This window comes from Perna viridis, chromosome 11 (genome assembly GCF_037379345.1).
Source record: "Perna viridis isolate PV_CMFRI_1.1 ecotype Kerala chromosome 11, ASM3737934v1, whole genome shotgun sequence".
In the NCBI taxonomy this organism is placed as follows: domain Eukaryota; kingdom Metazoa; phylum Mollusca; class Bivalvia; order Mytilida; family Mytilidae; genus Perna; species Perna viridis.
Window position 1 is genome coordinate 19,037,397 of NC_142455.1, and position 61,444 is coordinate 19,098,840.

Consider the following 61,444-nt stretch of genomic DNA (forward strand, 5'->3'; position numbering starts at 1 on the left):
GTAATCCAATCAGAAGAGGACCAACTCTATCCCGTGAAATATACCACTTCACTTGCTATAATGCAATTCTGTACATTTACGTTGTTATTATCAATTTCGATCGAAGATCAGAATTGATGTAGCAGTCGCCAGAGCCTATAGGTTCGTAAAACCTGTTAGCATCTATAACTATCTCGTACACCGCCGCAGGAAAGTAGTTCCATTGGCACACCCCGTTAAGGTAAAATTTAGGTCTCCTTATATTTCTAAAATATTAAGTTTATTTTGTGTAATGTACGACAATAAACAAAACCAATAAACAACATTTATACTCTGAACTAAATATGCTGATTACTTTAGTTTGAATTAACAACGATCCAGTTAAGAAGAGTTGACATCTCACCTTTGTACATAAACATTACTATGCACTTACCCGAATAAACCAGTCTACAACTTTCGATAGTCAAGTTTTCTTCAAATGAAGGTTAATATCCTAATTACCGAACTGATCAAATCAAAACAATAGTCAAAGAAGTAGTCAAAAGAAAGTCCGTATAACAAATGGCAATATCAGGATATATAGGTTCTGACTTATATTAGTACAGGCATTTATTGTGCGTCTCGCATGTTAAACGCATGTTTAAACAATTTGATGTTTAGCTAGGAAGGAAAACCCAACGATATTGTAAATAGTCATAAATCAAAGAAAGGAAAATATAAAGAGAGATGCTGAGAACCAATTGAAAGAGCTGTCTTGGCATTTAATGCAGGAACGGATAAAAAAAAATTAGAAAAATGGGCAGTGATTCCGACACAGTAAGGGTTTCCAGACTATTGTTTGTTCTTTGACCAAATTTTATACAAACTTATAAACAAAAGGATGACCAAAACCCCATAACCAAGCTGATGTAATTATGTCACTGTTTCGCGTATTTAAGAACGGTAGCTTTTATAAAAGTAGAGCCTTTCTTTGCACCATACCGTTATGCCGAAAGGATGCGTTCTATTATTTATGGCTATTTGGTCATGGGTTAAGAATCTAGGATTGTATATGATAATAGAGCCGTAGGTGTTCTATAAACTTTAATTCCTTCATCAGACCTTATTGATAAAATCATACTCTATAATAAGACTTTGGCGTTTATGTTAATATCTCTAAGGAACTACGTTCCAAGAAACTAAGCGCAGAATACTCGGGTAGCGATGCGACTATTTGGAGCACTCGGGCTGAGGTCGAAATAATTAAGAAATAATTCATGGAGGGAGTAGATTTTTATTCATTTTAACATGGGTACGGCATTTATGTTCGATTGTTTAACATCGAGCGACAGCGAATCAAGTTATATCGATCGTTTGAATTTTTACGCCTCAGATAATCGTCAAATTGCAAAAATGTGGGATAAAAGGAAAATACAGGGACTGAAATCAAACGTATCTAAATACAGGCTTATTGTTGTAGACGGTGTATGGTTGTATTTAACTTTTTGATTTATTTTTAAATTCACCATTCTGATTATGAAGGACATATTTCATAAACACACAAAAGAATTCAAGATGCATCGTATCATACAATTCACCAGTTTGCGAAATATTCAGGTTCGTTGATGGTTTACATAGAACATCTATAGATGAATTGGCACAAAACATCCAACATACTGCATAATTGAACTACAAACTAGTAGTTAGCATTTACCAGTTAATAAATTTTCAATTCGAAATTCAATTTAAAGGTCTCCAGTTCGAAACTGTCAGTCAAATCATTCAAACTTAAGCCACATTCATTGAAATAAACCATGCCCTTAAATATATGTCCTTCTTAACAAGCTACATTTCTCAGTTAATAAGCTATATACATAGCTCAAATCCTACAAATTATCGTATAGACACCTGTGTGTCATGTAAACATGCTTAACATGAAACAAGGACAAAACAGAACTGATCCTTTTTGCTCCGAAACATCGAGTGAAGGATTTGAAGGATTGTCACCTCATGTTTAAATGAAACATCATTACAAGTTCTGACTGTATAGAAAATCTGGGCGTTCATTTTGGTAAGGCTGTCAATGCATCAACAAGTCAGTTCAGTTTCGAGAACATGTTTTTATCAAATTCGAAACATAGGCCGCATACGTCCGTACATCAATCTTGGTAAAAACTTTTGGTAAAACTTTTAAAACTCATTAATTATCTATCGATTGGATTATGGCAATGCATTACTCTATGGACTACCAGCTTTTGTCATTTAGAGACTACAGAACACTGCTGCGCGAATGGTAACAAGAAAAAGAAACACGAACACACTACTCCGACAATTGAGTCTCTTCATTGGTTGCCTGTGCAGTACAGAGTGCAATACAAAATTATATATTCAAGTAAATGAAACAAGAAGAGCCACTATATCTAAGTGAACTTATAAACTTATACAGGCCATCAATATCATTAAGGTCTGCAAACAATTTAACACTAGTAACTACTATTGTGTGATATTTTTTTTTTTGTGTGTTAATGTATATTTTTATTAGTATGTATATTTTTAAATATGCTTTATCTAAAACAATATATCTCGAAGCACTATAGAAAAATTGTATAATAATAATACACATATAATAATGATAAATAAATAATGTAAAAGCGCTTAGTTTCTTGGCACCTCAATCCAGAGACACGTACATTTACATAAACGCCAAAGTCTTAGAATAAAATTTCAACAATTATGTCTTGTGCGTGAAACACTAGCCATGCACTTGTAAGGCCCTGAAGCACCTACAGCTCTATCATTATAATAGATGGCCAAATAGCCAAATAGAATGATTATTACAAAAAGCAATATCACCAGACCACAGGCTAACACCATTCTTGAGAAATGAATTTTTTGAAATATTCCTATGCCATCGTCTACATGCAAAGCTTCATTCTATTTCTCATCCCCGGGCTTCAGATGTCACGAGGCGGTAACCGTAATAAAAATACACGATACAGTGGGTGATAGATCAGGATGGGCTTTGTTAAAAGTTTAGCAAAAAATGAGCGACAAATATTAGCCTGAAACAAGAAGTGTAGTCCTTGCCTGCCGCCTGGAACCTCTGTCATTATATAAGTTTCTTGATCGGAACCGCTGTCCACTTTTTGTTAATACTAGTATATGGATCCGCCAGGACCTGCATGAAATTTCTGAAAACAACCATTCCAATTGGAACTCAGCATTGCTCTTTTTCATTTCTATGATCGAAGAATATTTATAATCTTGCAAGGTTTTTATTTCCAGCTAAACATCAAATGGTTTATCATGCATCTAAGAATATTGTATAAGTAGGCGACAAGTTGAATATGATATAATGAATGATTGGTTTATTCTAGTAAATGTATAGAAATAAACAGGTACTAGTGAGGTAAGAGGTAAACTATTTTTTTAATTGGATCGTTGTTAATACATACCAATTAATCATCATATTTAGTTCGCAGTAAAAGTTGTTTATTGGTTTGTTTATTGGCGTAAATAGCACAAAATTAAATATGACAAATCAGAAATACCCATAAAGTGGACTTAACTATCTGCATTTGAACTTTGATGGGATATGCCAGTGGGACTATTTTCCTGCGGTAGTGTAAGATAATTTTAGATGCTAACAGGCTTTACAAACTTAAAGGCTCTGGCGACTGCTTTAACAATTCTGATCTTCGATCTAAATTGATAAAAAGAAAGATATAAAGTTTGATTAACAAACCATCTATTGAATAAGTATCACTATCAGTATCAGTATAGTATTAGATAACCTCTCAGCCGTTAATTCATCGTGTAAGCGTGTTTAAATGAGTGTTTTGTTTCGAAGTGATAGCAAAAGAAAAGACAGTGCGCAGGTGCTAAAGGTGGGGTTGTACCGACATGTACTGTTTGACGATTTGAAAAGGTCGTATTAGAATTGTACTAGATGCTAATTAAGTACGGGGTTTATTTCAACGGTTGTGGTTCAAATTCGAGTAATTCGACAGACAGTTTCGACTGGGAGTTCGCTAAATTAAATTTCGACTAGAACATTATTTAAGAAACTGGAAAAGGCCAACTAGTAGCTTGAAGTTATGCTACGCAGGACATCGGATAGTTTCGTGCCCATCGATCTTGACCATCCTTGTGAACAGACAACGAACCTTAATATATACTTAATTTTTGTGTGATATTTATAAATATAAAAGGAATGTCATTCATAATCAAAATTATGAATCTAATTCAAAGAGTTCAATGTTTACATTTGACAACAACAAGCTTGAGATTGGTTAGTTTAAGGTCGATCCCGGTTCTTTCCTGTTACCTTTTCGGCAATTTGACGGGTTATTTGAGGCGTAAATAGTCACAAAATCGATATTATAAATTGATCCAGTACATGAATACTTCGATATTTATGTTAGTATAAGGTATCGTATCGTCAAATTATTACGATTTCTTTAAGTTAAAAATTTATTTTTTTTTACAAATTTACCAATTCAACATAATCAAATCAAAACAAAATGCCTGATTTTTTTCACCTTAACTCATATTTTAGAGATTCTTGCTTGTTAATTCATTTAAAAGTGTGAGTTGTGTAAGAACATAATATATTAACTAAGATATATCATAACTGATTATATAAATGCAGATTCGTTTACGTAAGGATTTCTTTTAATCCGTGCACGTTGTTTACATAAGACATCATTCTTAAAAGTCAAATAAGTTTTTATTCTTGTTTTACAAGGTAATACCGTGCATATTAGTAAATCTTAAACTCACTTCGTATACTTACATAAAACATTTCTATACACGTTCAGTTCTACGTAATATAGTGCTCAATACAGTATGAATTTACCATGAAACGCGATAGCTGTGTGATAATTTTAAAGAATCCTTAATATGCATGTATGTTATATTTAAATGATCACAGAGGGGTATGTTCTAAGAAATCAACAAGGAAGTCTTCTTAATCAATATTCTAGATAGGATCATAAAGTGTCTGCGTGAGGTAAGCGACGTTATTGTGATCTTGTTAGTTCTCACATTAGGACAATGAAAGAGAATGATGGTTCCAAAGGGGTGCATGAGTTAGAACCCCAACTTTTGTTGGAATTTTTTGTTAATTATGTCAATAAGTATGGGAAAAATGACAAAATAATAGCCTGAAATCCCCTTTTTGAATCTCTTTCAAAATCTCTGGATCTGCCATTGAAATGTGAATTATCTAGAATAGAAATTTATCAGGTATTGTAATTCAGAGACGGATCCAAAATCATATTTGAAAGTAAGAAAAGGGGAAAGATAGTTCCCGGCTGCCGTTTGCTCATTTTTGCCCACAAGTTTTACATAATTTAAAAACATTTTCGAACTTAAAGAAGATTCTAACATCAGAACCCTACCCTAGGTCCGTCACTGTAACTCAAATATACAATGTGTGCAAGCCTTTAACGTGCCGTGTGGACGTAATTGTTTATTATCATGGCATTAACAAGAAGACCTTGTTTTATTTAGACTTTGTATAATATATTTTCACCAAATCCTAACTGTTTTATTGATACTATTTGTTGAGTGAATAAAGTGTGCTTATCAGTTGCTTTTGGATTTTGAACTAGCTTACAGAAAACATGTGTATACTATTTCGAGCTAGGTAGAAATAGCTTGTTTTTGTTTGTTCTATTTGTTAAAGCTTCTGTATTATGTATCGATCTGAAGCGTTAAATCCTAATTCAACCGATTTTTATAGTTCGTTTTATTGTTGTATTTTCCGCAACTGTCCAAGGTTAGGGGGTGGTTGAGCGCTCGCCACATGCTGTATCTGCCTGTCCCATGTCAGGAATCTGTGGTCCAGTGGAAATTGCTTTTTTGTGATCAATGCTATTCGTTTTACGTTTTTTTTTCTATAGATTTTTGTTCGTATGAGTAGTTCATTTCATTTATTTTGCATGGGCTTTTTACAGCTTGTTTTATGGTAAAGGTTTTGCCCATCATTAAAGACCGCGTGGTGACATGTAGAAGTTTAATTGTTCATTGTTTGGCTTCTTCTAGTTTTATACTTATCTTAACAAAGCTTGGCGATTTCTTACTTTCACTAGAAAGTGCTACTTACCATTATATGGATTTACATATATTTAGGGCTCAGCTACTTAAATAAATTACATTAAAGATATGACTGAATTGCCAATACTAGGATGGTCACCCCAATTTAAGTATTATGGTTGTTTTGACATAATTGATCGTTATACACCTTACTCGATACCATCAGAAGTTGTCCTATTCAGTTACATGATGTGCTTATGTGCTTATGTTGGCGCTCTAGATTTACTTACGAGGAAGTATCACTAGGTTAGCGAAACCTATATTTTTATATGGCCTAGTTGGCCGGTGTTGCGATAGATGTCGGAGAAGAGAAGGGGTTCGAATCCCGAGAGAGAGAGAGAGTCCATTTCAAATATATGAACAAAGGTACTCCAACTGTCACAGATAATATTTTTTTCATCAGAATTATTGACCTTCGATGAGCAGCTAAACTGTCATTTGTTTATGCTCCACGCACTGGCAGTCGTTCGATTCCTCTCTTACAAACCGCTGCAGACAAATCTTTTCGAAATCCACGGACATTATTCGAATCAAACGTCGTTTGACAATCGGAAATCATCGCGTAAATTCACTTTTCCCGATTTTGCAGCATATTGCCGAGTGAATTTCGAACGCGTCAGATGTTGTTCGGAGATTGCTACAATGCATCATGGCGCTTGTCTTGCATGAGGCTGGAACTACTCGCTCTAGCGGATCACTCTAGTTCACACCTTTTTATGATGGTTGGAGCAATTCTTTTAAAATACATGTACTTCTTTTGATTGAGCGATTTGTTATTTGTCTGTTTTCATGTTAATTGGTGTTCTCGACATCGTATTGTCAGGATAATGTGAGTGACCATGTAATTTATTGTAATGATAAAATTTACTAAGTAAAAAGATAGACCACTGTGTTCATGTCAAAATAAAAGTATAGTTTGTTTATGTTTTTAATTGTTTGTATGTTTATATGTTAATTTGTTAAAAAGTTGTTATTTTTTTCTTTTTTGTTTTTTTTTGTTTTTTGTGTTTTTGTTGTTGCTGTTGTTGTTGTTGCTTTTTTTTTTGTTTTTTGTTTTGTTTTTGGTAAATTTTGTTCACCAAGTCCCGCTCTACTCGTTTGTTAGTCCGGGAACAGGGAAATTTTGTTGATGTTTGCATGAAAAATTAAGAAAAAATAACCATATTACAGCCAAATTACTAGGGCCCCATCTCCATCTCTTTCTTTATATGATACTCATGGATTAACGCTTGCTGGATCGGAAACCCCCCCCTTTTATCCCTTTTATAAAATGAAAATCCGCCCAGTGCTGCTTTTTCTTCCTCCAATAATGTTATTTTCTTTAACAGCAAGTATTTTTAACAATGTTTAAAAAATTATAAGTGTATATGAAAATAAGATTGAAATTGAAATCAAATGAATGTTCCTTATCGGGAACTTTTTAATGGGTCTTTGATTTTAGCTTACACCGCTACTCTAATTTACTTCCGGTTTCCCTTTATTTGGTAAGTAGGTGCAGGCTTTTGGTTTTATTTTAATGTTGTTAATATGTGTTGTCAAGTTGTATAAGTTAGGTATTTTATTAGTCAAGGTTAGGTTTGTTATCTGTTGAGTTATCTTTCGCTAATATATAGTAATGTTGAAGATTGCACGATATTTTTGATAACTTCCGGTGTGTTGTTGGCGACGCAAGACTGCCGGTGGTGTGATCAGAAGCTGGTGATGGCGTGATATTCAAAGATTCGCATGATATGACATTACATTTCGATAGGAAGATTTCTCACATTTTAGTACAATGATTTTAATAAAGAAGTAGTAACTTATCGAAAATTACCAAGTTTTTGAAAGGCCTTATTATTTTAACAGGTAATTAAATTTGTTTAAATGTCATTTACATACTTCAGTAATTATTACTTGTACTTTCCTAACTCTTTCCTTAAAGTATCTTATGTTTCATATGATACCACTAAATGTAAATATTGAAATTTGTGCATTTTTTAACACAAAGACACAGTGTTTCAGGGATTGAATTTGATAGGAAATATTTCAACTAGCTTAGTTCAGCAAGTACTTGTTAAATCTTTGTTCCTTCAGTTATTTCTTTACTATACTGTACTTTTTACTGAATCCCACAAGCAAATATAAGCAAGTGGAAATAATTTCTACTTGAAGAAAATATTTAAAGTATTTCCCTGTAAATTCCATCACTGTAACTGCACCTACTCTTGAGACAAAAATAATTTTTTCTCCACTTTAAAATAGTTCGACAATGGATGAATGCTTTCCATATTAAGCTTCATTCATTTTGTGGGGTATTCTATCTGTTGTATACAAGTTAAGAATTAAAAAAAAATTGAGATTCAGTTTTGACAAATAGCAAAATTGAGAGTTGAGAGATAAATTTGTCTAATTTATAATATTGTTCTTCTAAATAAGCATACATTGTATATTTAATTTTATTACAAGGCTACAGATAGACATTCTGCCAAACTGGAATGGATATCAGACAGTCCGGCAGAAATGGTCTGGGTAGGGAATTCACAGTGAAAGTAGCCTTTCAATTGATTTGAAATTAAAATATGCAATTCAAAAACCAAGGAAAAAATTTCAGAATATTACAGTATCTAGCTCCAGGGTGCTGAATTATTTTAATTAGAAATAGACAATAGTTTACCTATTCTATCTTGACTCTTTCAGTTTTGTTCCTTAATTCAGTGCCTTAACAGAAAAAATGTAGAAGTGCAATGCTCGGTGCTAGGCTGTGCCTAACTCATGTTACTCATAAATTTCCAGTAATTTTATATATAGCTTTTTTTGTATATATGTATATGATGCAACTACTTTTTTTAATAGAAGATAATGATATAGGACATTTTGAACCTTAGGCCTAAAAAAAATTGTTTGGTTTGGGTTTCTCGACCCTACCTGTAAAAAAACGCCAACCCTATTTTTTTTACAATATTAAAAAAAGCGATGTATATAGTTTCCAAACTGAGAATTTCTGATGATGACCATTGATTTTAAATTGATTGATGTCAATAGACGCTTGATTGATTGATTATAGGGGTTTAATGCCCGAGCAGCAATATTTCAGCTATATTCAGGTGATGAACATGAAAGGGATAATAAAATGAACATGAAAGATGATGATGAAATGAAAAAAAGGATGGGACACAAGGATAATAGGGTTGACAAATTTTGATTGCCACAAGATAAAAGGGAGGGATTGGTTGGGTCAGGCAATTTAGTTTCCTGTGGCGGAGCACAAAGGTTTCTACTCCTACCGAATACCACAGCAGGGTTCTTTTACGTGCGAGGAACGTGGCATCTTTCCCAACACGGTGCACCATAATGGTTTGTGGTCAGGTTTTCCGTATTATAGCCTGACAACCCCAGCATGTAACATGCCAGGGTTACCCCATTCCACCATCTGGGGCGCACATCCCAGTTGCTCTGTGGACAGAGTGCCCTAGCCCCTGGCTAAGGTTCTGAGCACTATTTAGTCGCCTTTTAAGACAAGCTTAGCGCTGCTACAGGCCTATTCTTTTGACACTGGGACCTGCACGGGGCAATAGACGCTTGAAAGCATGATCATTATACGTTTAATTCAGACCTACAGATGATAGACTATAGATTATTGTTGTGTCATGGTCGATATTGTTTTGGTCTGGCGAGAAAAATGCCAGCATGCAAAGGCAATTCGTCAGTTCAAAACCATCTCCTTGTTTACTTCAGTAGAGAAATTGCAGGCACACCATTTGTGCTCCATGGATGGGTTAATGAAAATTTTGCTATCGAAAAATGAAGAAGGACCTTGGATGACATATGATGAAGTTGGCGAACTGTAACAGAAAAGTTTCTGAATCTATAGGATCAATTTCTATACCCTTTCATATTTATAATTAAATGCTTGCAAATGAGCTCCAACAGACATTCTGAGGATTCACTTCTGGGGAAAAATACTAAGGCATAAAACAAAAAGAAAACTATCTTTAATATAAAGAGTTTATTCATGAAATAACTCTTGACAGCATAGTGTACACACTGGTTTCATCTTGTCTGTTCCGGAAGTATTTCTTTTATTAAAAAAAGTTCAGCACCCTTTTACATATAAGATGAAAATGAGTTACTACAAAATGAAAATGAGTAAAGGTCTTATATGAACATGCAAATGTAACAACTGGAATATAAAAGAGTAATCAAGGGAACCAAGGTTATAGCGGTTATCAAAGAGTAATCAAGGGAATCAAAGTTATAGCGGTTATCAAAAGAATGCAATCCAGGGACAAAGACCAGACATGGAAAACAGACATACACAAACAACAAAGAACATAAAGTAAATAAAATCATACATACAAAGTATCTTTGTAAATTAACAATTTGGTATGAAGAATTTACCATTGTAATTGGTTGTTGTGTGATCTGTAAAACCAGAGGGGTTGTTAATTTAACGTTTCTTATGTAGTTCTCCTGTCACACTGGTATCATAGACAAACGATCACTAAAACTTCCACTGCAACAGATGCTGAATGTTAAGGAGTCACATATTCCAAATGAATCTCAGAATGAGGTTGTATAACTCCTTAGAGCTGAATATCGCGAAATATTGTTGAGGATCTTTTGTTATGATGTTGAAATTAAATAACTTATCATATATCATTAAATCTGTAGAAAAGTAATAGTGTGATCTCTTCAAATGTCTGGAAGTTTTACCCAATTGAATTACTCCCCTTTAAACAGAGGTAAAGTCGAGAAAATTAAAAAAAACTCAAGTGGCAGACGATATCATGAAAAGAAAGGAAAAACCCTTGAATTTCATGTCATGAAAACGAGTGTGGAAACCTTTTTATATTGACTTGTTAATATTTTGGTAAACACTTTCCCACAGAAGAGTTTATAGTCATGCCAGTCTACCATTTATAACATGCATATGAACATTGGAACCTTCATTATTACATTTTTGTAAATATTATTTACTGTTGTATAAATGTTCAGCATTAATTTTTCTTTGTAAGGATGCTTCACAGAGCAGTTATTTTCTTAGTTCTGTTAAGGGAAGGGGGAGGGGCCCATGCAATTGGGTCAAGAGTGTGAAAATTGCAACTTTGGGAAATAATCTATTAACATGAGGGCAAGGACTGTTACTCGTGTACAGTATTTTAAAAGTAATTTCTAACTAAAACACTGAAATTTTGACCTGGATGACAAATTATATACAATGGAGTGGAGAGAGTAGTTTCTACACCCTACAAATATCCATTATAATACATGTAATGTACAAATTTTGAAAAAATCTTTCAAGTCACAAATTGGAATTTTTTAGCATATTTTATTTGGGAATGAGGCCAAAATTTAGACCTAAAAAAGAGTCAGAAAAATCACTTCAGACTTCATTCCTTGTATCACACATGGTAAAACTTCTCAGTCAGCTCAGTCCCATATTGATTCCACAGGGTCCCATACTTTTTTCATTAATATTTTTGGTAGACTGGTTGTAGCACAGACTATATTGTTCATCTGAATATAAGGGACCACTCATATTGACAGAAATACACTTACTACAGACACTCCACTTGAAATATCTTGGGAAGATTCTCCTAATCTTTATTCTAAATAAAACCTACATTGTAGATAATCTATGAAACTGGCACTTGGTTTGCTTCTAAAATACCAGTTATTCTTTTGAGTTTGTACATGTATTCTGTCTCATCCATCCTTTTGTGATGCATTCCAAAAATTTAAAAGTCTTTAAGTCTCTAAAAACTTCAGTCTGAGTAAATGTAATGTAACTGTTTAACTTGCATGACCTCCAAGTATTAGTGTCTGTCCAGTACTACTTTTTTGTCGGACAAACACTCCGGTCAAAGTATTTGGCCATTTCAATTGTTCTTTTCTTATGCATTTGGCGCTAATGATTTTTCGATGAAACACATGTGAAGAGGAAAAATATTTTCCATATTTATTTTTGATTGATTATTACAATTTGACCAAGTATAAAAATAAAATCTTGTCAGGCAGAGTCACAAAATTTCTGTTACATGATGTTCATATATGCTCTGGACTATTTCTAAGCCATAAACTAAAGATGTAAAAAAAATGAAGTCAGGATCCATATCCTTACTTTGTTTACAGGTAGATAATCAGAAATCATTAAAATCCTGTATCATTATTTATGTTTGTAAGTTAATTTACAGAGTCACTGAGTGACAGAGCTGTTTCCTTTGGATTGGCTTGAAACAAAAATTTTTAACAAACGTTCTTACTAACATTGTACTTGACTTGAAGACTGTATGAACTTTGATACAGATATGTAAATGCTATTATGAAACTTGTATAAAAATGATAATTAAGGATGTAAAAAAAAATATCTGTCACATTTTGACATGAACTCTTAGTTTTTTTAGAGCTTACCATAGACTTGACTGATTGTCCTTTTTTAAGGTTGAAGGTCATATGTTTTGTAATTTTGGCATATAGAAGCTAGATCTTGACACTGAAATAAGGACATGCTTAAAATTCAGAATGAACAAATAAAATTAAGTTAATGAAATATAAACAAGTTTGAGATACATGTACATATGAAAAGACTATGCTGCATTAATTTAGTTACATGTATATTTCTTGGAAAAAGAGTCATGTATGCCCATTTGTAGCTGAGTTTTAAGAGTTTATATTTTTTGACAGCTTACAAATGTACATTGTAAACATTCGCTAATTTAAATTAAATTGATATTATTTAAATATTCAAACAATAGAAGTTAAATGGGAACCACATTTATCCACCAGGGTACATTGTCATAGAGACCAGAATCAGACAATCTGAATATTGACCCAGAACAGCTGATAAGGACCCCCAGCAGCTGTTTACAGATCAATAAGATTAGATCATTGATTTCCTGTATTGATCAGTAAGCTTTGTTTGGTGTAACAGACATCTCTTTTGTTTATACTTGGATATTAACTGTTCATTTTTCTTCCTATGGTAAGATGGTTCATTGTGTGTATAAGTCTCTGTGCATGTGTCGTTGGTTTCACATTTTTTCCTCTTGTGCAATTTGACAGATCCATATTTGAGTTGCTTTTTAGAACTATAATGTATTAAATTCTAATTTTGGCAGTTTTCACAGTATGCTTTTCAGTTCATTGGCCTGCATTGTTTTTATTCAGAAATTTTGGTGGAGACTTTTTGCATTAAAATTCTTATGAATGTGAGGCCTTTAATTAAGCAAATACTTTTAAAATAGAAGGGATGACCTGCTTTTGGCAATGACCTACAATAATGAGAAGTGCATTTAAATTACTCTGAAATGTTGATGAATTCTAATAAATTATAAATCCAATTCAAGTTGTCTAAACTTTTAAGGTTCTGTCATGATGAAATGTGTCTGACCCAAAGGCCATGTCAGAAAGATTTTCTTTGGCCTGGCAGAAAAATTGTCCAATAAAAAAAACTAGAGTTTTATCAAACTTTGTTAATACTGGTATCAGGGGTATAGTAAATATTCTATTACAATTCAAAACAAACCAGTTGTTTATTTCATGTGTATTTGATAAGTTCTTAAGTAAACAAGATCAAAAGGATGGTTTTACATTTAGTATCTACTCAGTGAAAACCTGTAACTAGAGATTTAAGGCATGAAATTTTTGTCCATTTAGGTTACAAAATAAACAGGAACACCAAATCCCTTCAAGTCTTTTATCCCTTCAAGTGGTTTAGACATAAGATTAGGTCTCCACTCAGATTTGATGATTTTCATTTGTAAGTAAAGATTACAACTGAAGCCCTTAAAAACAAATTTTCGAGTATTAGGCAAAAAGTCTTTTTTGTTCAATTCTGTTGAAGATGTTATAGCAAGTAATACAGATAAATTCAGGGAATAGAATTGGTCTTCCTTCGATTAAATAAAAATTACCTGATGAACTTCCATGAGGAATTAACAGTACAACTGACTAAGAGATCTTACTAGTATTTGTAGAAAGTTGAAATCTCTTTGTTAACTTTCTATGACATCATTGTGGTCATTTAACTGACTGTATTCCCTGAAGTTAACTATTTTACTAGCTGTAATAAGTTTCCTCTTCTTGTCAGAAACTCTTGAATCAAGAACTATGTGCTTCAACAGGAAACTACTTAATAGGTTTTTATATTAACCCATCATATCTTTTTATTGCCCTATAAATTGTTGTCCAGACAGTCCATCAATACTCTCTGACCACTTTGTGCATATTTTTATAGCTATTTTTTATGCTCTGAATGACAGTAATTATATACATGTCAAATGTGTATTTAATATTATTAATTAGAAAAAGGACATCAATGTCTATTTCATGAAGGGTTAGTGTTTGCATTAAGGATATATGTAGTTAAAATACTGGTAAGGAAAATATGCATATTTAGTTGAACAGTTTCAGTTGATTTAAAAAAGAAATCTCTTAATGAAGAAAATTAGTAGTATGTTATAATGTTTGGTAATAATTATCTGCTTATAAAATGAAGATCTTTGGTACTGATTAGACATTGCAAGTACATATACATGTAGGTGCTAAAATTTCCTTGAGAAAATATTGCCATTAGAGAGATTTGGGGTAGACTAAATGTATATACATTTGTAGAAAGTCTTAATTAAGAAGTTTAATCATAGAAGCACTATCTGTAGAACATATATTATTGATACCTGATAGTGACTTGTATGTCCATGAAATGCTCTATTAATGGAATAATGACCCTTTTGTTGAAAATTTTAAAATTTCTCAGGAGAAGAAATTGACAACTATTCCCTGAGCTGTATCAATCTGTGTCTTATTGATTAAGGTAATTTACCCCAGACAGATACTACAGAATCCATTTACTGGTCACAAAGGCTCTCCTCTTGTTTGATATATTGACTTCTGTGATAAGAAAAACAGTATTTTATACTACTATATGGAAGTTTTCTTGTGATTTAAAGAAATTTTATCTTTTTTTCAAAAGATCGTGTACAGTAACATTCTTTTTACTATTGGTCTATCCTGTTGTATGTGTATTTCACATTAATTCTGTAATCTGTAGGACAGACTGGTCATTGGTAATGCAAGGTGCTAAAAATAGTCATTAAACATTATATCTTATATTGTTGTAGGTGTTGAGTCATGTCAGCTAAGGCAATTTCTGAAGCCAAAGGGAAAGAACTCCTGAACAAGTTTCTCTCTGGTGCTGTAAGGAATAGATATGCTATAGTTACCGAGGAGACAAATCTTGATGCTCTCCAAGAACAACACCCATGGCTGTCATCTGAGGTACATGTATGAAGAAGTCATGTTTTCTTTGTAAATTTATATCGCCTGTTTTGAATGTTGGCAGTATATTTTGGTCATTTTTGTTACAGGTTTCTCTCTAACTACTTATATTCTAATTTTCATTTTATTTTTTCAGAAACTTGTCTGCAAACCTGATCAGCTGATTAAAAGAAGAGGAAAACTTGGTCTTATCAAAGCTGGTGCCGATTATGCAGGAGTTAGAGAATGGTTGGGAAACAAACTGGGCAAGGAATTCCATGTAAGTTATCCTAAACAGCTGTCTCTGTCATGAAGTGCCTGAGAAAGTGAATTTATGATTTATTGTATATTTAAAGAGCCTTGGTAAGTACAGGTATATTTACAGTTTGGTGGTTGATCATTGGAAAAGGAAGCAAACAAACAATAATTTAATTGAGTTAGTTAAAAAAAGTTATTCCATTCAAATAGAGCACTTTTTTAAAATGCTTTTAATGAGGCATTGAGTAAAGGACTTGTGGTCAAAATATTGCAAGGAAAGTAAGCCAACTAACAGGTTTAGCACACATTTTAAGAGTTCTAATAAAGTAACTGGTACATTCTAGGAACCCCAGCTCACTGTATTTCTAGTTTTCAAAAAATCAGGTTGAAGAATTTTCTTATGCATATATAGCATATAACTGTCTCTTTTGATCGAAGTCTACACGTTGACGTACTCCCAAATAGTAACAGTGGGAAAACGCTCTCGGACTCACGTGGGGTCTTGGAGTAGGCCAGAGTGTCAACAGAGCAGCCCAGCCGCTAGTAGCACATACTCTGAGTTCTTTGGTCAGGTATCCCAAAAGATTGGCTCTGCTACCTCCAACTATTAATGCACATCTACTAACAGAATCCTGTGAGGGCGGTTGTAGGAGATCTGTAGGATAGTCTTAAGACTGTAAAAAACCCCAATCATCATCTTTTGATGAATATTTATATTTTATTGTTTACCATTATGCATTAGTTCACATATTGTGTCGAAATCCAAAAAAAGCTTCAAGGTTATCTTAACAGTTGTTATAGTGTTTATGGAGCTTAAAAGTTACAAGACTGAAAAAGAGGGGGTACAGGAATATTATGTGCTGTATATTTTTATTATCATTCATATACATTGTATGCACTTGCTTAAAAGAAAATTCTTGAAACTTTTTAAAACACTATTGAGTACTTGTCAACAGTAAAATTAAAGAATCTTAAAAGACATGATTGATCATCCCACCAGGGAGACTGTTTATTGATTAATCCTGTAAATTAACTCTACACAGAGAAAGTTAAGTTCTATCAAACCATAAATTTCCGTTAGTATGGAATATATTTGTTAAGGTTGTACCATTGATTGGGATAATTTTGTCTGAGATTTCTTAACAGTTATGTAAAAATCTATAATTTGGGTCAATACGGAAATAGAGGGATGTAGATTAGGAATTACGGTTTCCCGAATTTTATGGTTGGATGGGTCTGATTTGCTGGAAGAAATTGCTCAGTTCAATCTATAACAAATTATTTTGAATTTTGTTTTATTGAGGCTGAGAAACTATTTATTAATGTTTGATGAGGTACTGAAATAATTTTGGAGCTAACTAGAATTGATAAATGATTGTTGAGGACATAAATTATTTCTGCGACAAGTTCTTTAACTATTGGAGTTCATTTAATGATTTTTAGCACTTCAACTTTATGCTTGAAGGGACAGCATTTCCATATTATCAGACTTGTTATGAATCTTTATGTTTACATTTAAAATTCAAATCAACACTTTCTTTGCAAATATAATCTCTCTGTCCTGCATCTGTGTTGTAATTACTGGTAAGTGCTATTCTTTGTAAGAGTCAGGCAGTGGATGAATCATGGTGGAAAAAAGGCACAAGTCTTTGCATGAAATCTGATTCAAAATGTTACCTAAAATGCAGAAATGGCATTCATTTCTTTTTTAAGTGTCAGTAATTTGAGGTATGAATTGCAATTTCATCAATAAAGGGAGATAATCACTTTTCCTCCTGTCACCCCATTGTAATTTTGAACTTGCTTTTCTGCATCTTTGAAGATGATAAAATTGTCCATTGGTCTTCAAAAGACCATAAACTGTGTGCCCACATTGTTAAATTTGCATGTTTTTTTTTCTGAGCATGATTTACCTGTATTATTTTGCCTGAGCATGATTTACCGGTATTATTTTGCCTGAGCATGATTTACCGGTTAATTTTGTCTGATTCTTACAGATTCCAGTAAATATCAGTCATAGTAACTTACAAATATACAAATATGATGATTTCTTTCTGCAAATTTTAAGACTGATAGGCTCTTTTCATTTATACAATGTTCCAACTGATGTGCATTATTTTAGCAATTTAATTTAGAACTATGAAAATAGACCAACACACCAATAGTTTCTTTCTTCACACTGAAATATTTTATACAACCATAAACATTCTGCCTTCATATTATGGTACTGTATCAAGTCATCTGTAGACATTTGATGTCTGGATAATAATTTGAGTATAAGTATACAGATCTCTACTAAACTTGTACTTCAACTGACAAGTGCTATATCCAGAAATGAAGCCTGGGATTGATTTTGAAGATTGTGGCTTGAACTGTTTAGGAAAAAGGGACTAGAAACAAATATTTTATCTTGATGCCTTGTATAAGTGAATGGATGTTTTGAAACTGTACCAGAAGGTATCATACTGCAGTAGGTGAGATGGGGTTGATTTTGGAGGTTGTCCCAATTTAGATAATACATGTATATGAAGCTTGAATGGTGTCATCATATTTACACCAACTGTTTAGGTATCAACCTCTGCAGTTGTATCAACCTGCACCCTGAGAAATATTTTATTTGTGCTTAAATTGCAACATTCTCTTTAAGAAAGAAACTATTGATTCTGAGATGAGGTTTTCACAGAAGATAATGTTAGTAATTTAGTGTTGTGATGCGAAATAACAATCTCTTTTGTAGAAATAGACTGTGATCATGTTACCCTATTTTCTATGTGAAAACTTCACTGGATGATCAATATTGTTGTCTCTGTTAACTTTCCATAGATGACTGGGAGATGAGAATTGAAGTGATATTTTGACTGAGTTTGAGCTTGACATTTTACTGTTGATGTAAATAGTCCTTGTGCTGGTTGTTATTATTTTGGCTACCCTGTCACGTCAGGTTTTCTTTTAATACATCGCAACGAATACAGATAATGACTTCTTCAGTTTGAAAAATGCTCTTTTCATCAGACTATAACGTCTATGCAGTACATCTGTATTCATAATTTGTTACCCTCTGACCTCCTGAATTCAAAGAGGTCAATTGTTCCTTATTCTTCTTTCCTGCACTGGCAACTTATTTCAGGCTTAAGGCTAGAAACCACTAATTCCACTTCCCATAGGCTTCTATGCTAATTTCACAATATTCAATGGCTTCTCTGGATTTTACCTTAACCTTAACCTGCAGAGGACTATATATCAGCATGATTCTACATATGTCAGCTCACAATCCTCAGAATGGCATGTTGGGTTAGCAGACTTGCAGTGCAGCACTGGTCACCAGAAGTGAAGTGTCTATGAATAGCATGGGAAATCCCAGTGTTTTCACAAGATAGGGGTGTATTTAGAAATCATTATGGAGATTAGGCTTCACATCACAAGAAGCAAAATGTACAGAAATATTTTTCTTTTCAGAAACTGTTTAAATTTTTTAAATGAGATGAGAACTTTTTTCATAGCACTATGAGGAACAGGGGTAATTTCTGCGTAGGACTATTTTTGTGTACGTTCCAAATGCTCATTGGTTGAATTGGTAGTCTGTGACCATGATTTGAAAACCATTTGACATTTGAGGTCTTGATGATACTTTGTATGATTGTAGCTCCTTGAAAGTTATGGGCTTTCAATTTTCATCATGAATCAGGGGTCATAACTCAAAAATTGTTCTAGGTCTCACTAAGCACTTCCAGGTCAAATGGCCACCCCCATGTAGTACCAAAATCACACTGAACCTAGACCTATGCATAGTAAGTACATTATTTGTGTGTATTCTGATTAAAAGTAGTCAAAATAAAGCTGAGAATTTGTACTTTAAAATCATATATGTTATTTACTACAAAGGTGTATGAATATTGTTTACATGTGTGAGTTATTTGCCTTCATGATGTCAGATAGCAGAAAAGCTAAAAAGGTTGATTTTCAGTATTTTTTATTCAAGTAAATTTTTTGAAGAATTTCTATGGTCATTGTACCATTAGAGTAATGATTTTGAAAGCCTTATTTTCCAACCTTTGTAATGGTATGCAACTATAAGGTGTCATTTGTCCTGGGAATTCACAGTGAAACATTGAAAATTACTTGTTTAACATGTAAAGTAATGGAAATGTTAGAAGTGGTTAGTGAGACCATAACTTCTATCCTTAAAGCATAAAAATCTAGATCTTTATAACAAGAGGAATGACTGGAACCATGTGGGTTCATAGAAGGCTTACTAAAGTGTGGTTTAGTGTTTGTAACCCAATACACTTGCTATTGTCTTGATTTAGCTATTGTGAACTACAACTTACCTGTACAATTACCAAGTAATTTTGATCCTTGTTCACAACTTGATTGAAAATTATTCAGGTAAATGAATATTGGATAGTTGATTACACTTCTCTTTTCACAGATGTACATTGTATTATGTAATACACCTGTCCATCTTCACATAGGTTAAGTATCTCATATACAATTCAAGGGAGTTTATAAATTTGTGATAGAAGCTGAAAGTTACTCCTGATAAAAAATACTTCCTTTAACTCATTTTTTTTAATTCATCAAATCAGAGTATAAAATTTTAATCACCAAGTGACATGGGACCAGGCCTGGATCAGGCCCATCATACAATTTTGTGCAGCTGTTCATGAAATGTTTTATTTCTTTTTCAGATAGGAGCTTCTAAAGGTAGACTGAAGAATTTCATAATAGAACCATTTGTACAACACCAACAGGTGAGCAGGCCAATGGATTATTGATGATTTGTAAAATGTCAATTTTCTGATATTAAAGGTGCTAATGCTGGATTATTTTTATTGTTATTCATTAACAATATCATACTTGTAACTTAAAAACCCCCTTGAGATATTTGTCCCACCTGTTTAAGTACCAATCAATGTAAAATTCAGATACTTCTAATGGTACAGGTAATTCATCATCAATTTCATGGTGCAGAAAACAAAATCTTTCCAATATGCATGCTCCTTTTTCTTATGAAACTAAAGTCCTTTCCAGGGTTCTCAATAAGTGTCGGCAACCAGCGATTTCGCCATCTACTTTGACATTGGTGCCAGCTATTTTGTTGCTAAAAAAATTTAGGTATCTTTTGGTAAATGAGGGCCCTCAATGGTGCCACCTACTTTTAATTTTCTTCCGCCTACTTTAAAACTTATTGAGAACCCTGGCTTTCTGTAGATTTTAGAAAATTAACAAATCTTCCATTCAAACCTATTAAATCTAGAATGTTGAGCCATAATCCCAAATTCATGTCCAATCTTTATCATTTTTATCTCACAAGTGCAACAACCAAATGACAAACTAAGACTTGTTATGTTTTCTGTAACTGTTTCTGAATGAATAAGAAATAAAAGTGAATTGGTAGGTTTTTGACATATACATGTATGAATCACCTGTCCAGTTTTTATTAAGACTGCTTCTTGAAAGGTTTTTAAAGTCTGCAATGATATCCAGCCTTGTCACATGGAGCATTTTGTTGCTAAGAAAACCAACTGCATTTCATTGCTTACACCTTTTTTTATAGAATGAATAATTATATACATGTAGTATTTGAATCATTGATTATTACAGAATGAAGAGTTTTATGTGTGTATATACAGCCAACGGTCAGCTGATACCATACTGTTCCATCATGAAGGAGGTATCGATATAGGAGATGTTGATGCTAAGGTAATATGATATAAGACTCAGAACAGCATGTAACGTTCTAAACTCACACTAGACACTGCAGCAAGCTCTCCCAGTGAATGGTATAACATCATCTTTTCCAATAGACAAACTACATTTGAATTGGATAATGCCTGAGGAATTTTAAAAGCTTGTGTGCAGGGGTTGGTAAAGGAGGATACAGACGTCTGCTGGTGCATGGAGCTAGATATTATCTTAGGATCTGTCTATGAGGGACAGGGCTGTTTGTACTTGAACTACAACTTTTTTATGTTGCACCAACAAAAAATCACTTCTGAATTACATACATCATTTTCTGATATATCAACTTTGAGCCATACATGTTTTAGAGCCACTACATAATGTATTTAAGATGTTGCTTACACTGCATCCTTAAGAGTCAAGAGACATGAAGTCTTTTTTTTTTAATGCTCTAAGGCCTACTAAGTTAATTTCTTGTTTTTATTGCACAAGAAAAATGAAGAAGATATTTTTTTTTTTATTATTATTTTTTTTTAATATGGCATTTAAATGGATGATGATTCATCTTAGATATGCTGTCAATTTGCTGTCAATTCTTGACATCTTCTTAAATTTCTCAATAATTTAATTGCAATTCAGAATTGTGAAAAATAAACACCTCCATAAAACAAACACCTCCATAAAATAAACACCTCCATAAAATAAACAGCTTCTTAAGTCCAATAGAAGTTTTGGTTTTACTCATTTAATTTCTAATATATAAAAATAAGCAAAGAAAACTTCTTTTATATGGGAAATAAGGATTTTTTAATGGGAAATAAGGATTTTTTAATGGGAAATAAGGATTTTTTTTATGGGAAATAGTGATTTTTTGAATGAAATGACCTGACAATGAAATCATTATTATATTACAGGCAGTAAAGCTGGAAATAGCAGTAGGCACTGATCTTACAGAAGACAATATTAAATCTAAGTTACTTGTCAATGCCCCTAAAGACAGTCAGCAGTAAGTATAGGACTAACACCTTTATAGAAAACATATTTCCTTTGTTGTTGCTATATTTACAGTTTTAACTGCTTTTTAAGCAAATACAATTTATAGGTTTCAAGTAGCAAACAATCTCATAAAGTGCCATTGACTTTGTTTACTATTTCCCAACTCTGCAGGTGTTTCTAGAAAAGCAGAGGGTGCTTGCCCTACCGATGCACCTGGTCCATGCTCCCAGTTTTAAGTGTAGTCTGAGTTGCTCATTTGCTTTTGTTACTTTGTATGTATGATTGTGGTTACTTTATGTTCTTTGTTGTGTATGTCTGTTTTCCACGTCTGGTCTTTGTCCCTGTTTTACATTATTTTGATTACCGCTATTACCTTGGTTCCCTTGATTACTCTCCCACACTAACAAATTTTAGGGGTTATACATTGTAAATAGGTTTCAGTCTGCCTGTTTGTCTTGCATAACTTTGCAAATAATTCCTCCTATATTACTTGAAATTTTATACAGTGTTAATTATACCACTATGTGGAGATACGTATATTTATCAGGGATTTTGGTTTGATTAGTTATATAATACAATGGACTGTGAACTTAAAGGGAAAGACCACCTTTGCATTAAGTTATGTTCTTAAGATAAATTGTACCCACGTAAACAAAAATAAATAACCTTTAATGCAAAATGAGCTTTTTAAAATGCTCATGGCTATGCAAAGTTCGAAATCCTTGAAATATAAGTGGATAGCCATCTTGCAGAACTCTCTTATCTGAAGGAAGATCATAGACTTTATTGAATTTTACCGATAGCTTCTGATTAGCTCGTGACATCACGAAGTTGGTTTGGTACTGATACAAGTACTGCAAATAATATGTAAACAAAGAATATTCCGTAAATATTTCTATGATCCTTTTTATCTAATCACCAAACATGATGACTTGTCAAGCTTACGATTGCAAGAATGATAAAAGACAAATGTTCTTAAAGTTTTTTTTTTTACCAGCAACATGAACGTTCTTTGGAAGTAGCCATATGATGTTCCTTACAACTAGTCATCTGGCTGTAAATCCTGTTGTTCGTAGATGATGTCTGACATTTGCTTACATGTTGTGCCTCAATCTCTTCTTCTATATATTTTGGGTTGAAATTATAGGGGAAAAGTCCCAAATTTGCGAGTTCTTCTTTTCAAACTGACTTTGTGACGTCACAGTTCAACTGATCATGGTGGCGCCCATAGGCACAGGAAATTCAAATTTCCTAATTATGAATCTAGATTAATTAATTAAGAAAAGGAAATTATTTTGTTTCAATTTAATTTTCATGAATATTTAACAGATTAGTTTCAATATTCATGACTTGCACAATAACATGGTCTTCTCCTTTAAGCATTTTTCATCTTGTATTCCAACTTTAAGTTGTCTTTCACTTTTTGGATATCTACAGAAATGTACATTTACCAGAAATTTCGGTTTCCATTAGTTTTTGTTAAACTATGGTTAAGGAGCATTTCTAGTTGAGAGCATCTTGTACTTTTGCCTTATCCTGTCTGTGAGTCAACAAAAAAAACCCAAAAAACTTGCATGGCTTAAAATAGTGAAACCCTTTTCTCAAAACTGCAATACATAAGCATCTTAAAAATCAGTGATAGGAACTGAGCTCTTTTTGTCACCAGAAATAACCTCATCAGTTCATTGTCTATGAACTTCTACATTTTTCCAATCAAAAGCCAGCCAAACATTATCATAATAGATCCTTTTGTGGTAAATTTAAGAGCATGCTCAATATACACCATGAGGTAGGGATGGGTAGAACAAAAGAATTTTCCCTGCAGAAGTGTATATTGAGCGTGTTCTATGTATGCTCATCGACTATCCCATAGTTAGGACATGTTTCAAATACTGAATGTGATGTATATTTTGTTTACTTTAAGATGCCTGTCACAGTTTATCTCATCATTGTATACAGTATACAAAGATCTACACTTTACATACTTAGAAATAAATCCACTTGGTAAGTACCAAATTATTTTACATGCTTAGAAATAAATCCACATGGTAAGTGTTGAATTATTTTACATTCTTAGAAATTAATCCACTTGGTAAGTACTGAATTATTTTACATGCATAGAAATTAATCCACTTGGTAAGTACTGAATTATTTGACATGCTTAGAAATCAGTCCACATGGTAAGTACTGAAATATTTTACATGCTTAGAAATAAATCCACTTGGTATGCACAGAAATAGTTTACATGCTTTGAAATAAATCCACTTGGTAAGTACAGAATTATTTGACATGCTTAGAAATAAGTCCGCTTGGTAAGTACTGAATTATTTTACATGCTTAGAAAATAAATCCACATGGTAAGTACAGAATTATTTGACATGCTTAGAAATAAGTCCACTTGGTAAGTACTGAATTATTTTACATGCTTAGAAATAAGTCCACTTGGTAAGTACTGAATTATTTTACATGCTTAGAAATAAATCCACATGGTAAGTACAGAATTATTTTACATACTTGGTAAATACTGAATTATTTACATAATTTGGTTACTACCACAATTTATGAACCTAGAAGAGGGAAATAGTATCAGAACTGAGATTTAAGTTACATTTATAGGGTAAATTTGTTAATTAATGATACTGACTGAAGATTTAAAGTCATTACGTCAAAGTATTTCGGGAATAAATTTATTTAATTTTTTTGAATTTTATTGATATTTTGGAGGCAGGATAGAAAGTTAGTTTAAATGGCTAAATGATGATCCTATGACAAGGTTTTTATCAAAACAAAAAGATTTTTTAGCTTGTGTAATGATAAACAAATGTTAGAGACAGGACATACTCATTCTTTTTTGAAGCAAGCATTGATTAGTTTATTTTTAAAAATGCAAATGCATGTAGTATTGACTGACTCATAAAATGTATCTTATTAGCATTGATAGTAAGTTATACATGTATGAGTGTATGTTCAAAGAAAACTATTTGTATTTTCAGTGTTCACTGGAGGAAAAATCTATGTCCTTGACTTGGCAGCTAAGATAGACCAGTGTGCTGAATATCTGTGTAAGGCTAAATGGGGTGACATGGAATTCCCTCCTCCATTTGGGAGGGATGCTCTACCAGAGGTTTGTTTCATAAATGTTTAGAGAGAGAGGAAGAGAAAAAGGTGAAAGATGAATGGGTTCAAGAACATAATTAGAATTAATTGATTTGGACAAGGTCTTAAAGAAGATCTGGGACTTTTTAATGAATGTGAAAAGTTCACATGTGGTTTTCAATATGGGCTTTTAGTACTTATTTTTTCTGAAAAGTGCTGTATTTAACAGGCAGTCTACCTATAGTTTAGATCGACATTGTCATCTCTTCTACTTTTTATTTTTCATTAACATAATGTTGAAAAATCCAAAATTGCCTGTTACATCATCAATGCCTTTGTAAACATTGATTTGATCATGACATTTTTCGTTTTCAAGGTCATTTGAGCTACGATGTTTAAATATCTATGAAGTTGGGGTCACTGCTTTGTTAGATTGGTTCATTGATCTGCCTTTAGTAATCTCCTGTATACAGAAATGTGATTTTTCTGTGGATTCATATGTTTCCACTTTGACAAAACTGTATTTTATCATTCATTTTTTTTTTATTTTACTGTTTATTTACTTTTGATTTTGCAAATTTCCACTTTGCAGTTATTCCCTAATAACACATCGCTGCACATAAAGTTACCAATTCTAGAAAAAAAAATTTAATAGTAAAAATGTAGTTTTTGCTGGCTTGTATGTTGACAAAAAAAAAAATATCTTTTTGGCTTTATCATAAGACATAATAGATGAATTTATTTTGAGATTTTATTCCTGAATCTTTTATAGGAAGCATACATTGCTGAGCTGGATGCTAAAAGTGGGGCTTCCTTGAAATTGACAATCCTGAACAAAACTGGCAGAATATGGACCATGGTAGCTGGTGGTGGTGCTTCTGTTATTTATGCGTGAGTGAAATTATTATTATACCCCGTTTTTGTGGGAGGTTTATAGTGATCATGGTGTCCAACTGTCTGTTGGTCTGTCTACAACTTTTTAGTAACAGTTTTCTCTGCAACTTCACTTATTAGAGGAGCCACTTGGAACAAATATTTGTCAAGGTTTCCAAAAAATCAAAATGATGAATGTATACACAATACTTGCTGCATTCACAGAATATCTGAATGTGATAAAAGATGTATAAAGTACATTCATTTTAATTCTTTTTCAGAGATACCATCTGTGATTTAGGGGGAGCAACAGAGCTGGCTAATTATGGAGAATATTCTGGAGCTCCTAGTGAACAACAGACATATGAATATGCCAAAACATTGTTAGGACTTATGACTGAAGAAATTCATCCAGAGGGTCTGTAATAATATAATATGAAATTTCAGCCTTTTCCTGTCTTGCAGGGAGTTCTAGAATGAAGATTTATTAGTCCATGGTCTGTGGTATTGGGGACCATTATGCTTTACTGCTAACTGTACCTGAGATTTCTTTTCCATAATTTTTCATTGTTTAAATCTTGGCAACCCTCTATGGAAACAATATGAAATTGTAATTAGCATCAACTTGATGGATTGCACTGTGTGTACAATTTTCAACTTGGTCTCACATCAAATTCCTGTTTGCATATTTTGAGGCTTTTAAGGATTTCTATTTTTTTTTTTGCAAAAATCTGAGCAACTGTGCATAGAAATTATATGAAGCGTAAGGAGGTAGACCTAGGGTAAGGGACACAACTCTTACAAATCATTGGAATTTGTTTTCAGCATTTTACATCAATCTCATTTAAGCATCAAAGTAACTTGAACTGATTTCATTCTGTTTCATATGAAAGTTTGAATGACTTTAGAGAAATTGAATATGATACAAATATATCAATGATTTCATGAGTTATGTCCCTTACCCTAGGTCTACCTCGTTAATAGGTTGTACCATGTATCAGTCTTTTGCTGCTCCTCAATTGCCTATTTGCAACAATATCCTTTTTGCTTTCATAGCAATCTAATTTGGGTTTTTTAATGAATCTCTAGCCAATCCTTCATATGAAAGGATTTGAAATTTGAATTGATATTTATATTATAGCGTAATGAATTGGTCTTTCGGTAAGGCAAAAAAAAAGTATGTGTGTTTACTGTGACATGCTGAAAAAAAAGTAGAGTTAGTTGATCGGTTTGTTTGTAGTTTCTTGACTAATAGAGAATAACAGAAGACACTGTAATGGTGCACATGCTTGTCTATCAGCTAGTTTTCTTTTTGAATTGCTGACAGTGCTGGCACTGGAGGCCGCCAGTGTTGTTTAATAGGATAAATACTGGTACCGGTGATGGAATAGGTGGGAATTTCCGGAATTTTAGAAAATTGCTGATAAAAAAAGTTAAGGTCATGGCGATCAAGTAAGGGTCGGTCGGGTCACCATAAACACATTTTTTTTCTTTTTTTTTTGGCCTAAATTGGTTTGTGTGTGACAGTGTCACATCCTGTTTATATTTTAGGGATAGTGAGGAAATTATGTTTCTGATGTACTGGGTACTCAGTTCTTTAAGTTTTATAATAAAATTAAGTCTGATGTGAATAATTTTCTGCTCATTACATCGCTCTGTTCACTGTAACTTGATTACTTATTTATTATTGACATAACAAAAGCTGTTTAGTAAGTACATGTACATGTAGGCGGTTAAAGGATAAATAGAAATTTATGTGTTGGTACTGATGAATTATGTATTTCTTTTTTTTTTTTTTCAGGTAAAATCCTTATTGTTGGAGGGGGGATTGCCAACTTTACAAATGTAGCTGCCACATTCAAGGTAAGTTGAACTTATGAATTTTCAATACAATGAAAAATGTGAGTTTTTCAATATACTGAATACAATTTTTTTAATGAAATTTCATTATAAATGTTTTTAAAGAACAGCAAATAGATTTTTCTGAATATTTTCTATCTAAAGTTTTAAGTCTTATTATTGGTGTTTGAAGTGATGGATTATTTAGCAAACAAAATTAATAAAAAAATTTCAATGTCTGAAAAAATTAATTACAGGGAATAGTTCGAGCTTTTAGAGAGTATCAGCAGAAATTGATAGAGGGAAAAGTTGTTATATATGTTAGAAGGGCTGGACCAAACTATCAGGAGGGACTACGCATTATGAGGGAACTAGGTAAAATATCCTGAATAGGTGCTACTGAAAACATGACTAGATGTCAGGCATGATGTTCTTCTGTTTTTTAGGGGAATTCCACTATTTAAAATCCAGATTTTACCATGACGATTCTTTTTTTTTTACTGTATATTAACTTCCAATTCCAACTTCTGCTATGTTTACGGAGGTTTTTATTAGTATGATTTTACCATGATTTATATGAAATTTTACTGCAAATTATGCTCTATGGATTGTGAATCTCTCCATAATACCCATATTAAAATGGCACAAAGTTCAAGATTTTACGATTCATCTTCATAAATTTGCGACTGAAAGTACAGTTGGTCTGTTTTTAAAGTAGCATAAACAGATCTGTTGATGTTGTTATGAATTTATGGAGTGCATTATTTTCTACTGTCACAGTATATTTGTTTTTCTACCTCAGGAAACACACTAGGGGTATCTATCCATGTCTTTGGACCAGAGACCCACATGACCTCAATTGTCAGTATGGCCCTTGGTAAAAAAGAAATACCACAGTCCCCTAAACAGATGCATACTACAGCCAACTTTTTACTGCCTACTGGAGGGGTTAGTATTACTTATAAAAGTTATGAATAATTTCTTTGGTGATATTGATAAATTGTGGTATTTCACTATGTTTACATGAACATTTAAAAGCTTTGATTTAGAAAAGTAATGGTAACACAAAGAATACTGGATTTTTTTTAAGGAAAGGAAGTGGAAAATTGTAGCACTGAGTAAGTTCAAGCATATTTTAACAAATGAATCAAAATTGCAAAAATGATGTGTGTACCTCATTTAATCTTTAACTCGCAAAATCTTAATGGGAATTTTGATGAATTTGAACCAAAAGAATTTGAATGTAAAGATTCACTTTGAAAATAAGCTGGCTTAATCATTTTGGCAAGTTGACAGCCTGTTAGTGTGAAATTTTCCAGTTTCTTTAGCAGATCTTATCTGTTGTGCATGATATGAGTTTATTCCATTCTATCAGATTTTCATATTTTCAAGCTTATAATGTTAAATAATTTTTGTTAACCTGCCTGTTATTATTTGACATATCAGGATTTAGATTTGATTTCATCTAATATTGTTTAGACATTAATTTGATGTTATGTTTGTCCCATATTTTTTTTAGATGTATTTTAATAGTAAACTGTTTTTGAATGATTTATTGTACATGAAGCTACTTTTTATAACAATACAGGAATATTGGTGCAGAATATGATGTGAATTGAACTTCTGAAAATGCAAAAAAAATTTTTTTTAAAAAGCCTGAAACAATTTGATTTGAGGTCTGCCAGTGCTTTTGATACTCATGACTACCCTGATCAGCAGACAATTTACCTTTGAAAAAAGTTTGTCAAAGCTCAATTTTCTTTAAAATCCTGTATTTAAAGAGGGGTCAGTTTTGAGAAAAAAAAAATCATAGACAGTAAGTCTACTTTCATTATTCAAAGCTTGTTTTCTGCTTGATCAGCTCATTTAGGCTTATTTTCCCTTCATTTTAGTTATTAATAGATTTTTGTTGATTTTAATTTTAAATCCATGATATTTATTTTTAGGTTGTTCAGGTAATGTTTTATTTTCATCATGAATGTATCACCTAGCAATTTGATGTATACGACCTTATGTTTTTAGTTGTATCACTGTGACTTGATCTGTTTCTCTTGTTACCTGTAACTAATGACATGAACTTTTCAACAAGCCTTTAGTAATACTACCTGCCCTAAAATATAATTGGCATGGCCTTTAACTCGTCAGACTTTGGCCCCATGTACCTTAAAAATCTTGAAAAAAATTACGTAAGTCTGAGAACTAACTTCTGACTGCTAGTGACCTCACGGTATCCTTAGACTTTGATTGGAGTGACCATAGAAGTCAAGAACTTTCTCAGATTTAATTATTTTTCAAGTTTGTTGGCTTCGGGGCTTGTCCCTTGATGTTATACATCTATTGTCCGAATGTCAAATTGATAAGAAAACCTCTAAATCTCATATGTAGGTATATTACCTCTTGTATCTGACTTAAAAAAAATTGCTTTGATTGGATGATTTTTCTTTGCTTTACGTGTCTATCACAGTATTTTACATGTTTCAATGTGAATGTCATATATTTCTTTTAATTTGAGAATAAATTTGTCCAGCTTCATGAAAATTCAGATGTACAAGACATTGACATATTGTAAATTTATATAAGACAGTTTTGTAGGGCATTGCAATGTCTCATACAATTTATCTGGTATAGTTTAAAATTTATTTGCAATCATTAATTTTAATACAAAAAAATTTTGAACTGGCTCAAAATTCAGACCATGTCCATACATGTATCTTGCCATGAAAATATACAGTAAATCAAGAAAACAAATTAAAAACCAGAAGATTTAATTGTTTACACTGACAAGACAAGCTAGGTTACAAATTGACTGAAAAGCAAAAGTCCCTAACAACTCAGATAAGGGAATCAAGAAACAAGTTTATGAAAGTCACAGATGTTAGCTTATTATATAAAGTACTAACAACTTATCCATTACAATAATGGAAATCCACCTTAGATAACATTACTAACTGTATGGTGGACAATTTCTCAAAAAGTTGTAAGTGTAGAATTGATGGTATTGTAACCCATCTTTTTCAGCAGATACATATTTTTTTCATTTTAGGATAATGGTTCACATTTTTTAGATGTTTCCTTGCTAAATTAGGGATAATTAGCGAACATTAAGAAAGTAGACCTAGGGTAAGGGACATAACTCTTGAAATATTCAATATCACCGAAGCCTATCGATCTTTCATTTGAAACAGAATGAAATCAGTCCAAATTACTTTGATGCTTACATGAGATTGATATAAAATGCTGAATACAAACATTCTAATGATTTGTAAGAGTTGTGTCCCTTACCCTAGGTCTACCTCCTTAATATCACTTTCAAAAGAGTTGGTTAACAGTCAGTCATTACATGAAATTGGGACTGTTACAGCTCAAGGTACCATTGATTTTACACTTACAAAGTTTTGTTAAATCCATCACATTACTAAATATTGTGGTAGTAAGCATGTACATGTATAATTGTATTGTATCACTGAAATATGTTCTCTTCATTGACAAAGACTGTACTTTAGAATGTTAAAGTTTTGGTTAAAAGTTTAGTTTTTAGGTTTTTTACATCAAAATACATGAACTGTTTTATACTTTTTTGTACAGGAAGTTGATCAATAAAACTTCTCAAAGAATTCAATTCTGCTTTTTGATTTAGGAACAGTTGGCATTTGTGAGCAGCAGTACTGTAGTAACTTAGATTCGATGTTGATTTTAGAAGGAGTATGTTCAATAATTACCAAAATCTGCCTTTCAAAAATTAAGAACCTTTTTTTTCATCAAATGTCTTTTTGTGTCTTGACTACTTCTTTTAAATTTTTTTTTTAAGATTTTCAAGTTTTTTAGATCAAAAAGCATCACACCTGAACCCCTTACTTTTCTACAAGGATCTTCAAAAAATTTGTTCATTTTTTTTTCCAAATGTAATGGAAACATAGCAATATTTACATTTTATATCCTGGTAACTTTTGAATTTATGACTCTTTTCTCCATATATTATGTAACCATTATGAATACACTTGGTCATAGGTCTGAGATAATATTTTTAAGATTTCCAGCATAGATACTATTACATGTAGTAATATGTGATGGCATTGTTTTTTTCTGACGCAGTTTGCATAATTTCGCTTTTTACCCTTTGACCTTAGGACGCTCTTTTATGGAAACAAGTCACCTGATCACAGTTCTTTTCCCCCATTGGCCAAATATTGATAACTTAGTGATAACTCGAAAAATCTGTATCAAAAATTTGGAATTGCGTTAGAAAAAAAACTTGTCGAAACCTTAAAAATTGCATGCCATGTGTTGTTTGCTTGAAAGAAATGTAGAAACTTAGAAATAAAAAAAAACAAAATTTTACTGTGTCGGGTATCTTTTTTTTTTTTTTTAAAGATAGTATGTACTTGTTTTAGCTATAAATAGAATTGTGTTTATACTTGTGCTATTTATAGAATTATAGAACTTCATTTTTACAGTCACCTAGTAAAACAAACAGGAGTACCACATCGGTATGTTGTGCACGAATATTGACCCTGTTGTCTATCTTTAGAAAGGGGGTAAATTTTTATGGGCTACTCCATTTTTACCTATTTGCTCTTTTGTGATGGATTAGATTATGCTTTAATGAAAACAATAATGATGTGCTTTTAGTTTGCATCCCAAAGACACCTGACAGAGAGCTTACACTTGTAGTAGACAAAGTTACTAACCTTTATGTTAGGGATGGTTTTAACCAGTTCAAGAAAATTGTGAAAAGAAAAAACTAACCTTTATGTTTGGGATGGTTTTAACCAGTTCAAGAAAATTGTGAAAAGAAAAACTAATCTTTATGTTGGGGATGGTTTTAACCAGTTCAAGAAAATTGTGAATTTAACGAGTTCAAGAAAATTGTGAAAAGAAAAAAATATATAAAGATGTCATATTTTGCTTATTATTGCCTGTTAAAGAATTTTGTAGTTTTTGAATCTGTTCATTTTTTACATACTTTGTGCTTTACACTAGGGTTATGTTTTCTTTCATGAAAAATGATTTGAACACCATGTCATGAAAGATGAAAAGATGAAGCATAATGAACCAGATTTATTACTGTACTAATGTAATTGATAACATGATTGATTGATTGATTGCAGTTTTATATCCTATTGCTTAAATTTCATGCATGTTAGACTAGGACACTGAACAATCTAACAGACCCAGCTTTGTTGTATTAAGTATGACCCACTGGGCTGGCACACTGTAGCAACCACTCAAGGTAGGCATGCCATACTCCTACAATGTAAGAGATTGGAATTCCGTTCCTCCATACCCCAATCTCTTACTTCCAAGCGCCATTTTGCATAACGCTCGTTCCGATGTTCTTTGAAATCAGCAGAATTATAGTAAACTATTTACTATTTAAAATGTTCTATACAGTTTCTTAATCTTAACACGGGAGAAGATGACTAAACTGAAGAAAAACAAATGACCTACCTGATGAGAAAATCCAGCAATCCTGGAAATCTTTTGTAAATGCAGTTAAAATGAACTTCATATTTGGTTTTCCGCTTTTTGATTGTGTAATTCCGGTTGATAAAATTACGAATTTTAAAATTTGCGAAACGAACATATTAAATTAACCAACGAATTGCCTTTACCAACTTAAAGTTCATTTTGTCAAAAATATATTGTAGTCCGTAAAATTAGTGACCTAATTCAAATTGCTGGTCATTTTGACACCTGTCTTCATTACAAATGTTTTCTAGGTATTTAACAAATATTTAGGATTTTTATTGCTCGATTTTTGGTAGGTTTAACTTCTTTTATGTAAATAAAAGACTTGAAATATTTTAAAACACACGTTTAGCTAATTGGTATTTATGGTGGCTTTCAACGTGTCAGATGCTAGAGGTTAGATGGCACAAAGTCAGAAAATAGCTTGCCAGACAACCTCTAGCTTTGCTGGAGTAGGCATGCCATGCCTTTGACACATTATTACTACTCTGAGCCAACCTTACTCCATATTCTATATGTTGTATGCTTTTTGGAGAAACACTGTCAATCAATTTAAAGTCTTTGGTGTGACTTGGCCATGGATTTAACTTATGAACTCCAGTACTCCAGGCAAGTACCTCACCACAAGACACCCCAGATGCAAGTAGATGAAACTTTCAGACTGCTACTGGTGAGCAATACTTATACTTGTGGGTCATTCTTCAGTAAAGAGTAGTTTGAATTGGTTTTCACTCGAGATCGTTAAATTAAGATTTTCAACTTGTGAGCTTTAGCAAACATGTTAAAATCTTAATTTTACCATACAGAATGAAATAATAATGTGTAAATTAAGAATGGATTGAAGGAGAATAAGTTTTTCCTATGTAATCTGTAGAAAACTTGGAAAATGGTTGGAAACCTCTTGCAGAAATTTAATCATTGCCTGATAGTTAAAAAGTGACTTGCACTTTTAATCACCAGCTTAGAATTAGAGAAATAGTATTCTCTTGTCAGATGTCTTTAAATGGAATAGCACGTAATTAAAAACAAAAAGGAATTAAATGCCCATAAAAGTTCCCCCCCTTATTGTACCACTGTGGGAATTAATATCCTATGCTGTTCCAAACAGTATGATTTGAATGTATTTTATGAACAGTTATGTGTGGATTATTTCAAATTTCCTTTTTCAACTTGCATTTTCTATAGCTTGTTTATATATTTATACTACCTAATGACTCAAACTTATTTTGTACAGTTTATGAAAATTGGGTATTGAAAGAGTATGCTTCTGTAGATTAATTAAGTAACAACTGCCATCAGTATTACATCAAACAAGCTGGGAGGTTATGCTTGATTGTTTTCACCATTTATAAAGGTTAAAGGTCGACTTACTAAAATCATACCCTAAACTCAATTTCTTGTCATCCAATACAAACTGTTACCAAGTCATCACTCGATCAGTGAGTTCAGAAATGTTCACTTCTTTTGTACTTTTCTCAGAAATTAGACATTGATTTTTTCAAACAAAAAGACACTGTGAAATGTTTGTCAGACCCTAGGAGGTATAAAGAAATTGAGTTAAGGGTTTGGTTTTATTAAGTTGTAAGAGACCTTCTGTTGTTGTCCTCTTCAGTAGGTGACTCAGTGTAAACAGATAGCATCCTGGTAACCCCAGAAATTTAATACTAGTATAGCATCATGCATGTAAAATCTATTCGACCTATTGTATTACACCCTATGCGAAGTTATTTTTGGATACCATCCCGGTAAAAAATATAGCATCAGGGCAATGTGATGCTATATGATCCAGGGGAGATTACTGAGTGTTATACTCATATTGGTTGATTGAATGTTCTGTGGTTGTGCATTATTTCGTATGTAGTTCTACCTTTTAACCCTGTGCTAAACCTGAAATAGCTTCTGTTGCTGAATTGACGTTTTAAGCAAGTTGGGGTAGCCCTGCCATTTATTTAAATTGATTGATTGCAACTTATAAATTAATTGTCTTTTAATTTATTTCATGGTATCTGTGTATATAATTTTGTTTGCTCAGATGCCTCCCAAAAAGTCTATGAAATGAAGTTTTGTTGTAGAACATATTGTCTGCTATGAATAAGATGTTCTGTTGTGCCCCCTGCAAACTTTATTTTGAGGTATTTAGGAATGATTTTGATTGGCTGTTCATCCATCCCTTCATTTGTCTGTCTTAATATCTTGGAGGCACAATTCCTTGTATACTAAGAATGGATGTTGATGAAATTTTATAGGAAGATTACGTATCATGTGTAGATCTGCTTGAAGGAAAATAAGTGTTGTTGGATTTCTACAATGGAGATAATCTAACTTTACTATTTTACATGATAAACCTCATAAGTACTCAGCGCTTTAAAGGACAGGTAGGCAATGTATATGGATTTGCATTTCCAGCTATTCCAGCGAAGTGAGATAATCCATCTTCTGAATTTTACATGTTAAAGCTTTGTGAACACAACTCTGTGGACTATAATGAAATTGTGTAGGAATTTTAATTTGTTAGAACCTTGTAAGCACAACTCTTCCTAAACTACTGGATGAAACTTTATAGAAAGGTGGGCATGATGTAAATGGTTGATTGAACTTCATTTTGAATTGGATGGGAGTTCTATGTTTTCAGGTTATATTGTGGGGCTGAGGGCTCATGAAAATACATTTAAGACTGGTGGTAACCAAGTATATGTGTTGTACCTAGCTGTATATTGTTTCTAGTTTTCCTGACTTCTTGCATGTCAACTACATGCATTTAATTTTATTGTCTTGATTGTTGATGTTAATGATCAATTTGTAACCCAGAGATATATGTTGGTCATGAAAATGTTAAAACATACTGTATTGGGAACTTTTTAATGTTACAAAATATTGTATTTCTACCAGAAGTGAATAAGCATCAGTATTTATTGATAAATTGGATATATTTCTTACATATACTGTTTATTTTTTCTGATAGAGGGTCTTACTTAATATAAGAATTAATTATGACAAGCCATTTTGGATTTTTTTTTCAAAATTATGAATAAATATTTATCAAAATATGAAATTATTAACCTGTTAATAATTCATTTAATTTTATCGATAAGTAATATTATATATTAATGTTTGAATGAATCTGTCTAATTTATTGATATTGATAAATGTTATTGTTATCGATAATTGGTATCAATTACTTATTTGTTGATATCAATAAATAGTCTTTAAATTCAACTTGCCATATTCAATGCATTTTGTATTAAGTTTTTGCTTTGTAATTTATGATTTCCTGCTTTATTTGTTGTTTAATATTAAAATGCTTTTTTATTGTTTACCATGACAACAGAACAGCTAAAGATACACAGGCAAAATTATTTCACATGGTTTTCACACAAATTTCACATGATTTTCACCTCAATTGAGCAATCAAATTTTGTGACAGAATTCATGTGAAATTCAGGTGAATTGAGCTTTCACATTAAATTCACATGAAATTGTTCATGTGAAGCTCAAGTATTATGAATTAAACATGAACAATAATTGCCTGTGTACAATTACTTAACGATAATTGTTCATGTGAAGCTCGAGTATTATGAATTTAACATGAACAATAATTGCCTGTGTACAATTACTTAACGATAATTTGTGTGTGTAGGCATCAGAAATATTTTTACTTAATATTTTTGAAATATTTTATATCTATGAATAATGAACCAATGAATTCTTTTTTTACACAGCTGAATTACAAGTTTTCGCCTAAAAGACATTTTTCCAAAATTCTATAAAACAATTAAGACAATCCAACGTCAATATGTTGGTTCTCGGGTCATTATCTCATGAAAAAATAATGATGTTCTTTACTGTTTTATTTATTAAAAGATCATGTTGTTTTTTTTTCAATTTTTGAATCCAAAAAAAAATATATAAGGAGGTATATGACTAAAAAATTATAACAAGGCATCCACAAAGGCTTAATGAAGTGGCTGAAAATAAAAAAAAAAATTGTTGGCCGTAAAAAATTTTTTTCTTATGATGTATACCCTTTGTATCAAAAATATGCATATAATCATCAGCGGAAAGGCTAGGAAATTTATAATAAAAAGGAATAACTTTTATAAAAAACTTATTAAAAGTTGCAATTCAACACGAAAATGCTGAAGTTAATACCTCTAGCTGTTATATTGCCATGTTGTCATGGTGTATGCTTTCAATATTGTGCTTAGTTCATTACATTGTCTGTACTGATTTCAGGAATTTAGGTTCAGTAACTGTTTTAATTGGGTAGGTTGAACATTTGGATTCGTCTTTCACTGAATTATTTCTTCTGGATATTTTACCCATGAAAGTGTTCCGTCATTATACAAGGAAGTTGATGATTTTGGTGGGTGAAAATTTTTAATCTTTTGTTCCCTAACCACACTGTGACACATGGACTTAGTAATGCTTTGTATTATCTGTGTGTATCTGTACATCACACCTTGTAAATGCTCTTATAGGATATACATGTATACAGTACCTGAACTGGTTCATGCAACAAAAATTGCAATCGGTTATCGATCACCAATCAGTTTTGATCAATCATAGATCCATCAAACTAATCTCTTAAAGCAGTTATCACATCATGTGACCACAGATCAGATTTATTTGTCAATTTTACAAAATATTGACATAATCCGGTCATCGATTATCGATCCTTCAGCAATAAATCAGTCTGCGGGCATCGATCCGTTAAACCGTTGTGTGGATCGGTTTAGGGACTGTATCTCAACAGTTTTGAATAAAGGTTATACCACTAATCCCTTGAACTACTTTAAAAGTCAGCAATGACCAGTTGTTGTTTTGCAACTTAGTCCATGGAAATTTTAACTTCTTACACAATTGCTATTGGATTTGATTAAGTTTTATATCAAGTACATGTACATGTATAACATACAAATCTCTCAAACAAGTTTGAAAATCAAGATGAATGTCTAGTATTACTGTTAAAATAGTTTCATGGATACCAATTTTCGTGGTTTAGGGAAAAAAATCAGTTTGTAGGTTCTTAAATTCATGGATATGACAGCTTCATTGTAAAAATAATGGAGATTTTTCTTTTCATTGGGAACTTAATTTCATGGCTTTTTTAATCCATGAACATCACGAAAATTGGTACCCCACGAACAATAATACTTTCACATTATTTGAGTTACTAACTTGAGCCGGTTGGGGACAGCGAATTCTGTTCTTTTGTTTAATTTAGTACAAAACTTTTCAATAAATCTCTGTAATATATCAAATTTGCACCCATCAAAATTGTCCAGCTTAGGTATGTACAATGACTTACTGACTTCTAAATCTGTCATTTTCATTGTGTACTGTATCAATTTTAGCATGACAGTGTATCTTCTCTAAATGTGAGTATCTGTTGTTCTTTAAAAATAGTTCCAGAAGTTTTAGGAGTAGGAAAGCATTTGAAGATATTATGTTAAAAATCTTTTAGTGGTTAATGCTTTTCAGAATTTTGGAAAAATAAATGTGAACCATAAAAAAAACATTTCTGTAAAATGTTGATTTTTTCATTGATACCCTGTAAGTTAAGTGTGAGTTTTGATACGAATCTGGCAAAATGGGAAAAATTAGAAGCATACATGTCAAAAACTCATCGATCTCACAATATAATTTTACTCAAGGATGCTTTCTCTATTTCAAAAGACCATTATTAGATCTTTGCATCACTGGCTTTGCTTAGAAATTTTTTAATAGAATGTTAGAAAAAATATGTTTTTGACAATTAACTGCCCTTGAAATGTTCATTTTCAGTGCATTTCAATGATATTATAAATCAATTTACCAATATGATATGGAAACTCTTGCCTTTTCTTTCTTGAGTTTAATAGTGCAAATAGGCACAATAAACTTCCAAAATGGTGTTTTTTTCATACCATGTTTCACCCACTGCCCGATTCTTACAGAGACTGACACTTAATTGATCAAACCGTACCATTTGTTAGATCTAAGAATCAATATGCTGTCATCAAAACCAATAAAGTTAATAAAATACTAATTAAATTTATACTTTCAATTAAGGGACAACAACTCAAAATTTACCACCACTGGTAGACAGAAACCATAAATGCCTTCCTACTCTGTATTCAGTTGTGTTTTGAGTAGGATAAGAAAAGGTTTATTCCTTATCTCCAAAGCTCTTAACTAACTTGATACTGGTCTTGTGCGAACCATGTATTTAAGTGCAGCTGTTTACTACAGAGCTAATTTTACTTATTTAAATGCATGATTATGTTTTCAGCACTTCTTTTCAGAATTGTAACATTTGAAAGAATTTGGCATTTGTTAGTTTCACTGTGAAGACAAATAATTTTCTTCTGTTAAAATTGTTGCTCTTACAATGCATGTACATTGTTGTTGTATATTAGTTAAGTTTAGGCATAGTTTTCTTAAAATATCCCAAATGCTCAAATTTTTCCTCAAATCTTTGAAATCAAGCGAGCTTACTGATCAAGAATGCAGTTTAGAAAGGGTTAGAGGAAACTCACAATTTGAATTTTTATTTTTAGAAAATTAAAAACTTATTGAAGTTTCTTCTAAAAATTTTATCATTATTATTTGTGCTATAAATATGTTTTATATCTTAATAATATGTTAACTTTAATCATGTTTATATAATTTAATATTTTAACATTGTTGCTTGTAGTATTATTAATTATAACATTGACTACAGGAGAAAACAGGAGAATACCAAAGTGCTTGCTAGTTACAATGAACTTTAAGAAAACATGTTCAATGAGAACTTACCTGGTAACTTTGTCAGGCAGGATATTTTTAAGATCTATTGGTCAAAATCATTCTGTTATTATTATTAGCAAAGTAATAAAGCATATGGTATTTGTTTTTTGAAGGGAGCTCAATAATGCAAATTTGTTTACCCATTGTACCTAATGTTATTTTCTAATTTAATAAGCAACCAATTCTATGATTTGTACTAATTGTAGTCTCCAGCAAACAGTAGAAGAGAGTCAGTTGCTGAAATGAAACCCAATTCTCAGTCTGGTTCCTCTGCACCAGGTGTCAATGGTAACCAATCATCCACTACAGTTTCCCGGACTTTGTTTACCAGTAAAACCAGATGTATAATCTGGGGCATGCAGCAAAGAGCAGTACAGGGCATGCTTGATTTTGATTATGTTTGTTCTAGAAAAGATCCATCGGTGGTTGCCATGATTTACCCATTCACGTATGTACATATATGAAATAATCGTATACTCTGAAACCTGTCGGAACAAGGTCCCTGATTGAACCTGTGTAAACCAAATTCTTGCCTAATTAAAGAAATCTAGAGAGGTTTACTCCTTCCAGCATTGATAATCTAAAAATGTTATGATATAATGTAAATAATATAATAAAAGCATTGGCTTTTAAAACATATGCTGTGTTCATTGATGATTTCATTACAGGAATCTGTTTTTCACTAACTCTAGTGTCATCAAATGAAAATCTAGGCAAATAAATAAGCTATGTTTATTGTAATCTCTCTTTGTGAGCTTTAATTATGGTACATTATAATATGACGTCTTCATATCGTTAAACAGTATATGTTGGTACAACCCCTCCTTTAGCATCTGCGCACTGTTTTTTTTCTTTCGCTGTTGCTTTGAGACAAAACACGCATTTAAAAATGTTTACACGATGATTTAATGGCTGGGAGGTTATCTAATACTATACTGATACTGATACTTATTCAATAGATGGTTTACTTGGATATGTGGTTTATTTCTTAATTAATCCAACTTCCATATGGGGGAGGTTAAACGGAACAGCCGTTATTTTGGCTATGCCTAGGGAAATTTTTTTCACAAAAATTACCGTATTTGTCACATTAGAAAAGAAATAATTCCTGGAGGGGGTAGATTTGTACTCATTTTAACATGGGTTTGGCATTTATATTCTCATTTAACGCCTCGCTATCGCTCAGTGTTAAATAATCAAATATAAATGCCGTACCCATGTTAAAATGAGTACAAATCTACCCCCTCCAAGAATTATTTCTTAACTGGTATTTCAAGAATATTTGAATAGAAGTCTTTGTAAGAATCATGTAAAGTCTGTAATATGTGATACACCCAAAAAAGTCTACAAATTGTTATTAAGTTGCTTTATAGGTCTATATAATGAAATGTATAATTATTCAATCTGTCTGCTGTAAGGCGATAATCCACATTGAAAATTCAGTAGTTTCTTTAGTATTTCTGTGTCATTTGCAAAGTTATTTTCCTTAATTTTGAATTATACAGTGCATTCCTAATAATTCTTATCTCGTAGGAACAGGGGTTATATGAAAAACCCCGCTAATTTCTGTTCACTATAAAATTTTTAATAAAATATCAAAAATAATAATATGTAGTCTTGCATGATTCTTATCTAGTGCTACTTAACTACAGAGACTGGAGAAAAACAATGATCACAAAGAGATATTCTGTTCCTTCAAGGAAATTGTAACCAAATTTCCAATCGGCCTGTCTTATAAATTTTCAGCACATGTGTATTTCATGCACTATATATGATATCATGAGGCTTGTAAAGCTATATCTAAGATTCTGACTAAGTAACAAACACTTTTGACAAATCAATATCAAAGTAAAAAAGGTTTCCATTACAGATGTTACAACCTTGCCAATACAAGCATTTTATAAATATATTTTATTTCATTTCAGAGGAGACCACAAACAAAAGTTCTATTGGGGACACAAGGAAATTTTGATACCAGGTATATTTTACCCTTTTAAAGTAGTTTGTTTTGAAATTATTGTAAATTAATAGCGGTGTGGGGAAAATTAGCATGAGTATTACAAGCCATACAATAGAACAAGATGGTGTTCTCAATTTAGAATTCAGAGCAGAAGACTGGCACTTTCGGACATGGTTTAACTCTTTAAGTTAATAGTGAACCTTATTGTACAAAATTACGAGTTCGCTGTTGGAAATACTACTTTTACTACACCTCTGTATCAACTTTTTTGTAAAATTTAAGTGGTTGTGAAACAACTTTTCCAAGCTAATGTCTATAGATGTAGATTTAGCTGTTTGGCCAACAAATGGATGTTGAGCTGTTTAGGAATTAGGGGTCAAAAAGTGGCCAGAAACAAGCATTTTCATGGTGTTTTGTACAATAACCTTGTATTGGTTTCAACCTTTTAGTGTACAAGAACATGGCCGATGCAATGAACAAGCACTCCAATGCTGATGTTTTGGTCAGTTTTGCCTCCCTCAGGTCTGCCTATGAGAGTACAGTAGAAACCATGACTTATCCACAGGTAAGCTCCATTGAAAGGAGAAATGGTTGTAGACTTAGACTTTTGCCAATGATATACATGCTAAGGAAAGTTTGTATTTTAAAACAGTTTTTTTTTTATTTTTTAAAGTGAGTACATGAACTTAATGCCAACACAGACTTTGTAAATTGTATTGGAAGTTGAAATGAATGATTAAGGCAATTACATGCACTCAAATTAAACATTTGAATGTACATGTAATAATTGGAACATGCAGAACTTCATCTAATATAAAAAAAAGACAAAAGTCTGAATTTACTGCAGTACACATCATAAATATACTGCAAACCCTGTGTATATTGAACCCCTTTCAGAATGAGAAAACAGGTATTAAAGTTGCTTTGAAAATGACTTGATGGACTAGCAGATGTTTGTTTTAGACATGTTACAGGTTTATTCAGGGTTAAGTTTAGACAGGTTTTGATGTATTAACATAAAATGGATATTTCTAACAATAAAGTATGAAGATTCTGTTGAAGGTCACATGTTTTCATTTGGATTTAAAGCTTATTTGTTCCATTATTGTATATTTTAGATCAGAACAATCGCCATTATAGCTGAAGGAATTCCCGAGAATCTCACACGACAGCTTATCAAGATGGCTGACAACAAGGGTGTTTCTATTATTGGTCCTGCTACTGTAAGTCAGACTTCTTGTGTCTTTATTCACTATATGTTTCTCCTTAGGTGACTAGTGAAGTACATGCTAATCCAAGAATCATGCACAGATTTTAGGTCCATATTTTTGTCCACTCAAGATCTCTTGATATTCTAAATGCATCCAGTATGTCCCATTTATAATTAAAGAAAATACTCAATGATATGAAGAATGTTTGGAAAATGGAGATAAAAATTTACTATAATGAACAAATGGCGGGGTTTAATCAGTGATGAAATATTTAGCTTCTCATTTTCTTTTTACTTGCATGATTCTTAATTAAACCTGTACTTAAATAGTTGTATATGATCTGAGTGCTCTGGTTATGTTTTCTTCATACTTTCACATTTATAATTACATGTATGTTATACCTGTAGGTATTAGACAGAAAACCTCACATCTGTAATGGTATGACACAAGTATTTGAAGGTCAACTTTACCAGTTTTAATAAAATTGGAATATTTCAATATTTATTTCTATTTATATCTCGACAATGCCAAATTTTCTATGATTCATAATAACCCCTGTTTTAGGTGGGAGGTGTTAAGCCTGGCTGTTTTAAGATTGGTAATACAGGTGGAATGTTGGATAATATTCTGGCTTCTAAGTTATATAGACCTGGCAGGTAGGCAACTATTCAGTCCTGGTTTCTTGAAGGGATGTGATATGGATAGACAATAGGCATACATTAATGTGATCAAAACACATACATGGACCTTACATACACTAATTCATCTTTTATCAATTTCATGGAAAGTTTGAAAGATTGATTGTAAGTTCTGATATTACAATAAGTTTTCCTACTAATTTGTATCGCACATCACCAATTTTAATTTTTAATTTTTTTGTTTTTTTTTTTTTAATTTGCAAATTGACTCCACTTTTATGTTGAATTGAATTCACAATATTGTTTAGTACATGTAAACATTCAGAAGTATATAAACCTACCTCAACACCCTTAAAAACTGTGACAGAACTGAAAAACAAGAATTACTTTGGATGTCCTATATCTTAGTTCTGCATTATAAACTATTCATATGAATGAATCAGCTTCAATAGATGTTCAAGTTTAGTGTATTAGTAAGTATAAAAATATATTTGAGTGATTTTCTTTGTAGTGTGGCCTATGTATCTAGATCTGGTGGAATGTCAAATGAACTGAACAACATTATATCCCTTAATACTAATGGAGTGTATGAAGGTGTAGCTATAGGTGGAGATAGGTAGGTATCCTTGACTATCTTGAATTTACGCATGCAAATGTGCTACACATGAGAATCATATGGTTTTTGTATCATGTGATTATCATATAAATCAAGCACCAAGTGATAATCATATGTTTAAAAATATATAAAAAGTTGGTGTATTGAAAAATAACATACATTTTCCATGTGTATATTGTTTATTGTGCAAAGTGCAATAAACAAAATATGCACATGGAAAATTTATGTTATTTTTCAATAGACAAAATTTTTATCTTAGCCAATTCTTATAAATTAATTTTGAAACATATTTTTATCTTTAAACATTTTAAAAGTAGCTCTGAATTTAACTGAATAGGGGCATGTCAATATTTATTATCCATTGAGATATAACAAAATTATTTTAACCAATCAGATTACATTTATCTCAAATCAATTTATTATAATTTAAATGCATATGTTTAAGTGATTTTTGGGTACTGTCCATTATAAGCTTCCTGTTTCGTGGGACTTTTCCATATAGAATGATGAGAAAATTTCATCGCAAAAATCTAGGCTTAATGGATTAATTTTACAAATTTATTGTGTGGCTTCATAAGAATTGGGCATAGGGTGTCAACATCCTGTACAGGAGGGGGTATGCCTAGCCCAATTTTTCAGATTACCAAAGCTAATATTTAATAATTATTTGATGGATAGTTGATAATACAATTACTTTGCACCCCACTTTTCAGTTGAATTGTATTGTTAATTACATTTTTAAATCATTTCAGATATCCAGGTACAGTATTTATAGACCATGTGATGAGGTATCAGAATGAGGAGGATGTTAAGATGATTGTACTGTTAGGAGAGGTTAGTAGTGGTTATGTCAACAGCAGACTAACTTGTATTAGCAACCACTTGTATTCATCAGAACCTGTCTTAAAAGACTATGATTGAAATACTCCTAGGTTGTGGCTATTGTATAATTAGCCTGTACATAAAGACCACCTGTGTTATGTTTAATTTTGCTCTCTCTTTGGAGGTCACTTAAGGAGGTAGACTTAGGGTAAGGGACACAACTCTTAGAAATCATTGGAACGTTTGTATATATTATTTTACATCAATCTCATGTAAGCATCAAAGTGACTTGGACTGATTTCATTCTGATTCAGAGAAAAGCTTGAAAGGTTTTGCTGAAATTGAATATGATACAAACATATCACTGATTTCATGAGTTATGTCCCTTACCCTAGGTCTACCTCCTTAACATCAGGGTTCGACATTAACGGTTGCCCGATTGCCCGGGGCAAGTAAATCGCCGGTCTGGGCAAGTAAAAACGACATCAAAGTTGCCCGACTGGGCAAGTGAAAAAAATATGTGCCCAAATTACATTATTTCTGATCATCGCAGCTCTAAAACATTGAAAATTACTTCTGTATAGTTCGCCGTTCTTCCCGACCTTGCTGACCTAGATTATCATTGGATAGTTTTCTGATTTTCCCTTTGCCAAAAATAGATCGTATGATATTAATGTCGACCAATCGGATGCGTCCAATTGTACATCTATTTTCGTTATCTAATTGAACATCGCGATTTATTTATGGAATTTCTTACTTTGGAAAACTGTAAGAAATCTGTATCGAAAACTTCGAAAATATGAGAGAAAAAGAGAAATAAAATTCTATTGAAGATAGTTATTGTTGTCCATTTGTTAAACTAAAGATGTGAAATTAAAACTCCTCACATGAATACTTGTAATTTCTTTGGTGCAATTCTGACAGGACAACACGAGCTGACCTTTGCCATCACTTTGTGTATCCTTTGTCTGACTGGTACATTTTCTATTTGCCTTACAGAATTCTCTGAAAATAGTATACTCAACAATGTTGATTGATCATGGTGTCTAACTCTATGTATCACTGTAATCGAATCTTAGAATGGCCAATTTATGTTAAACCACTGTCATCTGCATTATAGTTGAACAGTTTCTCGCCATCCACGTCTTATTAAACAAGGGTTTCTGGTTTAAACACTATATAGTGACACAAAGTTCCGGGCAAGTATTTCAATATTTTGGGCAAGTGAATCACATATGTCACTTGCCCGACTGGACAAGTGAATATAAAAGTTAACGTCGAACCTTGAACATTGATTTAACTGTATAGTTATGTCTGACATGATTTCATGGCTGACAAAGTCTACACTGTATGCACAGATTTGGTGGACAATAACATGTTTATGTACTTTTTTTTACATCAATCCATCTATTTGCCCATCCATTCATCCCTTGAGCATTCAAGATCAGTGATTTTGTTACCCGTTTATTGCAGCCGAATATTGCCTGTTTTCCCAAAATGTTGAAAAATATTTTTCACCAGATTGAGGAAATTCCCAATTGTCAGGCATAGTTTTTTGAAAACCATATAAAGAAGCCAGTGGAATGTTCTTTGAGACCTGATTTCTTGGCCCTGTACTTTGTTCATTTCTCCAGAATGTTTTTTTTTTTTTTTTTTTGGCAAGTCCTAGACTAATGAAAATTGGGAGTACATATTTTTCAGTTCAGTATCAGTTTTCAGATTGGCATATGATGCATTTCTGTCCCCTATAAGATATTTTCCCAATGAGTTGAAACACTGCAAAATTTACCAGAAATAAAGGATTGGGGCTGCTTTTAAAACAAGAAACAAAATCACTGAAGATGATGTATAAAGAACCACATGATCAATTCTTTAATGATTATAATTATAATACACATTTTGCAGATACCATTTTTGCCCTTGTTTGCCCACCATGAAAATTAACATTTTACAATTGTTCTAACATACCATATTTTTGTAGGTTGGTGGTACAGAAGAATACAGAATAATCCAAGCCATCAAAGAAGGTCAAATCACTAAACCTATAGTTGCATGGTGTATAGGTACATGTGCTAAAATGTTTACCTCAGAGGTACAGTTCGGCCACGCGGGGGCATGTGCCAATGCTGATGCCGAGACGGCTGTAGAGAAAAACAAGGCTCTGGAAGAGGCTGGATGCTTTGTTCCCTCTAGTTTTGATGAGCTTGGTAACCTTATTGGGTATGTATATTCTTGGATGGTAATAACAAACTACTGAACTGGCTAACTGTAGGCAAAAGTCAAGATGGGTAGTCAAAAGGAAAGTCTGTATAATAATTGGCAACATCTGGGTAAAAATTGTGAAGCTAGAAACCATGGCAACCTGACTGGGTATAGGCATTTCTAAAATAAATAGTGGGTTAAACAAGGTTTTATAGTGCACTAAATCACCAACTTTCAGTAGGGTTAATTAATTCCAGTATATTATTTACTGTGACATTATAACAAGCCCACCACAGGGTTGCACCCCTAATCTTGGGACTTTGGAATTGTTTAATTGATTGCAATATCATGGCAAGAACATTAAACAACGGAGGAATATTTTAAAAAGATACTCAAGTCTCATCCTAAAACAGTCTTAAACATATACTTCCCTCAAAGCTGTGAATTGGGGTTTATATGTTATAAAGAAAAAAACATTTCATATACCTGATACATGTCACTACCTCTCTGCCAAGCAAGCAGTATCTAAAGGGATAGAGTGATGATTGATTGCTTCAAAGTCAATATGTCCAAGGTGGATGGCATGCTTACCTGTGGACTGTTGCTTCTGTGAGCTAGTATAGCACAATAAAAGTCAGTGTGTCAGATTAGTACAAAATAGGGTGTGTTTGATTGATCTATTATTTTCGTCCTATCACTAGCCCTTCGATCTTTAATACACATTCTTTCAAGACCGTGAACATTATTTTGTCAGCAGTACCGTTTGTAAAATCAAATCTTTTACAAATAATGCTAGCTTTGAAATGTAATAAAAGGCCAAAAGTTTTGAATTGGCATTAAACATGTATCGACCAACAAACTGACAAGGTGTAGGGTTATAGAATACATTAATGGGAACAGCTCTTAGAATGTATTGCTATTTTTCACAAAACCAGCCACCCCTATAAACCGGCCATTTTTTCTTGTCCCTGTGGTGACCGGTTTGGAGAAGTTTCACTGTACTGTGAAAGTACTTTATTTTGTAGATACCAAGTTTTGTGGATTACGGAAGAAACACAAGTTTGTGGATTCTTGAATTCATGGTTTTGAAGTTTTCAGTATACGCTTCAATATAAATTTCCTTTTTATTGGAAACGAAATTTCTAGGTTAAGCCAATTCATGAAAACCACAAAATTGATACCCCACAAACAATAGTGCTTTCACAGTACATTAATTTAGTTCTTTTTTGTATTTCTTGAAACCTTTTTGTATCTAAAACAAAATTTAATTTTTGTTTTCTTTTATTTTTCCAGTAATGTTTACAATAAGTTAGTAGATGATGGTATTATATTCCCTGCTGAAGAAGTCCCACCTCCTACAGTACCTATGGACTTTACATGGGCCAGGGTAGGTACTTTATCTTTTAGTTGAAGGTTACTGGATATTTAAAGATGAAATTGAAATATAATAGGCCCAAACAACCACTATATCTTGATTTTGATGAGTATTTGTGACTGCAGAATAGCGAAAAAGAACCCAATATTTCCACATTTACAGTAGCTCCTAATTATATGGTTTCTAGAGTTTAAACTTTTCAAACCAAATGCTGCCCCTCCATTATTGAAATGAGCAGACTTTTTGGGTCTCGGTAATTGACTTTACACTTGGAATGGAAGCCCTTCACAATCTTATTGAAAAAAATTATACTGTTACTTTAAGCCCTTTTTTAACCCACTGCATGGTTTATGTAATATGTAATAATTTGTAATTTCTTCCCTAATTTTGATCTTTAGTGATCTTCTCCATATAATTCAACAAAGCAACCTATCTAAAATGTACATTTCCTAGTTCAAGCATTTGATTGTCTATATTTCACTCGTTGTTTATCATACATAATTTGTACATGAATATGAATCTTTGATTTTCCGTAAAATTGATATGGGGGTTTTATATACATAAAATATATTTGAATTCCATATTTGTAGGAATTGGGACTGATCAGAAAGCCAGCATCATTTATGACCAGTATCTGTGATGAGAGAGGACAGGAGTTATTGTATGCTGGTATACCGATCACTGATATCTTTAAAGAGGAAATGGGAATAGGTGGTGTTCTTAGTCTTCTATGGTTCCAGAGAAGGTAGGGAAATGATGGTGATAAAATAAAAAAAAACAATGGCTGTAAGAGATAAATAATAAAAATCTTAACACATAGAGATTCTCATATAAATAAATGTTAATGAAGTTATCAAATTATTCATTTCAAATTATCAAATTGATATGAAAGACAATATATAAATGAGATCTTGAGTCAAATACATTTGAAAAAGTCCACTTTAGTCATTTTTACACAATTGCCCAGGCTCTCTCCACCTGTCATCTACTGTACATAATACTGCTTTCTTGCACTTTCAAAAAATCATTTTTTTTTTTATATTTTTCAACTTGATAACAGTTTTTATGAAAGTTTAAACATGAATAGTAAATTTGAGGATTTTATTAATTTTACTATTGTTGATAAGGCATGGCAAAAAAATGTGGAAAGATTTTTATAACAGTTTAATTTTCAGCCAAGAAGCTATGTCACATACTAGGATTAACACTTAGAAACTGTGTTTTAAGTCAGATTTTAGTAAACATACAAACATAAATATTTTCTAAGCATTACTTCTTGTGTTTTGCTATAGAAATGCGGTTCTTCTTTACAGGTTGCCAAGGTATGCTACAAAGTTTATAGAGATGTGTCTGATGGTAACAGCTGACCATGGACCTGCAGTATCTGGTGCCCATAACACAATAGTCTGTGCTAGAGCAGGCAAGGATCTGGTATCCAGTCTGGCTTCTGGTTTACTCACTATTGTAAGTGTGTTTTGACTCCTTTTGTTAAAAAAATAAATATAACAAAACAAAAAAAACTAGATTGGTATTAAATCAATTATTTTTTCTTTCCTTCATTTTTTCCTTCTGGATATCTGTTTTCATATTTTATACCTCCACTAAATGTGTGGGTGGTATATTAGGATCACCTTGTCTGTCATTCCGTTCTTGAGTCATTCCCTCCCTCTGAATTTTGTAACAATCATCTCCAAATTGATGGCTTGATTTTGATGTTGAAAACATTTGATACTGTAAATTTTATTTTCAAAAGACTTCAACTTCAACTACATATACAAGAGAAAAAATATATACCACTGATAGACAGAATATTAAGAGCTACAGACTAACCAGTTTTTCATTGACAAACTTTATGTTATGATGTCGATACTATAGAAAACAGGGGTTTTGCAGAGCAATAAGTCTGTTTGATTGAATGTTTGAAAGTAAGATTCATTTGAATTTCCAATAATCTACATGTGATTGTTCAATGTTTTAGCAATAATTTTTGGTAGTGTAATAAGTGCATGCCCTGATTTTGTAGGTAAAGTATACTTTAAACCATATTTACATCTTCTAGGGTGACAGATTTGGTGGTGCATTAGATGCTGCTGCTAAACAGTTCAGTGATGCTTATGACAGTAAATTAATTCCTATGGAGTTCGTTAATCAGATGAGGAAGGAGGGCAAACTTATCATGGGGATAGGTCATAGAGTTAAATCTGTAAGTATTGATAGGTCATAGGTTCAAATCTGTAAGTATTGGTAGGTCATAGGGTCAAATCTGTAAGTGTTTGTAGGTCATCGGGTCATATCTGTAAGTCAGATCTGTTTTATTATTATTTTTATTTTCTCTCAAGTTAGAAATTAATTATTTGATAATTACAGGTATGCCAATTTGGAATGTTTGCTTGCCTCATTCCTTTGTATTTCAGGAAGTTACAAATGTCTTACTGTGACTCATGTTATGGCGATATTTGGGTGAGATAAAGAAATCTCACATGGCTAAAAAAATAATATCATGTCTCAAAAATGAGTACAACTTTTTGTTGTAAGTTTCATTTTTTTTGTATAATGAGAATGGAGATGGTGAATATGTCAAAGAGACAACAACCCCACCGGGATGAAAAATGTCAGTTCAAGTTAAGTAATGAAATGTTATTTCTAGGTTTAGAAAGAGAAAAAAAATCAATTTTAATTTCATTTTTGCAGATAAATAACCCAGATATGAGAGTTGTGATATTACGAGACTACGCCAAAAAGAACTTCCCATCCACACCATTGCTAGACTATGCCAGTGAAGTGGAGAAAATAACTACATCGAAGGTTGGTTGACATGGAGGCATAAAATTCCTTATCTTTTTATAGTTTTTTAGCTGGAGAGAGAATAAAAACAATCTTTAGTGTGTTTCATGAATTGCTGAAGTGTCACAAGTGAAATTCTGAATTCGCTAAACTAAAATTTTAAAAATCTGTCAAACAATGTATTGGTGACATTGTTTCAAAATGAACTTTTCCTGACATTGTCTCATAAAAGGTTCCTGATGTCTCAAAAATGGATTTCTGACGTTGTCAGGACTGTTGACACTATATTAAACTATTAAAGCATGTATTGCCATAATTGAACTATCTTTGTTTGGTGCAGCCATTGGATGTTAGATTTTGCATTTTCAGTATATATTTTGTTTCCTAATTAAGAATGGGTCACATACCATAAAGCAGGTCATTTTTGAAAGGTGCTTATTTTGCATATTTTATCAGTCTATAAAAAAATGCCAAACTAAATTTTGGAAAATATTTACTGTGGGCTTCAATACTCAGTGCATCACCTTCACCAACATATTTCATTTACATTTTTGCCACCAAAGAACCAAAGTAACCTGCCATACAATAAACATGCAAATGTGCCACACATGAGAATCATGGTTTGCATCATATGATTATCATATAAATCGAGCACCATATGATAATCATATGTTTCGGTACACATATGATTATTGCATGATTATCATATGATAATCATATGTTTTTCACATTGTCATATATTCTTAAGCCAAAATTACCATATGATTATCATATGTGGCACATCTGGCTGTGTATATTGTTAAGTATATTGTATGTATTTGACAGAATTTATTCTCATAGTTTTGAATTAATCTCAAACTATCACCAGAAAAACACCTGCAAAAATTATCCACAATATAAATATGACATTATATTTCTACATTAACTAATTATTTCTTTTGTTTCAGAAACCAAACTTAATATTGAATGTAGATGGTTTTATTGGGGTAGCATTTGTAGATTTACTGAACAACTGTGGATGTTTTACAAGGTGATTCAATACTTCTTTCTTAAACTTTTATCCATCTTTAAACCCCAACTACTATCATTGATTTTCAACATGTGTATTTCAACATTTTGTCTAAACAAATCACATTATTCCCAGTACTAGGTGATTTTTTTTATATTCACATTTTCCATTTATATTTATGCTTAATTAATATTAATGGGTTTTGTGTCTGCTGTACTACTTCTTCCATTGGACCCGTATGCAATGTAACATGTGGTAAATAAAGAATTGAACTATGTCAGATTAAACGAATTCAGTTCTACTTATTGCCATGTTTTTGATTTGTGGCTATCAATTTGTATCAATTTTCACAGGGCTGTACTCCTTGCACTCAATTTAGTATATAGAAAACTTTGATAAACACATACATTTTAACAATAATTTATTAGCTTAAGTTGCAGATAAGATTCTATTAATGTGTATGTCTTCTGCAAGTTTAAATAGACATATTTACACTTGTGGACACCATTTATGAAAATAAAATATTTTCCCTTTGTTTTCATACTGAATTCTCTTTTAACTTAAAGATTAATGAAGCCACAATTTAAAATTACATTGTTTCATTGACGTCAAATGGTACACAGGCAAATGTGCCACACATGGGAATCATATGATTATCATATAAATCAAACACCCTATGATAATCATATGTTTCGGTACACATATGATAATCATATGTTTTTCACAAACATATGATTGTCATATGTTTTTAAGCCAAAATTACCATATGAGAATCAAATGATAATCATATGACTTGTATGTTCAATATCATATGACTGTCATATCATTACCATATGATTATCATATGAATCGAGCACCATATGATTATCATATGTGGCACATTTGTCTGTGTAATTTGGAGACAAATCTGGGGTCATTTGGAGCAAAATGACAAATGTGAATGTATTACATTTGTTTGATTGTTGTCTTGGTTATGTAAATTGATTGTATTTTCAGAGAGGAAGCCAAAGATTTTGTAGATATAGGTGCTTTGAATGGATTGTTTGTATTAGGTAGAAGTATGGGATTTATAGGTAGGTGTAATATTTATACCCTCGCTGTCAGTTGACTTAAAAACCACTCCACCAAATTTTTTCTAACTATAAAACAATATTTGTGTCTAATAAAATATAGGTAAAGTTAGATGAGTTTATAACTCATGAGCTATGCTCCTTTTTCGGTATGAATATTTTGAATGTGGGGATGTCTGTGATTAATGGTTCATTTTTCTCTGTTTCTAAAACATATTTAAGATTTAGGGATGAGGTGGAACCCACACAGAAGGAATATTTTGCTTGATCAAAGGTCTTAGTTTAATGTAAAAACTTTTGCAGCAAATCTCTATTGGATTTATTTGCATCCATTTTGCTATATATAGATAACGCTTAGAACTCTAAAAAATGTGAGACACAAGTATCATAGTTATGTCTGTGTACAGCATAAAGTTTTAAAGAAACATTCTAAGCCAGAAAAATTCAAAACAATGTAGGCTTATGACACCATAGCAAAGAAATTGTATTCAGTCAGTGACAGTACATCACTTGTATATATACATTCAACACATTTTGAGTGCTTAAAAAGAATGATTACAAAATTTATATACAGTAAAACTTCTCTAAATTGAACCCCTTCCGGACTGTAGAATTCAGTCGGTTTAAACAGGTGTACAGTGTATCCAGGTTTAAAATACATTTAAACCGCCACAATGGGACTTCAAAAGTTGTGTGTTGTAGACAGGTTTTTGTTTAATTCAGGGTTAGGTTTAGACAGGTTTTTGGTTAATTCAGGGTTTGGTTTAGACAGGTTTTTGGTTAATTAAGGTTTTGGTATAGACAGGTTTTTGGTTAATTCAGGGTTCAGTTTAGACAGGTTTTACTGTATTTAATAATAATGTTATTCATGTTTACATATATTTCATTATTCACTTTCAGGTCATTTCTTGGATCAGAAGAGATTGAAGCAAGGACTATATAGACATCCATGGGATGATATCTCATACATCATGCCAGAGACCACTGGACTAATGGGGGCTGATACTGACAAAATATAATACGTGGGGAACATAAATAATTGTTTTATGCAGACATAATGATAAGTGGGATCAAAATTAAATTATTTATAAATGCTTGTTTAATTCGTGTGCCATGTTATAGTATTGATATAATCATGAACTAGGTGTCTCCAAGGAAGGCACTTGTTAACTTCTTCTTAAAATACCATTTAAGGGTCACACTTCTTTTACCAAAGTTAACAAGTGTCTTCCTTTGAACTAGTTAAGCATGGGGTTTGTTCATTAAAGAACATGGTATCAATATTTTGTGGGAAACAACCTGTGCTTGCTAAGGTTTAACTTTTTTCCTCATAAAAGATGAAAAATAATGTATAATACAAATTTGAAAAGTCTTATGATTTCGTGTCAATTTTTTCTTTGATTAGAGATACAAATGTTCAGTTAATTTGAATACATTTGCTTGGCTTAATGATCGTTACTTACAGAACCAATTTTCATGATACGATTACTGAGTACAGTATAAGTACAGAAAAGTCCTGTTTAGAACAGACCCTATTTTTCTTCCGCTTTTACTGTTATTATTCTTTTGTTACTGTTTATTTACTTTTCTGTTTTGTTTGTTGACCTCATAATTTCAGGTCTGTTAAAAGAAACTTTTATAAAAATAGCATAAATAATTTTTTTTTCTTGAAAAAAGTATTCCAATCCTTCATCGATATTGAAATATTTGACTCATAAAAACATGTGAATCTCATATCCTGTTTGTTACTGAATGTTGTTGATTTTTTATATTGTTTTATATTTATTACATTTATAAGTTTCAGTCTTGATATATTCCCCCCATATCACCTGTAATTTATTAACAATTGAAGGTTTGTGACTAGTTTTGTACCTGTTTGTCTTGTATTTCCCAACCTCTCAGATGTGTTTTTTTCCAATTTGTTTGCCTATATATCACAGTATCAGTATTTTTTTAAATGGTAGGTCATTTTATATAAACTGGTGCAAACACTATTTTTACAGCAGTGGTCATCTGGCCTGCTTATTTGGGGATTTTCATGGATGATGTAAATTTTGTCGGTTTCAAGGGTTCAGGAATAATATCAAAAGTGTTGTAGTTTTCAAGATTAATGTTCATGACTTGAATTGAATATTGTCTGTCATTGAGTAAGATTTAGTGTCCAGTGTTACATGTCATATAAAAAAGAAGCACATTAAGTAAATTATCAAATGATAGTATCAAATTTGCATAATTTTCAAAATTACTACATCAGTAATATGATTTTCATAATTTGGGTACTAGAATGGATCATTTCATTTAAGGATTTTTATTGTCAGTCATTGTTTTATTTTTATAAAATTAGAACAACAGCATTAAATAAGATGATTTTGAACTTTCCAATTAATACATTCCCAAATGTCTTTGTTATTTCCAATGTGCAATATTTCGAAAGATTTAAATGTGCATAATGTAAAGAGGCTATATTCTTATTCCTACCTTGAATCATGGCTGGGTTAAAAAAAGAATGTACAATGTATTAGTGTTTTTAGAGGAAAGAGTATATATGGAAGATGGTAACATAGGGTGTTGAGATTTTTACAGCATTTACATAATAGAGAATAGAGCATGTTTAGTAGACGGCAAAATATCTGACTAAATGTAGAGAAAGTGTTCTGTACAGAAGTCAAAAAGTAAAGATAAATTTTGTTAGGTTTCATTTTTGGGCTGTTAAGAAGTCCTTCATTAAATTATCATTTTGGTTTGATTTAATGAACAAACTAATTGTATTTTCATGTATCTAAAACTTTACATGACAAGCTTCATCATTTAATTGATATCCCATAGCACATATGACAACATTGCTGTTCTTCACTACATCTTCAATTTTGTAATAAGTTTTGAAATAATACAATCCAATCTGATTTTATTTTTCTTAGTTTAATTCCCTTAATCAGTGTGTTCCATTTTCCTTGTTAAAGATTACATTATTATATTTGAAATATTACTCATACGAGTCCGATGACCTAATAGATATATCTGTTAGGAGTTATTGCCCTTGACTGCTACAAGTACTTTGTCTTGTTCATATGAATCATAACCCAATAATTCTATAAGTTAAAAAATTGCACTCTGTGTAAGTTTCTATAGCTTTCTTAGTATGAATAATATCTTAGTACAGTACACGTGTGGTCACATCAAGCTGCTTTTAAGTCAGTTTCAATTCAATGAGTCATTTATAAATAGATATTTGACATTTTGTGTTGAAACTCGTTAATTATTTAGTGATCAATTCTGGAACATAAAAAATTAGTGATGTTATTGACTCATTATTGGGATAATTGTGTTGTAGTATGCCTTACTTATAGTTTATGTTAAACTGGTAACTTTCTGTAGCTGTTTAGATTGTCTCAAATTGAACTGTTGAAAGCAATAATTCTCAAGTGGGAATGTCAGTCATATGTGCTTTAATAGAAACAGGAAGTTAGCTTTTCTTGCTTAATTGTTTGGAAAATATCAATTTTACTATAGAATTCTCAATCTAAATTAACAAAGAAAGATACTTTTAAAAATTTTCAATCAGTTTATTCAATAAGATTCAACTAATCAGCCTAAAAACTTACCAGTTTATGGTTTAATAGGAAGTAATTGTGCTCAGTATTTATATCAGAGGTAATTCAAGTGTGATTATTTGTAGATTAAAGAAAATAAACTCTACAATGATGCCATATTAACCTTTGTTTTCATTTCTCATGATGTTTTAAGCATCATTGTGTTTTCTGTTGAGACTTCCTTACGGAGTGATTTATATTATTGGTAAACATAAAAGTTACATGTCAGTAGTTTTGGAGGATAATCAAACTTGACTGTCTAACAGGTAGTAGGTATCTTGCATGGAGATGGGAGAGAACTCTCCTTGTCAAAGATGCATTTTTTCGGGATCCAAAAAGACCACAAGAGACTATAACAATGTGATCAAACTTGTTTTTTTTTTTTTCAAATCAATTTCCTGTTAAGTCTATTCCACTATAACTTGTAATTTATGGGAAAAAAATGAGGTTAGACTAAACAGGATGGGAGCTTACCGTTAATTTTAACATTATAATTCTTAAGGGAAGGTCTTTCTGTAATGCAAACAGAAAACTGCAGCTTTTGTAAGAAATGAATATTTGATGTTATATGACTTGGTAAAATATGTATCTTTTGATAAGACCATCTATCAATCCTTATGAGCAATTTGGTGTGTTTTTTTTTAGAAAAGGAGAGGACACTTACCCTACAAGTGCACATGGTCCATGCTCCCAGTTTTTAGTGGAGTCTGGGTTACTCATTCACTTTTGTACTTGTAATATTTATAATTACATGTTCTTTGTTGTGTGCGTCAATTTTCCATCTAGACTTTATCCTTTCTTTTGTTTTCCACTCAAATCTTGGTTCCTTTGATTACTCATGTGTCCTGTTTTGGTGCAAATCTTGACTAAAAAAAACAAATTACTGCCATAGCGCTGAAATTCTGTGGATTTGAAAATCAATGTATGCTGCAACTTTCCTACATTAAATGATAACTATTTAAGGGATATACATTGTACTTGTTCTTCTTCTGATTGAATGACAACAGGTAATGAGCCGGAAATAGAGGAGATTTAAACAAAACATACTGAGGTCTTTTATACATAGTTTTTTTTTTATGAATTTATGAATTTTAAAAGCAAATTATGCTCTTCTGATTGTGAGTCTCTTCATATGTCTAAATTAAAATGACAAAAATTTCCAAGATTTTTCATAAAAAGGTTGAAAATATAGATGGTTATCAAGTAGCACAAACGGGTTAGCCATGAAATTAATCGACAGGTAAACTGTTTGACAGAAAGTTCTACGTTCCTCTTAAACTGTCCATTTAACTATTTTAACAAAAGAAGACCTTGACTATCCCCTGGATATCATCATTTCATGTGCTGTAAGCATACACACTGAAGAGCAACCCGACATGATTTTCTTCCTATTCAAGAAGGAATTTCCACTTTTTCCTGAATTTTCAGTATCAAAAGATACAGATTTTTTTCTGAAAAGACAGAAAACAGTGTTATTCTAGACCTTACCCCATTAATTCCTATTTTTATACTGTTTTTTACTTTTTAACAAGAAGCAAAATCATATCTAAGTAACCGATCAAATGACACAAGGAAGTCATAACAAATCATCTTGTTTATTAGTTCTATTGCCTCAGCCCTCTATCATATTCAATAACTAGCACATACACATTTGAACGAGAGAAATTTTTTAACTACAAACAACTCTAAAATACTTATATAAAATATAGACCTTCGTGAAGGAATGTTTTGTTTAAGACATATATTGACTAGCTATAGAAAGACTTGTGCATCTGAGCATATATAAGCCACCTCACATTAAAAAAAAACAAAAAACATAACATTTTACAGCTAGAGTAAAGACTCATTTCATATGATATATGGAGGCTTTGAAAATGAGATAATTAAAAAACATATGATACATTAAACCCTACTTAGTAATAGATGTTTCGTTCCTTCAAATTATTATGAAATTGCATGAATTATAAATTCCTATTAAATTGCAAGCTGATGTAATGATTTGAAAAAAAAGCATTGTAGAAAGAAATGTTTGACTTTGAAATATTAATTTCAACAATTCACACATTTTTTTAGTACCCTGTAAATACGGTTTTTTCAAAATATATCATTAATATAAAATAATATCATTCAGTAATCAAATATAACAAAATTAAAAAAAATAAATAGTTACAAATGTAATAATGAAGACATCAAGTAGAATTGAGTATTGTTCATGTAAAACAAGATTTCCGTAAACCAACTTATTTCTCATGAGTAATTAATCATTGCTAATTTTGCAAGGATAAACTGTGAAAAATATTACCACAAATAAGTCTCTTCAAGTAAAATATGTTTGAAAGAATGGTCGGCACAAATTAAATATCTATGAAACTTGATGGACAACCTAAATTACAAAAAAATAAGTATCAGCAGAAATAAATTGGTTCACTAAACATGATCATTTTAAATCACTGACATTACTGTAATTCTAAAGTTTCCTCTCCAGGGATTGTGTTTCTGTAAGGCACCAAGTTTTACCAGTCTACTGTCATATTATATATTAACAAATAATTGAGCAATTATGTCATTGATGTGACACATAATTTGTAATATGTTCTTGATAAAACCATACTTAGAGATATGTATAAATTATCTTCCTGTTTTATGAAATATTTGATCTGACACACTAATAATGGTGCCATTCTGACACACACTGGTATAGAACAAGATCAGTTTGTATGTTGTCAACTAGATATTGGAATCCATCTCTCTGGGCCCTCAAGTTGTAAATATCCTGTACATCAGCCATACACAACTAGATATTGGAATCCATCTCTCTGGGCCCTCAAGTTGTAAATATCCTGTACATCAGCCATACACAACTAGATATTGGAATCCATCTCTCTGGGCCCTCAAGTTGTAAATATCCTGTACATCAGCCATACACAACTAGATATTGGAATCCATCTCTCTGGGCCCTCAAGTTGTAAATATCCTGTACATCAGCCATACACAACTAGATATTGGAATCCATCTCTCTGGGCCCTCAAGTTGTAAATATCCTGTACATCAGCCATACACAACTAGATATTGGAATCCATCTCTCTGGGCCCTCAAGTTGTAAATATCCTGTACATCAGCCATACACAACTAGATATTGGAATCCATCTCTCTGGGCCCTCAAGTTGTAAATATCCTGTACATCAGCCATACACAACTAGATATTGGAATCCATCTCTCTGGGCCCTCAAGTTGTAAATATCCTGTACATCAGCCATACACAACTAGATATTGGAATCCATCTCTCTGGGCCCTCAAGTTGTAAATATCCTGTACATCAGCCATACACAACTAGATATTGGAATCCATCTCTCTGGGCCCTCAAGTTGTAAATATCCTGTACATCAGCCATACACAACACATTCAATATAGCATGCAAAGCTCATTACAGCCAAATAATAAATAGTTATGCAACACACATTGTTTTGAGTTGATCGACTCTCATGCCAAAACCCAAAAGCCTACACTACAAGACAATGAAATTACAGCCCAGACATGAGCCTGTGATGCAAAAATCATCAATTTGACCTTGAAATCAAAGTTAAAGGTCAAAGGTACTCAACACATTATCTACAGCTGATCTACCCACATCCCCAATATCAAAAGCAAAGGTTACAGCTCAGACACGATCTTGAGCTGATCTACAAGGTACAGGACCTAATTTGAGCAACTAGCCATGCAAGTGGCACATAAATCAATAACATTCTCTACAGATTTTTTTAAACATATTACCTGATAAAAAAAAATAAAATAAGTATTGTGTATAAATAAAGCACCAGGTGATGTGAAAAGCAATTCATTATAATCTGGTGTATCCAGACAATATATTGTAAGGTTTACACCATGCAGAGATTGA

At 32.1% G+C, this 61,444-nt stretch overlaps 1 protein-coding gene across 8 annotated transcripts; it reads left to right on the top strand.

Annotated features, from left to right (window-relative positions):
- The first annotated feature begins 4,899 nt into the window (after positions 1-4,899).
- Positions 4,900-57,672, top strand: LOC148603231 (ATP-citrate synthase-like). Of its 8 annotated transcripts, none has more exons than XM_088553611.1 (31): positions 4,900-4,969; positions 15,156-15,312; positions 15,449-15,571; positions 20,238-20,300; positions 21,154-21,252; positions 22,146-22,237; positions 24,152-24,231; positions 25,221-25,351; positions 26,096-26,214; positions 26,478-26,614; positions 27,998-28,059; positions 28,293-28,410; positions 28,838-28,983; positions 32,490-32,522; positions 37,738-37,767; positions 40,479-40,720; positions 42,198-42,250; positions 42,682-42,797; positions 43,351-43,455; positions 44,008-44,099; positions 44,593-44,697; positions 45,450-45,531; positions 47,501-47,739; positions 49,015-49,108; positions 49,687-49,841; positions 50,410-50,560; positions 51,156-51,299; positions 51,788-51,901; positions 52,828-52,910; positions 53,886-53,962; positions 54,860-57,672. In XM_088553611.1, exons 2-31 carry the CDS (start codon positions 15,166-15,168, stop codon positions 54,976-54,978), a joined length of 3,351 nt encoding a protein of 1,116 aa, XP_088409737.1. In that variant the 5' UTR covers positions 4,900-4,969; positions 15,156-15,165; the 3' UTR covers positions 54,979-57,672. The 8 variants fall into 8 exon arrangements, with proteins under 8 accessions (XP_088409737.1, XP_088409738.1, XP_088409735.1 ...); XM_088553612.1 differs by lacking the exon at positions 4,900-4,969 and adding an exon at positions 7,518-7,541; XM_088553609.1 differs by lacking the exon at positions 4,900-4,969 and adding an exon at positions 7,706-7,902.
- The last annotated feature ends 3,772 nt before the right edge of the window (positions 57,673-61,444 follow it).

Bases quoted from the DNA above. Each gene is read 5' to 3' on its own strand.
- LOC148603231 (XM_088553611.1), top strand. From the start codon at position 15,166: ATGTCAGCTAAGGCAATTTCTGAAGCCAAAGGGAAAGAACTCCTGAAC. The intron at 28,060-28,292 runs GTAAGTTGAACT...AATTAATTACAG, and splicing joins ATGTAGCTGCCACATTCAAG to GGAATAGTTCGAGCTTTTAG. The intron at 42,798-43,350 runs GTAAGCTCCATT...TGTATATTTTAG, and splicing joins AAACCATGACTTATCCACAG to ATCAGAACAATCGCCATTAT.